Source organism: Carlito syrichta, unplaced genomic scaffold (assembly GCF_000164805.1).
Source record: "Carlito syrichta isolate Samal-C Ts95f unplaced genomic scaffold, Tarsius_syrichta-2.0.1 Scaffold288071, whole genome shotgun sequence".
In the NCBI taxonomy this organism is placed as follows: Eukaryota; Metazoa; Chordata; class Mammalia; order Primates; family Tarsiidae; genus Carlito; species Carlito syrichta.
This window is the reverse complement of record NW_007232167.1, coordinates 1-68,211: the sequence shown is the minus strand read 5'-3', so window position 1 is coordinate 68,211 and position 68,211 is coordinate 1. Positions and strand designations below refer to the sequence as shown.

At 39.9% G+C, this 68,211-nt stretch overlaps 1 protein-coding gene and 1 pseudogene across 1 annotated transcript; one reads left to right on the top strand and one right to left on the bottom strand.

The window, feature by feature from the left end:
• Positions 1–5,371: 5,371 nt before the first annotated feature.
• Positions 5,372–5,897, bottom strand: LOC103255371 (annotated as a pseudogene).
• A 19,317-nt stretch (positions 5,898–25,214) lies between these two features.
• KIAA0319 (KIAA0319 ortholog) lies at positions 25,215–66,871 on the top strand (the record flags this gene model as incomplete). Its single annotated transcript, XM_008053325.1, has 16 exons — positions 25,215–25,382; positions 29,398–30,167; positions 35,692–35,884; positions 39,638–39,736; positions 41,506–41,603; positions 41,965–42,052; positions 44,058–44,150; positions 44,685–44,817; positions 49,651–49,879; positions 53,497–53,620; positions 55,590–55,722; positions 56,660–56,808; positions 60,283–60,434; positions 62,030–62,168; positions 62,816–62,975; positions 66,652–66,871. Coding segments are annotated over exons 1-16 (2,835 nt in total), but the record flags the coding sequence as incomplete, so codon positions are not given.
• Between the last annotated feature and the right edge of the window lie 1,340 nt (positions 66,872–68,211).

The window sequence follows — 68,211 nt, the reverse complement described above, 5'->3', positions numbered from 1 at the left end:
GCTTAAATTCACTGTTCTCTTAGTGGTCCAGTGTGCCGGTCTTATCTCGTTAGCTCCTTGGACCCATGAGATTTTGTCTGAGAGGGCCTTGTGGTTTTAATAATACGGATCGCTCTGCTCCTGAATCCACATGAAAAGTCACGGGTTTCCCCTCTACCTCCAAGGTTACCCGGGGCTCAGGGGGGGACTCTGAGCCCTGACCTCCCTATTCAGTTACAAGTACAGTCACTTTGTCCTCAGGTCGGGGAGGGCGCTTAGGGCAGTTCTTTATGTAGTGCCCTTCCTCCTTACAGTAGAAGCATTGATTTCTCCCTATCTTGGGGTGATCTGGCTGGGGGTCCCCCGGTTTGTTGCCTGACTCAGAAGCCAATTTTTTTAACTGCTTCTGTTTTTCCTTGGGTCGTGGGTGGTGGTGGCTAGGAGAATTTTGACTAATTCCCTGGTCTGCCGCTCACTATGTCTATCCTGGCATTCTTCCGGACCCTCCCTATTGTTATAGGCTTTCTCAGCCACCTCCAGCAGATCCTGTAAACTTTTCTCTCCTAATTTTTCTACTTTCTGCAGCTTTCTTTTGATATCTGGTGCTGCCTGATTAATGAAGGCCATGATCACAGCCGCTTTGGTTTCTGGTGCCTCTGGATTCATTGGGGTGTATTGATGGAAGGCTTCCGTAATACGCTCTAAAAACGTGGCTGGACTCTCATTCCTGTCCTGTCTTATGTTATATACCTTAGCCAAATTAGTGGGCTTACGAGCAGCTTTTCGGAGACCTGCCATCAGAGCCTGGCGGTAGACCCGAAGTTTCTTCTTACCTTCTGCCGTGTTAAAATCCCATTCAGGTTGGGAAAGGGGAAAAGCCTCATTGATAAGATCAGGGTTGGTGGTGGGCTGTCCATCAACTCCCGAAACCAGCTTCCGGGCCTCTGTCTGGATTCTTTCTTTTTCTTCAGTGGTGAATAATACCTGTAGAAGCATCTGGCAATCATCCCAGGTAGGCTGGTAGGTAAAGAGAATGCTTTCCAGCAAGTTAATCAGCCCTCTAGGATTCTCAGAGAAAGTAGCAGTTTACGTTTTCCAATTGCTAGTGGAAAACGGCCAATAATACATGGGTTGGTTCCTGGCCTCATCTGGGGGCCCAGCCACTCTCAGTGGCAAGATTACCGTGGAGTCAGCTGGGCCCATTCCAGGACCACCCGCCCTGGCAACTCTCCCTCGAGTCCCCGTGGCTGGTCCATCCATTTCTCCTCCCTGCCTCCCCTCCCCAGCCACTCCTGGCTCTGCCTCTGCAGTGGCGGTGGCCTGGGGCGCAGGCGGGGCTGAAGGTCTAGGGGGAGCTGACTGGTATGGGGGGGAATCATCTCTTCCAAGTTAGAATCAGGGAGAACAGGGTAAAAGGGGTTCTTTAGGGGCTTATGGAAGGGATTCTGCTTCTCGTGAGGCTGTAACGACACACTCTCTGGCGGCTCTGAAAGTTCCGCCACCTTCTCCTGCTTATGGAAGGGATTCTGCTTCTCCGAAGCTGTGACGACACACTCTCCGGCGGCTCCGAAGTTTCCGCCCCCTTCTCCTGCTTATGGAGGGAATTCTGCTTCTCATGAGGCTGTGATGACACACTCTCCGGCGGCTCCAAAGGTTCCGCCCCTTTCTTCTGCATCGTGAGCACTCTCAATGCCTTTAACGGGGTAGGAAGATAGGGTTTCACCCAAGGGGGAGGGGATTCCACTATATCTTGCCAGATCAGTATATAAGGTAGTTGGTCTGGGTGGCCCTGGGATCCTCTTTGGAGGATGACATTCTTGACCTGCAAAAGAACACTTGCTAGAAAAGTCCCTTCTCGTGGCCAGTCTACATTAAAGGCAGGCCACTCAGTGGCACACAAATCCTGGAACTTCTTCTTGCGAATTTTGACACTCAAATTGTGAGCCCTTTCCTTTAGTTCTAAAAAGTTTTCAGTCATCAGAGTTAACGGCGTTGTCTGTGTCTGTCCCATCTCACTCATTAGTACTGTCGCCCCAACAAACACAACTGACAAGACAAAAGGGAAAACGACAAGAAACACAACAAGAGACAGACAGTAGCGGCCGCGAAAACAAATCTGAAAGTACAATAGGGGAGAGACAGACCATCTACGAGTCTGACCTTCCCCACAGATGAAGACCTCGTCTTCTGGATAGGGACGTGAGACGTCTCCCATGAGCCCCGGCCGGCGGCTTTCCAGCACGTTTGCCTAGCCTGATGCCGACCTCAGAACAAACTGTGGAACTCCACCTGAGACATAGAACACAGATGCACTAACCCAGGAGTGACTTACCGAATGCCGGCCTGAAAACCCTCCAGACTGGGGTCTTGGGGTCTCTGGGATTGCGGGAGAGCCCCCAAATGTAGTGGCCGAAAGTTCAATCCAAGAGATGACCAAGAGCCAATTCCGATGAAAGTTCAAGAGGGTCTTTATTTACAAGCTCGAGCCTGGACCTCTGTCGACAACTGACACAGCGGAGTACATTCAGAGGCCCTGATTTCCTTAAGCAGATGCCTTTTATGCTTTTACACAAAGGGAGGAGGAGTTTGGGGGGGTTTTCCAGTTTTGTTACCATTTAATTGGGTAGTTCCTCTGGTGGTCAGCTTAATCGTGGAGGATTGGCTAGCCTGACTCGGGCTGACCTTGGCCCACTAGCTAGGGAAGTTGCAGAGACATCTGGAAACTTAGGTGATTTCTCCCTGGCACCTGATTGGTTGTTGCTAAGGGGAAAGTGAGACAAGGGAAGAATAACTGGAGCTTTGCAGTTTTTCCCATAACTAGAACTTTAAACAGTTATATGTTTTAAGACAGAAAACTAAGATTGGCTGTGCTATTGCTCACAAGTCGATTACATATTTAATTGGTTATAGCATGTTCCTAACCTAAGTCTATGGTATACTCTATTATGGTCCTCTCAACACTTCCCCGTTTGTATCTCTAGCTCTTCTCTCCCCTGAACTGCAGATGTGTTTATCCTGTGGTCTATTTGGCAGCTCCACTTAGATGGCTCTTGCATTGTTCTCCATTTTGGAGAATGGCAACCTCATCCTTCCAGTTGCTCAGTCATCCTGGACTCTTGTCTCATACCATACATCCTGTTTGTCAGCAAATCCTATAGACTCTATCTTAAAATAAATCAAGAATCTGATTCTTTCTCAGGGCCTTCGGTTTCACCGCCTGGGTGCAAAACACCATCCTCTCACCTGGATGATTGCAGAAATTGCTATTTGTCTCCCTGCTTCTGTTCTTGACCCCCACATTCTCTTTGCAATGCAGATGCTCAAGGAAGCTAATCCTACAATATTTCCCATCTCATGTGAGGGCCAAAGATCCCTTATACTGACCTACAATATGGACTCCTTGCCTCCCTAACCTTACTTTCTGGTGCTTTCCCTTTTCTAGCCAAGCTGACCTTGCTGTTCCTGGAATATATGAGCATATTTTCCCCTCAAGCTTTTGCATTTTTCATTTGCTCTACCTGGAACCCTTCTCTTAGCCGTCTACATAATTCACTCCCATGTCTCTTCAAAGTGCTCAAATGTGACCTTCTATGTTCACCAGTTCTCTCGTCAGCAGTGTCTAATCTGCTATTTAACTCATCTATTGAGTTTAGTAGCAAACCTTTATCTTTTTACTTTTAGAAATTGTGCTTGGTTTTTTAAAAATCTTCTAGGATTTTTCTTTAAACTCTTATACTTCTTGTCTTGTTTCTTTAACATTTTAAGCATCTTATTTTATATTTGTATGTCAGAATTCCATTATCTGAAAGCTTTGAGACCTAATACTGTCATCTTTTTTTCCTGTTACCTTTCTTCATGGTACCTGTGTGTTTTGTAATTTTGAATTATAAGTTCAGGTTTGTCTGGGTTCTCTCTGGGGTTAAGGAGAATTCTTTCATAAAGGATTTATAATTGTCTCTGCTAGGTACCTGTGTCACTAACAGCTCGACAACTTTAATTTCTCCCCTTGTAGTTTATTGGACCAATCTAGTAATGAAAAGTGGAGCCTAAATATATATATAATTATATATAAAATTATTTAAATTTTATATATAAATCATGAAATCATATAATTTATATAATTATTTAAAAATATATAATTTTTTTAGGCTACCCTTTCACACATGAAGTTCTGTCTCTTAAATATTCCTGGCTTTATGAGGCACTTTATGAGGAGCTTAATGAGGCTCTGATTGTCTTCTCTGTGTCCATTAAACTCATGTCCCTAGTTTGTACAAATCAGTGATATCTTTCGCAGCTGCAGCTTCACCATCAGCTTTCTACTCTGCTTTCTAGGTCCCTCTTTGTTTTTGGCCTTTGGGGATATTTTTTATTCTCTTGTGAGTACAGTTATGGATTTAAAACTATATTTATTATATTTTCCCCAGCAGTCTCAAGATTTTGCCATGTTACCATTTTCCTAGATACAGAAAATCAAAACTTTTCCTATGCATAGATAGTACTGTATTTTCTATTTATAACCTGCATTTTTCATGTAATACTACATCATGGACATTGTATCATATCATTAAATGCTCTGCTACTAGTCATTTAATGACTTCATGGTAATACATTGCAGGGATACACAATAATATTTAATCATACCCTAATATTGGACAATTGGGTTCCAGTTAACTTATTTATATATTGTTTTGAGTTGGGGTCTCACTCTGTTGTCCAGGCTGAAGCACAGTGGCACAGTCATGGCTACCACAGCCTTGGCCTCCTGGGCTCAGCTGATTCTTCTACTTCAGCTTCCCGAATAGCTAGGGCTACAGGTGCAGATCACTATGCCTGGCTTATTTTTTGATTTTGGTTTTTTTTAAAAGACAAGGTCTTACTATGTTGCTTAAACTGGTCTTGAACTCCTGGGCTCAGGCAATTCTCCTGTCTTAGCCTTCCAAGGTGCTGTACAGGTGTGAGACACTGGACCTGGCTGTCCATTTTATTTTTAATAATATATATATTTTAGTTATTAAGGCAAAGTTTATTAAATTGAAAAGATTTTCCTTTTTGAGATTATAGACTTTCTTGATACTTCCATGGTATCAAAATATAAGACATTTTCTTTTTTTTGAGTCGGAGTCTCACTCCATTGCCCAGGCTGGAGTGCAGTGGCATGCTCATGGCCACCCCAGTGCAGACCTGCTGGCCTCCCAAAGTGCTGGAATTACAGACTGAGCCACTGAGCCCAGTCAAAAATATCATTTTTTTAAAGAAATGATGATAATGTGGGTTTTACTTTTTTTTCTTTTGTAGTTTAAAGGCCAGATTTATTAGGAGATTAAGAGATGTATTATACATGGACTATAAATACTGCACAGCTGATTTGATTCACAGTCAAGTAGCCAACCTATTTTGTGGATACTCATGTTCTTTTGTTCCAAGAAAAGTTTGTGCCATAAAGACTTGAACTTGGGTTTTGGAACTTTCCTTTCTTCAACATCATAGCTCTATCCATTTTATTCTGCAAAGAAAACTGCGACTTCTTTAGTATTATGTTAGGACTATGTTGAACAAAGGATCGCCATTGATGCCCAACCCATCTAAGGACTTTCCCATTGCTCCCTAGTACCAAACTCCATCTTCTATTTTTTTGTGTTGTCTACTCCAGACTGCATATTATTGCGAACAGGGACAAAGATCCTCACTTTTCTAATTTTGATAGACTCTTCTGGAAAGCCAGTTAAATTAGTGATATCCAATTTTTTGTCAACTATTATGAATTGCATGTCTTGAGTTTGGTCCTGTGCCAAGTTCCATGTGGAAGTGTTCAACGACTTGGTCGGAACCCTGGAAACAGAAATGGCAGCTTTAACCACTACTGTTCTCCACCATGACGTCTGCCTCAGCGCCATTGACACTGAGACTGCTGCCATCTTGCTGTAGGCTAACCCAGGACCAGGTGTTTTAATTTGATGAAACATCTTCACCATCCCTTTAACATCTCTCAATTTTTGTTTTTTTTGAGTTGGGGTCTCACTCGCCCAGACTGGAGTGCAGTGGCCTCTCCCGGTCACCGCAGCCTCGACCTGCTGGGCTCTGGCGATCCTTCCACCTCAGCTTTCCGAGTAGCCAGAATTACAGGTGCGCTCTACCATGCCCGGCTAATTTTTTAATTTTATTGTAGAGATGAGGTCTCGCCTGCCCAGGCGGGTCTCGAACCCACGGACTCAGGCAATCCACTCACCTCAGCCTCCCAAAGGCACAGGATTACAGGCTGAGCCACCAAGCCTGGCTACATCTCTCAATTTTTAAAGACTTTTATAGTTCAGCATTTTATTATTAATTTAATGCAGCATCATTATTTCTTCATAATGAGTGATGAGTTTGATTACTGAAAAATGTTTTATAGTGTTATCATTACGTTTGAAAAAGAATAGTGATACATATATAGAAAATTAAGCAAGCACCCCAAAGAGAAATTTATTAACTATAAGGAGGACAAAAGTTTTTAAGAGAAAGAGGCATGCATATATATGGTTTATTAGTGGAGACTATTCACATAGTTATAATCAAGTACACCCTATGGAAAATAAAAGTTACTATAGAAGTCTACATTGCATTCTGTGCAGATATTAGAAAATATACTGTCATAAACAAAACCTTACTAAAAATTATACTACAGAATGACAATTAAGTAAATTATTCATCCCTAAAACATCAAGATAAATTAGGTTTTCTGATATTTGAATATACTGAATTTTTAAGGATACCTCAAGAGGATCATGCTGAGTCTTTTACATTATTAATTGGGCTTTTTAAATATCCTCAGATTTCACACTAATAATTTTATAAAGCCTTGTATCGGAGTGGTATTTCCAAAGTGTATGAAACAACATCAGACAGAGAGTTTTTAATATTCACAAATAACGACTTCTGTGGAAGAGTTTGGGGAAATTACTTCCTTTGTCAATTGTCTTCTGGTACTTTTAGTTCTCCTAGAAAGCACTGCCTTCCTTAGAAGATAGATGTTCATTGTACTCATATTTCTGATCTTAATTTTTCAAAGAGGGGCTTCCTGTTTGACTCACTGACTATAGATGGAATAAAATAAAACTGTGACAGAATTATGGGAGAGAAGCAGGAAAGGAATTATGTGAGTGTGTGTCTGTATTTATGTGTGTGTATGTGTGTATCTGTGTGTAGTAGCATGGTAGGAGGTGACCAATTCTTCATCTTTCATGTCTTTCAAGGTACAAAAGAGAATGTTTGGAATGAAAAACTCAAGAAATAAATAACACAAATTTATCTTTTTTTTTTTTTTTGAGTTGGAGTCTCACTCTGTCGCCCAGACTGGAGTGCAGTGGCCGCTCCCGGCCACCGCAGCCTCGACCTGCTGGGCTCCGGCAATCCTTCCGCCTCAGCCTTCCAAGTAGCCGGAATTACAGGCAAGCGCTACCATGTCCGGCTGATTTTTTGATTTATTGTAGAGATGAGGTCTCACTGCCCAGGCGGGTCTCGAACCCGCGGGCTCAGGCAATCCACTCACCTCAGCCTCCCAAAGCGCGGGATTACAGGCTGAGCCACCGAGCCCGGCTACAAATTCATCTTTTAAAAGGTGATGGCAAGTAACAGAAAGAAGAGCTAAAAGTGTTCAAGGTGGTTTGTTACATCTTCAGAGTAGGTCTTGGGGCTGGGGAGGGAGACATGAAACTGCTGTTTTGTAGTACTGTTTACCTTTAAAAGTGATTCGCTTAAAATATTTATAGGTAATATCACATTGTGTAGAGTAAAAATATATAAAAACTTACTCTGTGAGAGGTCTCCCTCCCGCTTTGGCTCTTACCTGACCAGTTTGCCTTTTCCTTCCCTTTACACTTAACCACTTCTTTTAGTTTATTTTCTATTCTTCCATGATTTGCTTGCAAATACAAACACATAGGATACATAGAAATAAATATTTTCCTTTCTTCTTCACAAAGGTAGCTACTGACCTCATTTGCTTTTTTACTTAATATCTAAAGATTTCAATAATTCCAGTGCATACATACAGCTGCATAGCATCCCATTACCTGCTTGTATCATAGTTTGGTAAACCAGTCATTTAACAACTGACATTCTGGTTATTTTCATTCTTTTGTTATTATTCATGATGCTAAAGTGTACACCTGCCATTTTACATGTGTGCAAATAAAAATAAGTAAAAACCAAGGTTAAAAAAAGACGTATAATATAAATTAACTTAATTGTTTAAAAATTCATAATAATGTGACTAAATATTATATAACACAGTTGACTCTTCAGGGAAAGACTTTTATTTGTTTGTTTATTAATACATTTATCCAGTAGATTTGAGCTCTTGCTAGGTACCAACCCCTCTTATAATTCCTGGGAATTTTAGTTGCAATTGACAAATCCCTGCCCTGTGGCTTATAATGTGATAGTTGGGAACCAGGCTTTGAGATGCTGAGTGATGACGAGGTTGTGAGGCCACTTGGCTGGGAGGAGTAGTGACAGGGAGAACCTGGCTGGTGAAAAAAAAAGTCATTCACTCTGCTGCACCTGTTTGCTTGTGTTTTCTATACTAAACATATATTGCTTTTGTAAATTAGAAGAAAACCCACTTACCTTTTTTTTTTTTTAGATGAAGGAGAGACACATAAGTCAGTGCAGCATAGTGGAAAGAATGGATTCCCTAGTGTCAGACATACCCAGATTGGGTCCAACTCTTGGACACGTTAGCCTTTCTGAGCCTCAGTTTCCTCTTCTATTACACCAGTCCCCAGGGGCTGGTATCAGGGGCTGGTTTCATGGAAGACAATTTTTCCATGGATGAGGGCAGGGGGATGGTTTCGGGAGTATTCAAGCACTTTATTTCTATTATTGCATTGTAATCTATAATGAAATAATTATACAACTCACCAGAAAATAAAGAGATGCAGATGGAAGTGGTAAATAAAATAATGGGCAGGCCACGCATGCACTAAAATAAATGTTGGATTCTGACGTAAAGCCTGCCACCAGACGCAGTTGTACAGTTGAAATACATCAACTCACTTGCCACTCATTGATAGGGTTTTGATTTATTATGGTCTCTGGGCAGTCAAACCTCACTGCTAATGTTAATCTGTATTCGCAGCCGCTTCCCAGTGCTAGCATCACCGTTTCAGTTCCACCTCAGATCATCAGGCATTTGATTCTCATAAGGAGCTCACAACCTAGATCCCTGGTATGCACAGTTCACAATAGGATTTGTGCTCCTATGAGAATCTAATGCCGCTGCTCATCTAAAAAGAAGTGGAACTCAGGTGGTAATGTGAATGATAGGGAGTGGCTATAAATACAGATGAAGCTTTGCTCATTTGCCTACCACTCACTTCCTACTGTGCAGCCCAGTTCCTAACAGGTACTGGTCCATGACCAGGGGGTTGGGGACCCTGATCTATAAAATAGGGACAATATGTAATTGGGTTTTCCCCACCAGAGGATTAAAACTAATACAAGTAGAGTTCTAGAAACATTATGAAATAAATGGTAGTTTTTACAAAGGATAATTATAATTTTAATACAAGTTTATACTTGCAGTGATAATCTAGCCTTGGGACATGTCCAGAAGAGGGGCCAATGACTTCAGCTTGGAGGCTTTGTTTGGGAAAATGAGGAAGATTTTGTAGAACTGGCTTTTGAGCTGAATGTTTGTAGGGTATGGGAGAGAGCATTGGAAGATTGGAGTGTGGGGATGGGTGGGAGTTGGGGGAGGGGAGTGATTGAATTCCGGGAGAACAAGGGCATGGATAGATGGTTAGAAGCATGTCCCTCCTCTCCTGAAGCATCCTCCTGGCATATGTCAGGAATTGGCTAACACTACCTCCTTCCATCTTTTGAATCAATCTGCATAACATGCCTGCAGATACGCCATCACAGTCCTAGGAGCACTGCCATGGCACATCTTGGAGTTATTCTTACTTAGTTGACCTGTATTTATTGGGCATAGTTCAAGATAAAAGTGAACTCAACTGCAGTGAAATGAAAAGAGAACCATGTGAATAATATATTTCCTGCTAGTATCTACAGGATAGTTGTGGCAAACTTTACCAAACACCAGGCAGTTAAGAAGTAAGCATCAGATTCTGGCTAGGTCGGATCCTGGCAGTCACATACAGGATTTTTTTTTTTTTCATGCACTCAACCCCAGCTGAGATGAAAGCTGTTAGCCGGCTTTGAAAAATAATTTGTTTCAGAGAAGCATGGTAATCCCATCTCTTTGAAATAAACGTTACTAAATTAAAAAGAAAAAAAAAAGAAAAAGAAAACTACATTCCTTTTGTTGGATGGCATGTTTTCTAGGTCTTTCCTTCATTTTATTTCTTTCTTTCACTCGAATTATGGTGCCTCCTTGTGTTCCTTCTCTTGTTAACTAACCAGCCATTCATGCTTATGTTGAATTCATAAACCAGTGGGGCTTCAGAATATCGACAGAAATCTGGGTTGAGCTGTTACCTCTATGATGAGATATAAATATCAACTCTTTCTCTTGATAGTCTCTTCTGCTGGGAGAGAGACATCCATGAGCTGTGGTTCTAAAGCTGTCCAGGGCACATAGACATTTTCTCATAGCTAGTGTTGCCAGACAAAACAGTGTAACAATGTCCTAAGTACTGCAAAATTTAAAAAAATTTGTCATTCACCTGAAATGTACATTTTTTAAATTAAAAAAAAAAATTGAGTAGGAGTCTCACTCTGTCATCCAGGCTGGAATGCAGTGACACAATCAAGTGCTACTGCAACCTCGATCTGGTGGGCTCAGGTGATCCTTCCGTCTCAGACTTCCAAGTAGCTGGGACTACTGGTGTATGCCACCATACCCTGCTAATTTTTTGATTTATTGTAGAGATGAGGCCTCACTATATTGCACAGACTGATCTCAAATCCCTGAGATCCTGTACTGTATTTTCATTTTCTCAACCTGGTACCCCTACTCCTTCTCCATCCCTCTCTGAATTATGTGCTGAGGGATTCCCTTCCTCCATGCAACCCATGCCCTTCCTCATTGCTCTCTGATGTTATTCACTTCAAGCCCTTAATGCTGAGTGGATCTAAGACCCCAGTAAAAATAAAGGCAGAAATTTTTAAATTAATTTATTTTTAAAATATTGAAAAAATATAATTTGCAAGGCACAAAAGGCTATTTGTTTAAAAACAAGTTTCTCTTAGCCTTCTCTTCTAGTCATAACAAAGGTTAACAGTTTTTTCTCTCTTTCCAGAGATATTTTATGCATTTTCAAGCAAACTCATATTTATATTTTTTCCTACGACAATCCCTTTTCACAAATGGGTAGTACTATATACACTCTTCTGCACTTTGCTTCTTCACTTAACAAAAGGTCTTAGTATATACAAACATGTGAAGAGCTTTCTCTTTCTTCTTCACAAATGCAGGGTATTTCATTTTATTAACAGACTGTAATTCATTTAACTATTTCCCTGCTGTCAAATGTTTGGTTGTTTCCTGTCTGTTTGCTAATACCAGTATTGCTCCATGATTTAAGTTTAAGTATATATATATAATGAATTCCAAGAAGTGGAATTGCATAGTATTTGCATAGTATCATATTGCCCTCCACATAGATTGTACCAATTTACATTCCTGCTAGTAAAGGTTGACAGTGCCTGTGTGTTCCTACTTTCACCAATGCAGGCAAGTAGGAAATGTTTTATAAATGTGACAGTCTCTTAGGTGAAAACATGGTATCTCATCAATTTAGTTGCATTTCTCTTTTTATAAGTGAATTTGAGCATCTTTTTTTTCTTTTTCTTCTTTTTTTTTGAGTCATGGCCTCACTCTGTTGCCCAGGCTGGAGTGCAGTGGCACAATCATGGCTTAACACGGTCTCAACCTTTTGGGCTCAGGTGATCCATTAGCTTCAGTCTGTAGCTGGGACTATAGGAATGTACCACCACATCCAGCTAATTTTTAAAATTTTCTTGTAGAGGTGAGTCTCACTGAGGTGTTGCTCAGGGTGGTCTCAAATTCTTGGGCTCCTCTTGCAATCCTCTTGCCTTGGTCTCTTTAAGTGCTGGGATTACAGGCATGAACCACTGCACCCAGCCCCAAATTGAGCATCCTTTGATGTATTTAAAATGTGTTTCTATTTTCTTTTCTGTGTTCTATCTGTTGATAGACTTTTTCTATTGAATTATTATTGAATTGAGGGTGCTCATATGTAATGGGGAAATTATCCTTTGTCTGTGATATGAATTGCAAATATTTCCCCAGTTCCTTATTGAAACTTTGACTTTGCTTACAGTGATGTTTCTATGAACATTTTTTATTTTTCCATTTTTTAATTGATGAATGTAATTTGTCCATATTTTTCTAAAATAATTTTGAGCTCATATCATAACCAGGCCTTCCTCATTCAAACACTATAGATGTAAAATCTCCTATAGTTTCCTTTCTTTTTTAAATCAGGTTTATTAAGATATAATTCACATATCATACAATTCACTCATGTAAATTATACAGTTCAATGACTTTTAGTATAGTCATAGAATTGTTCACTGCAATCTATTTTAGAATTTTTTTCATTATCTCAAAAAAAACTCCTCTGTATACCTTAGAATTTATTCCTAATTTTCCTCCAACCTCCAAACCCTAAACAACCACCAATTTACTTTTTGTCCATATGGATTTGCCTGTTCTGCCTATTTCATATAAATGGAATCATACAATATGTGGGTCTTTGAACTGACTTCTTTCACTTAGCATAATGCTTTTCTTTCCTTTTTTTTAAACATAATGTTTCCAGGGTTCCTGTTGTAGCATGTAGCAGTACTTCATTTCTTTTTGCTGCCTAATAATATGCCTGTATACTACATTATATTTATTCATTTTTCAGTTGATGGACTTTTGGGTTGTTTTCCATTATTGGCTCTTATGAATAATACTACTATGAACATTCATGTACAACTTTTTTTTTTTTTTTTTGAGTTGGAGTCTCACTCTGTCGCCCAGACTGGAGTGCAGTGGCCGCTCCCGGCCACCGCAGCCTGGACCTGCTGGGCTCCGGCGATCCTTCCGCCTCAACCTTCCATGTAGCTGGAACTACAGGCGTGTGCTACCACGCCTGGCTGATTTTTTGATTTATTGTAGAGATGAGGTCTCGCCTGCCCAGGCGGGTCTCGAACCCACGGGCTCAGGCAATCCACTCACCTCAGCCTCCCAAAGGCGCGGGATTACAGGCTGAGCCACCTGTAAGTTCATGTACAACTTTTTTGTGGACATATGTTTTCATTTCTCTTGGGCATATATATAAAAGTAGAATTGCTGGGTTACATGAGGGTAGACCCAAAAAACCCAGAATTTAGTTATTAAAAATTGTGTAGTCCTACATGCTTAAACTTCAGTCACCTTCAAAGTACTTTCCGTTTGATGCAATACACATATCGAGATGCTTTTTCCATTGCTCAAAACAGTTTTTGAACTCATCAGTGATGATTCCTTTTAGTGCTTCTGCTGTTTTTTGTTTCACCTTTTCCACATTGGCAAAACATTTCATTTTGAGGACTTTTTTATTCAGAAAAACAAAAAAAAAATGTAGTTGCTCATACTGAGATTGGTGAATAGGGAGGATGGTCACAGGTGTAATGTCGTTTTTGGTCAAAAACTGAACACAGTGCAGTGTGAGCAGGTGTGCTCGTAAATCACCCATCGTGAAAAGAGCAAATGTATTAAAAGAATCTCTTAAAAAAAATTCACTGAAGCCGAACATAGCCTTTCATAACAACACTAGCTTGCACACTCATGCAGATTGGTTTCTAGTACACTTACCTATTGGGGTAGCCTGTACAAAAGGTTCCTGCCCTTCAAAAAACAATTCTGTGGTTTTTTGGGTCTCCCCTACTCCCCGTAGTAACTGTAGGTTTAACTGTTTGAGAAACTGCCAAATTGTTTTGGTAAAGTACATTCTCACCAACAGCGTAGAAGGGTTCCGATTTCTCCACATCCTTGACAACTTTTTAAAATTGTCTTTTTTATTACAGCCATGCAAATGGATGTGAAGTGATATCTCATTGTCTTTTTGATTTGCATCTCCCTGACTGCTGATGATATTCAGTATATTTTCATGTGCTTATTATCCATTTATGTATCTTCTTTGGAGAACTGCCCATTCAGATCCTTGTTCATACTTAAAATTGTTTGTCTTTTTATTATTGACTTGTAATAGTTATTTATATATTCTAGATATAAGTCTTTCATTAGATATGTACTTTGCAAAAATTTTATGCCATTCTGTGGGTTGTTTTATTTCTTTTTTTGAGTCGGGGTCTTACTCTGTTGCCCAGACTGGAGTGCAGTGGCCGCTCCCGGCCGCTGCAGCCTGCTGGAGACCTGCTGGGCTCCGGCGATTCTTCCGCCTCAGCCTTCCAAGTAGCTGGAACTACAGGCGCATGCTATCACGCCTGGCTAATTTTTGTTATTTATTGTAGAGATGAGGTCTCGCCAAGTTGCCCAGGCAGGTCTCGAACCCGCGGGCTCAGGCAATTTACTCACCTCAGCCTCCCAAAGCACGAGATTACAGGCTGAGCCACCGAGTCCGGCCTTCTTTTTACTTCTTGATGGTGTCCTTTGAAGCACAAACGTTTTTCATTTCAATGATCTCTATTTTATTATTTTTACTTTTGTTGTTTGTGCTTTTGGTGTCATATCTAAGAAATCATTTCTTAATCCAAGGTCATCAAGATTTACACCCATATTTCTTTCTAATAGTTTTATAGATTTAGATCTGACATTTGGCTCTTTGACCCATTTTGCAGTAATTTTTGTATATGGTGAGTAGTAGGGTCAACTTTTGTTTTGCATGATGATATCCACTTGTTGCAGCATCATTTATTGAAGATTAGTCTTTCCCCCATTGAATTGTCCTGTAAACCTAGGGGAAGGCGGGGGCAGGACCAGCAATAGTGGGAAACTGCCAGGGGGATGGGGAGACACACCTCACCAACAAGGTTACCTGCATAATGTATACCTAACCCTGAGTTGCACCCCATATATTAAAAATTAAAAATTAAAAAAAAAACTAATCCCATAGTTTCTGTAATGCTTTTATGGTCTTGTCTTTTGCATTAGGAATTTGTCTTGGTGTAAGATGTGAGGCAGGGATACAGCTTAGCATTTTTCTCAAATGCCATATATTTGATAAATCTATTTTTTCTTCACTGATTTAAGATGCCATTGTTAATCATGTCTTCCTATAGTCTTGTATTTGGATTCATTTCTTACATATCTGTACCATTCAGTAATCTAGTTTTGTATCTGCTCCATCCTCCTTTAATGATTATTATTTTATAACATGTTTCACTATATGATAGGACCTACTTTTCCTAAATTTTTCTCTTTTCCAAAAATTTGTGGCCTTTTTTTTTTGTTTATTTTCTCATGTGAACTTTAAAATCCATTTTGTTTAGTTTTCCATCTCCCCAAATAAAAATTCAGCCAGCATCAATTTTTTTTTTTTTTTTGAGTTGAAGTCTCACTCTGTCTCTCAGGCTGAAGTGCAGTGGCATACTCATGGCCACTATAGCTTGATTTGCTGGGCTCAAGCAGTCCTTCCACCTCCACCCCCTGAGTAGCTGGGACTACAGGTATGCACCACCACATTCAGCTAATTTTTTTTTACTAATTGTAGAGACAAGGTCTGCCAAGTTGCTCAGGCTAGTCTTGAACCCCTGGACTCAGGCAATCCTTTCACTTCTGCCTCCCAAAGTGCTTGGATTACAGGTGTGAGCCACTGCACCTGGCATCATCTTTATTGAAAATGTAGAAATGTATATGTGAATTTATAAAAAATGGATCTGTTTATGATACTGAGTATGTTTGTTCAAGAACATTATCATGCTTTTCTTCATTGTTTAAGTTTCTTTGTGTCTCTCAATACCATTTAAAGTTGTCTTGAAATAGATATGCAAGTATCTTGTTAAATTTACTTTGTCTTCTTTTTTTTTGGGTCTGTTGCTATAGTCATCTATTGTGTTGTGTGTCTTCTTTTTTTATTGTTATATTCTTCTATTATATCTTTCAACTTGTTTTTGTTAATGGTTAGAATTTTAAGATAAACTGGATACAATTTAATCTTCTGTTTATTTTAAAAAATTTTTTGCTCCCTGAGGTTTTAGACATTTAAGTGTCTTCTTTCTTCTATGCCATCAGCTACTTGTTCACAGTTGGCATGTATGGCATCAATTTTGAATCATCTGTCATTTAAACAAGTGTTTTAACTAAAGAACATATTTTTATTTAAAAAGTGAATGAAACATTAGCTTATTTTTCTTTTCTCCATGTTATTGGCAGAGAAAAACATTAATTTATACAATTCATAAAATAGAAGAAGAAAAAAAAAGACCAAGGAATGTCACTCATCAGTTAAAATTAGGTTTGGCTTCTTAGAATAGGAAGTTAAAGATAAGCAATGGCTTAAATGAGAAGGCTTATTTCTTTCTCAGAAGAATTCACGGGTTGGTAGTCCAGAGCTGGTCGGCAGTTCCATGTCTTCAGGGATCTAGTCTTCCATCTTTCTAGCATGGGCTTGCATTCTCAAGACCTCCACAGAGTCCACAATGGCTGCTGGAGCACTAGCCCTTGTGTCCTGTTCTAGGCAGCACGAAGAAGAAAAGAGGAGTGCAAAAAGAGTTTTCCCACAGGTTCTATCCAATTGTTCTTTTTAGATATCATTGACAAGAGCTTAATCATATGACCACATTTAGCTGAATATCCTGGTGCCCCAAACAATTATGAGTTTTATTACTAAGGAATAGGGGAGAATGTTCATTGAACCAGTTTTCTTTGCTACAGTCACCTTCAACTTACCCTTGAGTCTCACTCTCTGCATCCTGGACCTCCATTCCTCCCTTGTTTATGTCCTGGCACAAGAAGTACTAGTTGAATACTTTTCTGTCCTTTGCCCATTTCTGACCCCATCTCTGGGCTTACTCCATTTCCACATTTCATTCTCTGACCCCATTTCTGAGCTTTATCCCATGTCTGAGTCAGTGACCCAGAAGGGACAGAATTCAGTTGGGGTGAGACTTCTTGGATGGCCTAGGGGTCACGTATGACAGGAAGCTCAGAGAAGGAGTGAGGTTAAGGAATGGGAACAGTCCAGAAATATCCATTCTACACAGTTCTTTGTAATTTTGTTTAAAAAGCTATGTCAGAATAACCATGTTTCAATATTTAGGCCTTCTTTACAAATGAAAAATATTGTATTTTATTAACACAAAGGTAAAATGCATTCAGTTTAGAAAGAAACAGAAAATACGGACAAGAAAGGAAGCCAAAAAGGAAAATAAACAAGCATTCATTAATGTCACCAGTTTTCACTTTGGGGGGACGTTTTCTTTCAGAACTTTACATGTATAAAATTGATCCATGCGGTTTATGTAAAATATGTGGATTTGTTCTATTTATAACATTTTGAACTTGGTAAGTCTTAAAGTCCTATTTTACCACTCAGATTCAACTTTACCTTTGATCAAAATTGTTAAGAAGCTAGACAGGCTTTCTGTGTAAATTCTTTAAATATGTGATTTCCCTTTAATGAATACAGAAAACTACAGGGAGGTGGGCAAAAGTCAAACAGCAGGAAAGACCATGAGTCTTATCAAGAGAACTGTGCCATTCAGAGACTGGATAATGAGTAAGGAAGTTGTTCTTTACAACCCCAGTGGAAGGTACTTGCCTCACAAAGTCATTGAGGAGGATTGGGGTACCACAGCAAAAGCTTAAAATATAGAATCTGAACATTGACTCTGAAACTCAGTATTCTTTCCTGTAAAATGGGAAGAACTCCTACCTCAGAGACAGTTGTTATAAGTGGATCAAGTAAGATAATACATGTTGGCTGGGTATGGTGGCATTTGCCTATAATACCAGCACTTTGAGAGGCTGAGTTAAGAGGATATTTTGAGCCCAGGAGTTTGAGACCAATCCTGGGCAACATAGTGGGATCCTGTTTGAAAAAAAAAAAAAGAAAGAAAAAGCGAGTATGAAGAAAACGGAATGCTTTTACACTGTTGGTGGAAGTACAAGCTAGTTCAGCCACTATGGAAAGCAGTGTGGCAATTCCTAAAAGAACTGAAAATTGACCTTCCATATGATCCAGCAATCCCTTCCCTGGGAATATACCCAGAGGAGTATAAATCATTCTACAAAAAAAGACGCCTGCACACTCATGTTTATTACTGAGCTATTCACAATAGCAAAAAAATAGAAACAACCCTACTACCCATTGAAAGTGGACCGAATAAAGAAAATATGGTACATATACATGATGGAGTATTATGCAGCCATAAAGAAGAACAAAATCATGGATTCTGCAACAAATTGGATAGAGTTGGAGACCATCATTCTATTAGGTTGGTGCAAATGTAATTGTGGGTTTTGTGTTGTTGATATTTGTCGTTTGATATTGGAATACATTCTTAAATAAATGTGGTCATGTTATACATCATTTTAATGTGCATTTATCACTTTATGTTTTTTAGCTAATAACATCCCTTGCTATTTTGTATCTATTTTAAACTGTAGACATAAAATTAGACAAAAAGCAAATTTGAGCAATTTTCTTATTCAAGTTCAAAATGGGTTGTATAGCAGCAAAAACAATTTGCAACATCAACAATGCATTTGGCCTAGGAACTGCTAACAAACGTACAAGGAGTGGTGGTTCAAGAAGTTTTGAAAAGGAGATGAGAGTCTTGAAGGTGAGGAGCATTGAAGATGAGGAGCATAGTGGCCAACCATCGGAAGTTGACAATGATCAATTGAGAGCAATCACTGAAGCTGATCCTCTTACAGCTACATGAGAAGTTGCTGAAGAACTAAATGTTGACCATTCTACAGTTGTTGGACATTTGAAGCAAATTAGAAAAGTAAAAAAACCTCGATAAGTGGGTGCCTTGCAAGCTGGCTGAAAATTTAAAAAATCGTTGTTTTGAAGTATCATCTTCTCTTATTCTATGCAACAATAATGAACCATTTCTCAATGGAATTGTGATGTGTTACGAAAAGTGGATTGTATATGACAACCAGTTCAGTGGCTAGATGGAGAAGAAGCTCCAAAGCACTTCTCAAAGCCAAAATTGCACCAAAAAAAGGTCTTGGTCACTGTTTGGTGGTCTGCTGCCAGTCTGATCCACTACAGCTTTCTGAATCCTGGCGAAATCATACTGTGAAGTATACTCAGCTAATCCATGAGATGCACCAAAAACTGCAAAAACTGCAGCCGGCATTGGTCAACAGAAAGAGTCCAATTCTCCAGGACGACACCTGACCTCAAGTCACACAACTAATGCTTCAAAAGTTGAATGAATTGGCAAAGTTTTGCCTTATCTACCATATTCATCTGGCCTCTTACCAGTGACTACCACTTCTTCAAGCATCTCGATAACTTTTTTTGGCAAGGAAAATGCTTCCACAACCAGCAGGTTGAAGAAAATGCTTTCTAATACTTTGTTGAATCCTGAAGCATGGATTTTTATGCTTCAGGGATAAACAATCGTATTTCTCACTGGCAAAAATGTGTTATTGTAATGGTTCCTATTTTGATTAATAAAGACGTGTTTGAGCCTAGTTATAATAATTTAAAATTCATGTTATGAAACTGAAATTACTTTTGCACTTACCTGGTAAGTGAACTATCACAGAAACAAAGAATTGAATACCGCATGTTCTCACTGTAAGCAGACCCTGAACCTTAATCACATTAGCACAAAGGAGGGAGTGGCAGTCACTGGACACTGCTAGGGGAGGGAGAGTGACAGGAGGGCGGGAGGCACATGACAACACAAAGGGTACCTGGTCTACTACTAGGGAGAGTGAGGGACAGTTAGAAGCCCAAACTTCACCTGCATGTAGCCTACTTATGTAGTCAATCCTCACTTATACCCCACAACTCTATAGTAAAATAAACTAAAATAAAGATATGAAAAATATAATGATTGCTGAAGTATTATTTAACCCATGTGTATTTAAAAAGCAACACCTGGACAACCTCTTGGGTCCCCTCCCACCGTGGGAGCTTTTCTGTCCTCTTAATAAATCCTCCTTTCAAAATAAATAAAAAGCAGCACCTATAAACTATTAGAGCTGAAGGAATTTTTGATAACACCTAGTCTATATGCTTTCTTCCTTTTTTTTTTTTAGGTGAGAAAGCAGGATTTATTGAGGCAGAAAAGTTTCCACAGCGGGAGGGGGCCCAAAGGAGTTGCCCATTTGGGGCCGAAAACCTGGTGTTTATATAGCCGTAAGTCCAAGCCGGTTGGCTAGCACTAACTGTGAGCTGTTGCTGTTCTGATTGATTGCTTTTCAATCCCAGCATTGAGGACTTTAGCTCTAGCTTGAGAAGCTTGCAGAGGCCTGCCAGGAGTTCACTACATTGTTAGCAGAGGATTCTCCTGTCTGTCTACCTAGTCTTTCTCTAGCCATCTCCTGTCTCATTCCCCCCTCTGGAGTAGTAACCCTAACTGCCGTTAGGGAGTGAGGATGATGACTGATCTGGCTACTTCCTGCTGATCAAGGGTGTTGCATGGGGAGGGCAGCAAGGGATCCTCTGGAGGGTGATCTAAAGGACCTCGGTAGAAAGAAGCTTCCATATAATGTTCCATCTGCATCACCATTTGGAGTTTGATGGCCTCTAGAGAAGAAACAAATTTTACAAGAAGGTTAACTATACATAAGCAAAACAAAAGGAGCTATTAAGGGAAAAATCTGTGTCCATATATTGGAAATCTCTAGAGGATAACAACTGGGTTCTGAAACTGCCTGTTCTTGTAAAGAGTCAATGATTTTATTGTTTTATAACCTGTAATCTCTTCTATTTGGGAGGAAGTTTTAATACGGAAACAAGTTTCATTTAATAATACGCATGTTCTTCCTCATTTAATAACACTCATGTTCCTCCACATTCCACTGTGAGGATATCTAATGTTTGACTAATTACCCTGCTGAGCCACGTAATGGACAGTGCTTAGAAGAAGGTAGGACTAATGATATTAGACACAGGAAGCAAGATAGAGTAGGTATTTTGCTTGTTCCTGAGGGAAACTTCTAGAGAAGAAAATGATCCCATGGACCCTCAGGATTAAGGGGTCCTTGACAGAGATGTCTAACTGTACAAATCAAAATGAAAACAAAGGCAACAAGTGCAGGTATAACTATAAGGAGGAAATTCATAGGCAGTTAGTAGTGGTACTATCTTTTACAGTCTTTAATTTGATTTTGTATGCGCTTCTGGGTCAGCTGAGGCAACTTCTTCTAGACTCCAGGCTTTCACTTTAGTGTGACGGAGCCACAAGCCTATTCCAGTGACCCTTCCATTGAGCCCCACGTTCAGGTGCCAAAACTGACGTGGATTTTTCAGGTCAGCCTGGGCTTCAAGAGGGTGAGCTCAATGCGTCAGCCAGCCAAGTCCCAGAGAGGGTTGTGGAGGGGCTGGTGAGCTTAGCCCCACAAGGGTCAGCTCTAATGGGCTGGCAAGCCAAGCCCCGAGTGTTGTGTTGGGTGGCGGGGAGGGAGCTGCCAAGCCTAGCCCCCAGAGTGTTGGCTCTAACAGGCTGGCAAACCAAGCCCTGAGACTGTTGCTGGTTTGGTGGGCTGGCAAGCCTAGCCCCTCGGGTGCCTCAGCCTCGGAGTCTCACCTTCCTCCGGCAGCTCTCCTGGTTCAGCTGGCTCTGTCGGCTGGCAAGCCAGCCTCTGGGGTGCATGACTTTTCGACTCCGATGATCTTCTGCAGCTCTTCATGTTGCATCTCTTCAGGGTCAAGATTCTTGTCTCATGGTTCTTGTCAAGAATGAGGGACATGGACAGCAGGAAGGTGAGAAAGCAGGATTTATTGAGAACAGAAAAGCTCCCACAGCGGGGAGCTTTTAACAGGCATATGGGGCCCGAAGTGGTTGCCCCATATGCCTTTTAATGTTGAGGAAATGGAGATACATTGTTTGCTTGTATTAGTGTTCCAAATAAAGGAACCTTAAAATTATTGAGGGTAGGAAATACTTTGGATGCTGAGCACTGGGAGCTTGCACTGAGATAGTGACAATGAATTTTTTTCCAGGTACAGTGTGTACATTACACAAAGGCATTTGCCAAAGGAGCGTGGGTTTGGGAATTTGGTCCACAGTGTGTTTGCCAAGTGGCATGCCTTCGAAGCTGTATCAGCTCTGAAAGGTGCCTTTTCTTAATTTGCCTGAAGGTACCACATGGTTATGGTGGAGGCCCAATTTTTACTCATGAAATTTTTGACGAACTACCGTGGATGAAGTGTGTGATGCTACTCTGAACCACAGCAGCTTGGGCAGCTGAATTAATGTCATTTCTGGTGGTCCAGCTGTTCTTCTCTTGCCTTTTGGTTAAGGAGTGGTCATTGGCTACAGATGGGAGATGGCCAGTCTTCCCTTCTGCCTACTTCCCATCTCAAGCCACACTTTCCTTGCTGGAGGAAAAGGAAGTGATTGGGGGTGGCAAGCTGTTTGCACCACAAGGTGTTTTTCCTCTGGGATTTTAGGAATTAATCTCATGGAAATCTTACTGTTTCCACTCTCCATTTTACCTTCTAGAAGCAGTTGTTTTGATGGCCTGTCGGCTGTCCTGACCTGAAGAAGTGTTGTTCCTGTCTCCTGACTTCACCTTAGCTCACATTTACTCTGGTTCTTTCTTGGTCCCTTAGTCTAACTCTGTTCAGTTACTTTGGATCTTGGAGCCCTTTTCACAAGCCCCCTCCTCCCACCTCTTCCAGAGCATGACCAGTGCTCTTTCCAGAGAACATTATGTTTTTGATTTTGTTTGTAGGTTCTTTGGCCCTTGCAGTTGCCTCCTGTCTTCCCTAGGGTGTCACATAATTCTTGAATGACTCACTAGGAGACTTCGGTGGGGATGTTTCCTCTCTTTTTCATCCCTAGTACACTTACACATTTCCAAATGTAGTGCAGTGCTTCTGGAAATGGGCAGGGAAGAGTCTTGTTCTCTCTTAAAAGTCTGTGTGTATGCATGGATGGAGAAAGAATGAGGGGTGGGTGGGAGAGACTGATGCGAACTGGAACTAAAATCTAGTTTACCACAACATATCAACTTGTAGCTCATGGCAGGATTGTCACACTTGTTAGGAAACCCTTACTCGGTTTTTAGGACATGAACTTGTGTGTTTCCCCCTGGAGCTTTTGTTGTGTATCTGAGATCATGTTGACTTTTTTGAACCTCAATTTAATAATTTTAAGGTGGCAGTTAGAATATTGTCTGAATTGGTGTGATGATCACATGAGAAAGTGCCAGGCAAAAGTGAAGTGCTGATATTACTATACTTTATTGAATTGAAGTCACTAATTATTGTAAGATGCACCATTATTTTAAATATCACTAAGGAAGAAAAATGCTGTCAATTAAACCAAGATACATTCCTTTCTTAACACTTAAGATATTTATACATATTGAAAGAGATTTCTGGTAGGCTTATTTAGACAGATTTTTAATATAAATCATTGTTGTGCTTATTTTAAAAGGAAGATATAATTGACATAAATTAAGATATTTCTGAATTTCCTTCCTGCAAATTACTTGTCAGTGCAGTTATTGGTATCTGTGGCTTTTCCACACAATATAGCTTGTGTGCCATCATGCGTTTTGGGAGATGTAGCATTTCTGAAAAGAGTGCTTCATGTGTTCTTCCTTTGGAATGTTCATCCAAGACTGACACCAGGTTTGCATGGATGATGTGCATGCACGAATAATAACATCTATTTCCTGCCTGGCACTTGACCAGCAATTGTAAGACATCCTAATATCAGATGGTAAAATATGAAAATGTTTATGTGCTAGAATTGGTGACATATAATAGTACGACTTATTCCATCATTAATTCATAGGTTTGGGCTTTGAGAGACTGAATATAAAAACAGACAATGGCCAGACCATATATAAAAATAGAATTCTGACCCACAACCTGCAACAATCTTCCCAGGAAACCACCCCTTATATGTGATGGGGGGCCCCCCAAAATGGAATTTTTTTTTGGAGGATGGGTCCCTTGTAGTACAGGCCTCCCCCACTAGATAAGTGTTCTGGGAACTCATTGGCATCAGTGTGCCAGACAGCATTGTTTGTGAGAGGCTGCATTTGGCTTAGTTAAATTTTTTTTTTGGAGATTCTTTCAATGCATGTGTCCATTTTATGATGGGTGATTTACAACTGCACCTGCCCACACTGTACTGAGTATTCAGCAGTTTTTGGCAAAAAATAGTATGACCCCCATGCCCCACCCTCCCTATTCACCTGATCTTACTCTGAGTGACTTTTTTTTTTACTTCCCCAGATGAAAAAAAGTCCTCAAACAGAAACATTTTGCTGATGCGGAAGAGGTGAAAAACAAAGCAAAACAAAAAACACAGAAGTACTAAAAGGTATCAAAATTGACGAGTTCAGAAACTGTTTTGGGCAGTGGCAAAAGCATCTTGATAGGAGTATTGCATCAAGCAGAGAATACTTTGAAGGTAACTGAAGTTTAAGCATGTAAGAATAAATACAAAATTTTAAAATAAATTCTGGGCTTTTTTGGGTTTCCCCTTGTACAATAAATATCCCAGGAAGACAGCTGGCTACAAGTCTGACTTGCAGGAAAAAAGATTGCTCTCTGTAATAACAATCCTGGAAGCTAAACAATTACTTCTGTAGCAATTGACTCTGAATGACTAGTACTTGATTAATAACTAACAGCTTCCCTAATTTTTGTCCCCTATTTCAACTTAGGACAAACCAGAGAAACCCAAACATGCTCTCCTACCAATCACAAGGATGTCCCACTCCTAGTTAGCTGCCTACAGCTTTCCCATGCCAAAAACCTCCAACTGGGGCATACCTGAAGCCTTCCCTTTTTCTCCTACAAAGTCTTCCAACTCTTCTGTCTGCCTTTGAGTCTCTGCCTAAACACAAGTGATGGTGACCGACTCCCTTGCTATAACAAGCTCTGAATAAATAATCTATGCTTTTCTCATTTGGTTGGCCTTCCTTTGTTTTCACAGCTTCTAAGAGGAGCGAGCTTGAAACTCTTTGCCTCTTCTTAGGAACTGTACTTACTATTTGGACAAACTTCTCTGGTATATGGCCCTGTGATGTAATTCAGGACATGAATAAATGATAGGAATAATTGTGAATGTTTCCACATGTACCTATTCTTTTCTTCCTGTCTCTTTTCTGTTTTTCCTTTGAAGTCCATGAGGCCAAATCTGACTCCTAAAAAACAAAAAACAAAGGAAACCTGCACCAAATGCCCTCCAGGGCCGCCTCAGAAGCCTGCTGCCACTCACAGTGTGATGCAAAATGGCACCCCCTACGGGTGTGCTCTCTTCATTGCTGCTGCTGGTGACAATTACAGGTAGGGAACCACTATCCTGGAGACAATAGTGTCAGACCTGAGCTTCTTGTTTAGCTTAAACAACTCAGATCAACCTGAGGAGAAGGTGCTATATGTTTGCTTTTCAATAGAATTATTTTACATGTAACAGGCTTGGAAGACAGACCTCATGCATGAGTGGTTTTCTAGGAACAGGGATTTAAATTTTTTTATTATTATGACTATTTTGTGGGAAAATAAAATCACATTTCATATATTCTAAGAAAAAATTATATTTGTATATTTAAAAGACTTGGATACTAGATATTTCTGGAAAAATCAGACTCTTTTATCATACATCTTTATTTTCATTGTACTCAGTTTGCTTATACAGGACACAGCCATGGCAAAACATCATTGGTGAACATCACTCTGGCTATCCATGCAAGGTTGGATGGGCTGAACCCATTTGAATATACCAAGGATTGAGGGTAGACAATTTTTCTTTTAAGAGATGAAGACTCATTCAGGCTGGTTTTGAACTCCTGGCCTCAAGCAACTCTCTCTCCTTGAGCTCCCAAGTAACTGGGATTATAGGTGTGAGCCATTGTACCTGGCCCATCAAACATTTTTTTTATGTACAGAGTTTGTCAAAGTGTAGTGAAGCCATAGTAAGGATAACCTGAGAGAGACTCTTGTTAAAACTTATTTTCTCACACCCCACTGAATCAGAACTCTTGAGTCAGAACTCCTATGGTTGTGGATCAGGAATCATCTGGAGATGATTCAGAATCATCTCAGTTTTGAGAAGTACTTTTTTAAATGATGTGAGGGCCACTTTAGAAAGTGTTGCCATTGGAAAAGCCTTGTCATGCCTCATAGATAACTTACTCCTGTCCATTCATCCATCTTATTAAACTCATCACTGCTTAGTGTGCAAGACAAAATGTTCCTTTATTTAATGTTTCATGTACTCTGAGAAATACTGCCACTGATGTTTTAAATGTTGTCATTAATGTTTAGAGACCTATATTTTTCCCTTTCAAATTCCCACTTTTTCATTTCTTTTTGCCTTTTTCTTATATGTTTTCCGTTAATTCAAAATATCAATTCCTGAGTTCTTGAGTCTCAGTAATATTATTTGAAATTTTCCTGTCTTCCTTCTGTATTTTCTTTAGCCTTGTTAAATTCTAATTAACAATTTTATTGATTTGTCAAGAATGATCAAGTGCCTACTATGTTCATAGATTTGGTTAGGATTTGTAGAACATGCATACTTGAGTGACAAGTTCCCTGGTCTCCAGGATTTTGGTAGTAGTTCTTCAAGAGCTTTCTGGAATATGCCTAATAGATTCTGAAGTAAGTATGACAACTTGGACCAAAGGAAGAATGATTACCTCAAACTTCTTTATTTAGCATTAAAATCTTTGCTTAAGGTATGCATATCTAAACAGCTTCCATTTAGGAGATTTTTTTTTTTTCAGAACAAAGGGGTGATACATGCCAGAGGTGTGTCTCTGTCTCCACCTCCAGCTGGAATGAAAACTGCCCTAAGCTTTGAGTTGGAGGTTTCTGCCATATAATTGTCTCCTTATCTCCTTGTAATAAGGATCACAGCCCTTTCTCTAAAATAGTTCCTATAACACAGTTTGAAAAGTTGACTCTTTAAAAACAAAAAAAACCAACTTAGCTTTTGAACTTTCTTGTGGCCAGTGCCAGAGATGAAGCATGATGTTTCTCTGAATCACATTGTCCAAAAAGAGAGGACTCAATGGTTTCTTAAAAGAACTAAAGCATATCCTGATCTTTTGATCTGAAAGAAATTTCAAGCTTGGATCTTCATTTAAAAAACACTCAGAGACATAGTGATATCTCTCAAAATAAATGTAATGTTTTTGAGAATAGCATTAGCAGTTGGAAATGACCTGTCTCTATATTTTACACCCTTCATCATTGCTTGACCTTGATTAGAGATGCTATTTTGTTATATTCAGCTGAAGGGTATTATTATGTCTCCATATCTGAGATTAAGATTTTCTTTAGATAATAACAGACCAAAATATTAAGGTAATTTAAAAAATAGATTTGCATTTAAGAAAATGCCAATTCCAATTAGTAAAGTAGTTTGTTGCTGGCCTAGTCCTTGGGAAAAATGCATATCCATCATATCTAATTCCTATTAAACTGGGTTAACTAGGCTTTGCTATGCAATCAGTGTTTAGTATTGAGTGATCTATAACAGTGATAGTGTATAAAGGTAACAAAAAGATGGTTCCTATACTGTACATAGCCATTTTCACTTATTTCCAGTTAAAAGAAATCTGACAGTTCCATATATTTAAAAAAAATCAATTATTATTGTTATTATTTTTTGAGTTGGAGTCTCACTCTGTCGCCCAGGCTGGAGTGCAGTGGCACTCTCATGGTCATCCTGTCGACCTGCTGGGCTCCGGCGATCCTTCCACCTCAGTCTTTCAAGTAGTTGGAACTACAGGTGCATGCTACCATGCCTGGCTAATTTTTTTGATTTATTGTAGAGAAAAGGTCTTGCCAAGTAGCCTAGGCTGGTCTAGAACCTGTGGGCTCAGGCAATCCACTCGCCTCAGCCTCCCAAAGTGCTGGGATTACAGGATGAGCCACTGAGTCTGGCCCCCCAAAAATCAATTATTTAAAAAATTGTCAATAATGAGCCCTTCCTAGGAAAGATAGCTCTTGCCATTCTGAGTTCTGCAGCAGAACTTTAATCTAGGGCTTTTCAAACTAGAAGTGGTAAAGGACTATTTGTTTTTGTTTCCAATCTGTCACAGACTGATTTTTTTGTAAAATGCCAAAAAGCAAACAAGAATAGGAGCAAAGGGATTTTGCACTTGGATTTCAGATAATGAAAAATAGCCATAGCATTTCTAAAAGTGTCAGTTTCTGTTATTTTGTCATGGATAGTATCAGGATTCGTGGACCTGCACTACGCAGATGACACTTGGTGTAGCAGCACTCTGACAACTGCTGTAGTTAGTGAGTGAAAGTATTTATTGTTCATTCTTTAGAAACTGGTTGGTTATAGATATGTATTAAAATAAGCTTTTCTCTCCTTTGATATTTCCCTGTCAACTGATCTATCATCAGAATGACCTGTGAGGTTTTTTTTAAAAATAAAATCTGTTAACAACAACAGAAATGAAGCAAAGACATGATGCTGTTTTGTAACATAAACCTGAATAACTGAATTTTATGTGAGGAGCAAAGTTTTATAAATAATACAAAAACAATGTACACATGGAAAAGAATGTTTCTGTTAATTAACTGGAGTGAAATTATATTAAAGAGAGGGAATGAGTTGGCCAGGCTTGGTGGCTCAGCCTGTAATCCCGCACTTTGGGAGGCTGAGGTGAGTGGACTGCCTGAGCCTGCAGATTCGAGACCTACCTGGGCAATTGGCGAGACCTCGTCTCTGCAATAAATCAAAAAATTAGCTGGGCATGGTAGCACGTGCCTGTAGTTCCAGCTACTTGGAAGGCTGAGATGGAAGGATCGCCGGAGCCCAGCAGGTGGAGGCGGCAGTGGCCGGGAGCGTGCCACTGCACTCAAGTCTGGGCAACGGAGTGAGACTCCAACTCAAAAAAAAAGAGAGAGGGAATGGGTTAATGGAAGGCTGTGCATGGATAGGTGGAGAAATCAATGGACGGTGAGTGGGTGTCCGGGTGGGACAGATGGATAGATAGGTGAGAAGGTAAAAGAGTAGAAGGATAGACAGATGGGGGAGTGAGTGAAAGGGTGGATGGATGGAAAGGTAGAAGGAGAGGTGGATGGATGGGTGGACAGATGGATGGATGAATGAGTGAGTGACTGGGTGGAGGGCAGGAGGATAAATGTATGAATGGGTGGTTTGATGGATTGACTAAAAGATCGTGCGATGATCTTTCTATGGGATATGCTGGTTGTTTATTTGCTTGCCAGACTGACCAGGGTTTAGTAAGGCTCTCACTTTCTGGTTTTTGTAAGCTTGAGTTCTTCCATGTGAGATGCCGCTCTCCCTCATTAAAGACTGCTTCGTTTACAGGTTGTGTCTGTAAGCAGTGCAGTGAGGGGAGGACGTATTCCAATGCAGTCATTTCACCGAACTTGGAAACCACCAGAATCATGCTGGTGTCTCACACCTTTCCTGTGGTGGACTGCACAGCCGCTTGCTGTGACCTGTCCAGCTGCGACCTAGCCTGGTGGTTTGAGGGCCGCTGCTACCTGGTAAGCTGCCCACACAAAGAGAACTGTGAACCCAAGAAGATGGGCTCCATCAGGTCTTTTCTCACTTTTGTACACAGGCCTGTCCAGAGGCCTGCACAGCTACTGGACTATGGGGAGATGATGCTGAACAGGGGTTCCCCCTCAGGGGTCTGGGGAGACTCACCTGAGGATATTAGAAAGGACTTGCCCTTTCTAGGCAAAGATAGGGGCCTAGAGGAGATGTCTGAGTACTCAGATGACTACAGGGAGCTCGAGAAGGACCTCTTGCAGCCCAGTGGCAAGCAGGAACCCAGAGGGAGTGCTGAATACACTGACTGGGGCCTGCTACCTAGCAGCAAGGGGGGCTTCAACACCTCTGCAGGAGACAGCCCTGCAGCGCCATTGGAGAAGCAGCAGGACCCAGATCTCCATTACAAGGATCCAGAGCTCCATAAACCGAATGAGTCGGCTTGGACCCCTACCCCAAAACACTCTCCTGAGAGAAGTTTGTTGCTTCCCATGGTGACTACTCCATCTTCAGGAGAGGTGTTGGAGAAAGAAGAGGCTTTTCAGCACCTGGAACAATCTAGCAACAGCTCTGGAAAAGAGGTGGGTGAGTTCAGGATGTGCTTATTGTGGGGGTGGGGAGTGGGAGCACTGAGGATAGCAGACAGTAGGATGGGCTGAGTTTAAGTAGCCGGGCTCTCATTCAGGCTATATGAACATAAGTAGGTTTCTCCTGAGAGCATCTCTCTTGGGTGCCGGCAAAAAAGATGACTGTCTCTCAGGGCTTTCCAGGAAACAAAACATCTTGTTCCTCTTCTGCGCCTTCATGATCAGGCTGTTAAAAAAGAACAATAGTGCTGCCTTCACAAGTCAGCCAACTCATGATGATTTAGCACTTCTTTGTAGAGATCCCTTGGCCAATATTTAAGGTGAATGAAGATTTTATAGAGGCCACTGGAGCCAGCACATACACACAGCATGTACTCCCATGGTGATGAAATTCACCTTAGTAGGTTTCTTCAAGACCCAATAAGTATGTTGGTTGCTAGAAACTATACTATTGGCTAGGAGGAGAGAAATATGAAGGAGAGAACGTAAGCTTTACAAAACAGTCCATGAAAAACTCAGGTGAGAAAAGAATGGGAATCACTGGGAGATCTGAGACACCATAACAGGGAGAAGGTCTACCTGTTAGGCAGAAGGTCAGGGAGATAGAAGATGAGAACCATGCTATGAGGAGACTGGCTGGAGCACTGAGGAGCTACTTGTTTGGGAAGGGGTCAGGACTGGAGGAGAATGTGGCAAGTGAGCATGTTGATCAGGGGAAGCTGAACACAGCTGGAAATGGAGTACCAAATGGACACAGGAGTCCTTTAGGAATTATTTTATAGGAAAATAGTCTTTAGGATTTATTTGGTTAGGTTGGAGTAGGAGAAGGATGCTGGACTGAATTGACTATACATTATAATCTCAGCCATGCAAATTTGCTGAAAAATGTCTACAAGTCATTTTGTTTACTGATTTATTATTCATTCATTTATTGATTTTTGAGTCAGGGCCTCACTCTGTTGCCCAGGCTGGAGGGCAATGGCATGATCACAGCTCACCGCAGCTTCAACCTTCTGGGCTCAGGCAGTCTTCTCACTTCAGCCTCCTGAGGAGCTGGGACTACAGGCACCCAGCAACAAGTCCGGCTAATTTTTAAATTTTTTTTGTAGAAACAAAGTCTTGTTTAGGCTGGTCTCAAATGTCTAGGCTCAAGCAATTCTCCCCCTTCTAAAGTGCTGGGATTACAGTTATGAGCCACCAAGTTTAGCCTAGAAATCATTTTTAAGTATTAAAATTATCTGATTTTTCTGCTTTTGTATATTTTTCTGTACTTCAGAGTTTCTGTATTTTACTATAATTGTAATTGGATTAAAGTGAAAGAAAATTTCAATTAAAAATAACATGGAGGCAGGCATAGTGGCTCATGCCTGTAATCCCAGCACTTTGGGGGACTGTGGCCAAGGAATTCAAAACCAGGGTCAGCAACATAGAGACCCCATCTCTACCAAAAAAATTACAATTGAAAAGTAGCTTGGAAGTACTAAATATTAATCATGTTTTTTCCTCATATTGGTGAATATTAACATAGTATATCCTCTTTCATGTTGCTAGTCATTTTACATTCTAGTGTGTCTATGGATGGAACTATCTAAAGTCAAGGTCTATTACAAACCTCTTGGCTCATTAGTTTTTTGAGGTTGATTATGTTAAAAGATAATTATCAAAAATAGGTAAAATATGAATTGCACAGATACAGAACAAACATGTGATGTTTCATTCTAATCATTAATCATAAGGGAGCTAGGTGATTATAATTATTGCATAAGAGAATCTGAATAACAGACATATTCATAGATCAAGAATATTGAAATGAATTTGCAAATAGAGGCAAAAGTGGATTTTCCAGTGAGGGGGGAATGAGTATAACTGAACCTCTACCAGACAGGGCAGAATCTACATGTTTCTAGCCAAGAATGATTTTGAATTGTTATCAGTGACTGACAACTTATAGAATTGTAAAATTGCTCAAATATAAGAAAGACTAGAGTCAGATAACCTGGAGGGGTATTATGTAGATAATACATTATTTTATATAGAAATACTAGTTGACCCCTACAGCCACATTAAATTTGTTGCTAATCTTTGAATAATTTTTCATAAACATTAGATACAGAACATAATAAGAAATATTTTATTCATGCTGAGCATGGTGTTATGTGCCTGTAGTCCCAGCTACTTGAAAGGCTGAAGCAGGAGGATTACTTGAGCCTGGGAGTTAGAGACCAGCCTGGGCAGCATAGTGAGATGCTGTCTCTAAGCAAAAAGAAAGGAAATCATTATTATTTTATTCTGATGGAGTGTAAAATTTGAAATTAATGACAGAAACTAAGATCTCTTCTCTTACCAAAAAAGTATTTTAAATAGTTCAATAGTATTTGATAAAGATACCTAGAATATTCAATGGGGGAAAGAATAGTCTTTTCAACAAGTGGTACTGTGACAACTGGATATTCATATGGAAAAGAACGAATTTGACACCTGTCTCATACTTTATTAAAAAAAATTAACTTGAAATGAACCAGAGACCTCAATGTAAAACTTAAAACTATAAAAGTCTTAGAAGAAAATACAGCAGTAAATCTTTGTAACCTTGGGTTAGACAATGATTTCTTAGATGGGACATTAAAAGCATGGAAATAGAAGGGGGGAAAAAGGATAAATGTGACTTCATCAAAATAAAAAACTTTTGTGTTTCAAATGGCAACATCAAGAAAGTGACGGAAACCCATAGAATGGAATAAAATTTGTAAATCATATACCATAAATATTGTACTTATGCTATACAAATAACTCTTATAACTCAATAATAAAAAGACAAATAACCCAATTTAAAAATGGGCAAAGGAGGCTGGGTGTGGTGGCTCATACCTGTAATCCCAGCATTTTGGGAGGCCAAGGCAGGAGGATCACTTGCACGAGTTCAAGATCAGCCTGGGCAATATGGTGAGATCCTGTCTCTACAAAAAAAAAATTTTTTTTAAAGGGCAAAGGATCTGAATAGATAGATATTTATCTAAAGATGATAGAAGAATGGAAAATAAGCATATGAAAAGATGCTAAGTATCATTAATCTTTAGGGAAATACAAATCAAAATCACAGAGTTACCATTTCACACCTACTTGGATAACTAGAACAAAAAGTGAAAACAATTGTTAGTAAGGATATAGAGAAATTGCAAGTTTCATATACCGTTGATGGGAATGTATAATGATGCAACTGCTTTGGAAAAGAGTCTTGCATTGCCTCAAAATGTTAAAGGTAGGGTTACCATATGACCCAGCAATTCTACTTCTAGCTATTTACTTAAGAGAAAGGAAAACATAGAAGGACTTGTACATGAATGCTCATGCAGCATTATTCACAAAATAGTGAATAGGACATGTAGGAAAAACAAATCAAGATCAAGCTTATAGAGAATAAAGGACATTTTTTGGAGCTGCGTTTTCAAGTGGACAGGACTAGATAGATTTACCTAGAACAAGTTGTTTCGAAGTAAATGAGAGTAGAGAAAATAGAAGCAAGAGGCATTTGAGATTTTTATTGACTAGGCTCAGCTTAACTTGAAGTGCTGAAATGGGGTGCTGGTGCTCAGTTGCTCCCCTAGAGGGCCCATTTTCTTTTGGATACGGGGCAGAACCTTGTATCCTGATAACTTAGCTAGAAGTTCTGTGGTGGAGGTAGTAGGTAGATTACTAAATAGCGAAGGTGAGAATTAGCATGTGATCCAGCCCGGAGAGGCAGCTTGGTGGAAAAAAATGAATGTTTTAAAGAAGAGCAGGACGAGAGTTTCTTCCCACCGATCCATTTTCTGATGTCTCTGACCTTGATCTAAGATACCTTGATTTCTCCGGCCACTGTCTACCTTCATTCTTTATTTCAATTCAGAATAATTTTTCAGGACCCGATAAAACTTTAAAAAACCCAGTTCATCCTGTGGAATTTACAGAGGCTCCACTGTAATAATATGCTCTGGGCGTCTATTCTGCAACCCTGTTTGCCGTGATTCTGAATTTCATACTGTTCTTAGCACAGATTTTATGACCAGCTTCATCCATTAACACTCACTTCACAAACCCGGATGCCTAAAAAGTCAGTTAAATTGAGCATCTTAAAATTATGGTACACCCATTACTTGATTTCTCTTAATTTTAGCAGTATGTCTTAAATTTAATATATATTAAGACATATAATACATATTAAGATATATATATATTAAATTTAAGTCATACTGCTCAAATGGAGAGAAATCAAGTAGTATATGTCTTAAATTTAATCATCTTTTTTTTTTTTTTTTGTGCATTGATTCTGGAAATTTAGTTGCAGAAGCTTTTACCAGTTGCCTAGTCAATATCTGAAACCCAGTGGGGGTTCAGTTAATATTTGCAGTGATGTCAGTGATCACATCTCCAGTCACAAAAAGTATGCCACATCCTTGTTCACTTTTCTCAACTGTGAAAAAGAGTAGCTGTGTTTCCAATAAATGCCAATGGTCCTCTCTCCAGTTTACATTTGGACTACAGCTTTTCTTTCTGTGAGTTTTCTATTGTACATGTTCCCTTTGGGTCTCCTCTAGTCTGAGTCTAAAAGTTTTACACATCTGTCCCATACAGTTATTGGCTGTTCAGTCTCAGAGAGCCATTTTATTATCATATTATGAGACTTTACCCTCTGGCACATAATATTAAATTTAAAAGCTTTAACTTGGCTGACTCTATAACTTTAAGTTATAGTTTATATACAAGGGGGTAGTATGAATAGAATTGTTTATTCTGGAATCCTGTTTACTATTCAATTATTTGATTGTCTTCAAATATTCCCCTACTGATCATCTTAGTTCAGGCTGCTATAACAAAATACCGTGAACAAGGAGGCTTAAACAGCAAACATTTATGTTTCACAGTTCTAAAGGTTGAAAGTGTGAGATCAGGATGCCAGCAAGGTTAGATTCTTGGTGAGGGCCTCTTCTTGGTTTACAGGTAGTAATCTTCTTGCCAGGCCCTCTTCTTGGTTTACAGATAGTAATCTTGCTGCTTCCTTCTATGGAAAAAAGAGAACTATCTAGCTCTCTGTACTCTTCTTATAAGGCACTAATCTCATTTATGAGGCCTCCCTGCTCATGATCTGTTTACTTCCCAAAGGCCCTACCTCCAAATACCATCACACTGGGGGTTAGGATTTTAACACATGAATTTGGTGGGGGACGAGGGGCACACAAACATTCAGTCTATTGCACTGAATAGTTCAGGGGCTACTATAGTTACTTTCTCATTATTTATCTTAAGTGTATGTGTTCACCTATACTAATTGTCCGATCCACAATTGCCTTACATTTGTAATAGATAGCAGGGAAAATATTTGAGAGAGATAGTCTAGAGTTACAGAATTTTGTGATATTATTCATGTTTTTTTCAAACAATACTGAATCTAATTTGTGAAAAAGGTCAGTAACATTGTGTTGCATGAAGAATTCACTGGTTGTTTTTTCATAACAATTTATCCTTGTAATTGATCTCATAGGTTCTAATGCCTTCCCATAATCCTCCTCCAGCCAGCCTGGAGCTTAGCCCAACTACTGTCGAGAAAAGCCCGGTGCTCACAGTCACCCCATGGACCATGGAGCACAGCATCCCAACGCTTCTCACTAGCACTGACCCCTCTGGGTCCACCCCATCTGAGCAACCCATATCTCCTACCACTTCTCCCAGGACAGGTAACTTTTAAAAACTACAACTGGAAGAAACGTACTGAAGACAGACTGTAGAATTTGGTAGCATCAACTTTTAAAGTTTACTCATTCCCTCCAGGCCCGTTTTTGAGCATCTGTCATGTGTCAGAAATGGTGCTGTATACTGGGGAAAAAAAGATAAATAAGACATTGTCTTTTTCTCTCAGGGACTTGATAGTAGGAGAGGAGACTGATAGGTAAAAAGATGGTTCTGATACAGTATGGTAAGGCCTGTGGGAGGCTGCTGTGGGAGCACAGGGATGTCCTGACCTGCTAGGAGGGGCCAGGAAAGCCTTTCCAGAGGACATGATGCTAGGATAGAGTAAGCCAGCAAAAATGGGGTTGATTTGTTGTTCGGGTTGAGGAAGGAACACATGATGTAACAATTACTGAACACCTACAAAGTGCCAGGCATTGTGCTTAGAGCTTCCTATCCAACTTCTCATTCATTCCTTATGAGAGATAACAGAAGTCCAAGAGCTCATGTGACATTTTGGAAGTGCTGTAGGGAGTTTGCTTACTAGAGTGGTAAGCAAGGCAGGAATGTGAAAGATCGTGTATTCTGTGCTAAGGAATCTGTTTTTTGTTGAATGGGCATAAAGATTCCCTGAGCAGCTTTAAGCAGCAAGGCAACGTGAATCAGATTTGTCTTAAGAAAATAGGATAACTTTGACTGGAGGCAAGAAGATCCGTGGAAAGACAATGGTGACAGGTTGCAGGGATGGAGAGAAGGAACTAGATTCAAGAGGAAGCAAGCAAAATTATTAGGATCTAATGAATACTTGAATGTTAGGATGTAGGAAAAGGACTTTAAGACGTAGGACCATATAGAACTAGAAGTAGATGAACAGTTTCTCTGAAGATAAAGGATTAGGGTGGGGTGAGCTCAGGAGAGGCCTGAGGGGTGGAATTTTGGGGATGTCATTATATAGGGAGCTGGAAGAACAGAAGGGGCCTACAAAACTGGTTGGGTGGTCATGCCAAGATATATGGGAGTTAAAGAAGAAAGCATCAAATGAGGGAAGGAAGCAGGGGAGAGTTCTACAGAGGAGGAAAAACAGTTTTCCATTTACTTACTAAGTTCTAGACTGAGACCCCTATAATAAATGACAGATCAACAAGAGAAAAAGCAAAAGTTTATTAACATATGTATCTTCTATACATATGGGAGATACCCAGGGGAATGAGTAAATCTCAAAGAGGTGCCTGGAACTCTGGCTCACAGAGCATTTTCAACTAAATCAGAGAAAAAAGGGTATGGGGGAAGGAAAGAGAGAGAAGGTGACCAGGAAAAGCAAGCAACACTAAGGCTTGACGTGCAGATTTCAGTCACTGACTTCTCCATTGATATGAGTCTCTTGGGATTTAGTCATCGTTCTTTTCCTGGCACGGAGAGAGAGACACCCTCACAGATGGAGATTGCCTTTAGAGATGTAACTTTGCAGCCTCGACCTGCTGGGCTCTGGCGATCCTTCCACCTCAGCCTTCCCAGTAGCTGGAACTACAGGCACACGCTACCATGCCTGGCTGATTTTTGATTTATTGTAGAGACGAGGTCTGGCCAAGTTGCCTGGGTGGGTCTCGAACCCTCGGGCTCAGGCAGTCCACTCACCTCAGCCTCCCAAAGCGCTGGGATTACAGGTTGAGCCACCGAACCCTGCAAAAAGGGTACCTTTGTTTTCAGAGCTTCTCCTGGTCTTCTGTTTCTCAAAATATTCTTGACATCAAAGGGGCATATTTGCAGTGGCATATTCTAGTCTCCTATAGTCATGTCTTGGGTTGACATATTCTGCTTTCCTAAGGCTCCAAAAAGAAAGAAGTGATCAAAGCACCATGTGTTGCTGAGGCCACAGTGAGGATTGAAACGCTCCCATTAGATTTTCTAATAAAATGGATGATTAGGCTGGGCTGGCCGGCTCAAGCCTGTAATCCCAGCACTTTGGGAGGCTGAGGCGGGAGGATTGCCTGAACCCGTGGGTTCATGACCAGCCTGGGCAGCATGGCAAGACCTCATCTCTACAATAAATTAAAAAATTAGCTGGGTGTGGTAGCGTGCGCCTGTAGTTCTGGCTACTTGGAAGACGGAGGTGGAAGGATCGCCAGGGCCCAGCAGGTTGACGCTGGGGTGGCCGTGAGTGTGCCACTGCACTCCAGCCTTGGCAAACGAGTAAGACTCCAACTCAAAAAATAAAAAGATGAATGATTAGCAGTGGCCCACCAATATTTAATTACTTTAGGTATACTTATTTCAATAAACAGTTATATACCACATTAAACTGTGCCAGGCATTTCTCCAAGGGCTTTACAATGATCTGAATCATTTAATCCTCATAACAACCCTATGCTAAAGGTTCTGTTAAAACCCAAGAGCCTACTTCTCAGGCTATTAGAACATGCAGTACCTAAGCGTCATGTTTCCTGAACTTTTCTGTGGATAATGTGTTTTGGAGATTATACTCTCTAACTTTTTTGCTTTGGTCCTGAGCTTCAGTAACAAGAAGAATATTGGAAGAGAAGCTGTGCTGTATATGGAAAAATAAATTGACCTGGGAAGTAGAACCTTCTACATAGGGTTTTTATGAGGATTAAATGATTTGATTGTTGTAATGCCCTTGGAGTAGTGGCTGGCACAGTTTAATTTGGTAAATGTTTGTTGAAATAAATACGTTTAAAGTAAACGTTCTTAAAGTAAAGTGTGGGCGAGCCTTTTGCTAATTATCCACATATCCTTGGACGACTTACTTTGCCTTTCTAGGATCCAATTTCCCCATTTGTAGATTGATAGGCTTAGATCAGTGTCTCTTCCAGGTCCACAAATGCTGGCTTTCAGGGCAAAGAGTTAGTGAATGAGTCGGGGAGAAGAGCCAGTGAGGCCACTAACAGTCTCTGCAGCAGTTCTAGAAGGCACTCAGGGAACTGAGGACTGAACAGAGGAATGGATTAAATAAGCAAATGGCCTTTTAACATCTCCTAACAGCTGATCCCTCTGGAGAACACTCACCTTTTTTTTTAATCTTTGCTTTTTTTTCTATGTGATATTTTGATATATCACAATGTATTTCACAAGTGAAACTAATGCCCAGTTGAGCCATGCAAACATAACTGTAATATGAATGTAATCCTGATTATAGAGAAAGTAAACAAGTACCATTCGACATGCTTACTTAGTGGATAAGTGCTTTTGATAAGAGTTAATGTTCCTGCTGCTTGAGTTAAAATGGCCTTTTTATATTGAGGCTGACTGGATTTTTCTCTTGGAAAGTTTCCAAGAGCATGACCATTAGCAATAATTCATGAAGCTACTATCAGCACTGAGTGGTGTGTGACTAATGACACAGAAACACTTAGGATTACACTCAGTCTTTTTATAACTAAAACAGCTCACACCGGGGAGTCAAGAACAGCTAGTATAGCTAGAGAGAAAATAAACCCAATCCACAGTAACACCTGTTTCATGCAACTCTTGTACCCAAACACATTGCTCAGTTAATTTGAAACATTATTTTCTTCATGATGCCAATTTAAATAGATGGTTTAAAACCCTGCAGTATAATACAGGGCATAGTTCACTTATGAACCAGAGGGAAAAAAGTGTCTTAGACAAAAAAAAAAAGTGTCTTAGACTATTTCAAAAACATACTATTTTATTTTATGGATACTAAAGATGTCTATTGTAGGACAGTAATATGGCATCTTTGTATTATATAATGGCATGTATCATTTCTAATAAACTTTTAGTGAAAGAACTTACGGTGTCTGCTGGAGATAACCGAATAATAACTTTTCCCAACAATGAAGTTGAGCTGAAGGCCTTTGTTGTGCCAGCACCACCTGCAGGTAAGAGTTTGACTTTGTGACTGCCAGGGACTGGTAGAGCTGAGGTGTTCTTCCTTAACAGGTCTTTACAGGTTATTTACAACATCAAGTCATTTTCACAACACAGTGTGACATCACAAATGAAGGTGGAAGACAAAGTTTTGATTATCTTAAGCATCAAAAGGGACCGAAATAGTTTAAAATGAACTGAGAGTTATAGGAAATTAAATACACTCAGTTTTTTTAATTTATCGGGATGGAAAGTCATAAATTTCTGATGATGCAAAACAAAGTGATATATTAGACCAGGAGAGGTTGCCACGTACTGGATCATGACCTGGGATAACCCACAGAACCTGGGAAGATTCCACCTGTGAGGAGAGGGAGGTGGCAGGCACCTAGAGGTTTGTTTGCAGATACTGTGGAACTGACAACCCAACTCAGATTCTCAGGGCACTTCACAACAGCTGCTCAAAAATGTCATTAGAAATGTTCTTTCTTCTACTTGTCCAGTGCTCAGTATACTATTCAGTGGACATTTGGCCTATCCCCATAGCCTGTCAAATGCATTCTTTCTTAAGGTAGATGGACTTTATTGTCTTTCATTATTTGAGTTGTGGGGATTTACTACATAGGTAGCTTACCTGCAGGTGAAGTTTGGGCTTCTAGCTGGTCCTCCCTCCCCCTGATAATGGATCAGGTACCCAGTGTGTAGCCAAATGTCTTTCTCCCTCCTTCCTCCCTCCCTTAGCACTAGTGCCCAGTATCTGCCAATCTCACACTTGTGCTCATGTGACCAGTGATCAGGGCCCACTTATGTGAGTATATGCGGTATTCAGTTCTTTTTTTGTGTGTGACAGTTCACTTAGTATGATGGAGGTAAATTCATTCTTAAGGTGTTTCTCTTTCAAGTTAGTTCCTTGATTCATTTTTTTCTCCATCACATATGGGGAAAATTTTATAAACAGTGATTATATTTGGCATTTGCAGTTTAGTCCTTTGAGATGAATGAGGTACCTTATACTTTACTAATATCTGAAGGTGGGAGACAGCTTCATCTTAACATAGAGATATTTACTCAATTTTTATGTCCTTTTATAAACCCCTATAACAGATCAAATGAATTGAGATCTCTTCGCCTTTTATTAAAAGGAAAAATGCACAGTGGATTATACTATGTTAAAACTCGTATGAATAGTTAGATGTAACATTCTGGAAAGTAATTCATCATATATTAACAGTGATATCAGCAGTTTATCTTGTTTTATTAACTTTATACATTTTCTAAATTCCCTATAAGTTGTATTTTTTTTTTATAAAAAAGAAATTTTACAGTGAAAAGTATAAGAATGGCCTGGTGCGGTGACTCACACCTGTAACCTCAGCACTCTGGGAGACTGAGGTGGGAGGATTGCTTGAACCCAGGGGTTTGAGACCAGCCTAGGGAACATAGTGAGATCTAGTCTCTACAAAAAAGTGGTGGCACATACCTATAATCCTAGCTACTCAGGAGGCTGAGGAGGAAGGATTGCTTCATCCTGGGAGGTCGAGGCTGCAGTGAGCCATGATCGTGCCATTGTACTTCAGCCTGGGCAACAGAGTGAGACACCAACTCAAAAAAAGAAAAAAGTAGAGAAATGTTATTCCTTGCTGGATGATAGCTGAAAGTGGATTCAGTATATCTAAGGTAATCTATACTGGTGAATTTAAGGCCATTATCCCCTTCCCTCTGCCAAGGTATATAGTGACCTCTCAGAATTTACAACTACTCATTTCTTTTTTGCTCTCAGAAACAACCTACAGCTATGAATGGAGTTTAATAAGACATCCTGTAGACTACAAAGGTGAAATAAAACAAGGACACATGCAAACCCTTAACCTTTCTCAGGTAAGTAACTGGAGACTGGTTATATTTGATAGCACTCCATAGAAGAATTTAGTTAACAACTTCTTAGCTGTTGAAACAAAAAATATTGCTGAAGATGAAAAGAACCATATAAATGAATAAAGTAAGGCCTGTGAACGCCTGTAACTAATCTAAAGACCTGTCTAGGTGACCTTTAGTGTTCCAGAGTGTAGGCTTCAAACATGTGGCAGTCTCTTGACAGATCTGAATGAGATGTTGTCCTGATCCCCTTCTCTGTGCTGACTTTAGGAGCATGGCTTCTGGAACATGTTAGCCTTTTCTAGGCAGTGAACCTATCTTGTCTTTTGCGTGTTTACTTGTGTAACTTTTCTTTATGTTGCAGTTGTCAATAGGACTTTATGCCTTCAAAGTAGCCGTTTCTAGTGAAGATGCCTTTGGAGAAGGATTTGTCAATGTTACTGTTAAGCCAGGTAAACCTTTGTAAAAGAATGACCTTCTGTTGTGCAGGTTTGTCTCAATTTTTGGCACCTGGTTGACATGACATACAAAGACACACACACACACACACACACACACACACACACACACACAGTGCCAAAAAAAATGTGTACACATTTAAGAGATGTTATCTATGTATTACTTTTTGAATTTGAATTAAATTATGGTAGCAGTGTGTAAAATGACATTCACTCCACTGTGCTTTTGTTATTTCTGACCGTCCTGCCTGTTGCATGATGACACTAGCATTCTTTAGGTTAAAGCCATCTTTTGAGTGAAATTCATACTTAAAATGTGTATACATTTTTTGGCAACCCCATATATATATAATCTATTGTTTCTATACGTAGGATCCATTGAAAACATTGGCGAGACCTCATCTCTACAATAAATAAAAAAATTAATACTTGGAAGGCTAAGTGGAAGGATCGCCGGAGCCCAGCAAGTCGAGGCAGCAGTGGCTGGGAGCAGCCACTGCACTCCAGTCTGGGTGACTGAGTGAGACTCCAACTCAAAAAAAAGAAAACATTGGCTCTACTGTAGAGATTGTTTCTGGTTTTTGTTTTTTTCTGCTTCCCATATAGCCATTGGTACTTGATTGACTTTGCTACTTAAGGCTACAAGTTTATTGCTTGCTTCTCTTGAATGGTGGCAAATCGCATTCTTTGTCTGACATTTACTCCATTCACTCTTCAACCTCTACTCCCCATGATTCAGCTTTATCTTCTGAACACGGGTATTTCAAATATTTTCACCTGAGCAACTGAGGAGTCAGAAAATGTGTGCTGTGGACTTTCAAGTCCATTACTAGCTCATAGGACAGTGCGTTCATGTGAGTCAGAAGAAACGGGTGGCTCTTTGACTGAGTGGGCACAGCCCTGGCTCAGTGAATAGAACATGGCTGGCCTTCTGCACCAACTGCCAACTTTACCTTCCAGCCTTTTCTTGAAGGCCTGACCACTCTAACTTTTGCATATTCTGCCAATTATATTCCAGCTGAAGCATGATGGTGAGAAAGGTGCCTTCAGTTAAGGATTTAAGATCCAGATAATCATAGAAGCTGGAACTCAGTTCCATTGCTCCTATTCTGCTGTTACTGTTCATAGTCTGTAACTAGGCCTTTGTTATTTCACGTCTTTGTTGAGTCTGAGTATACATGCAAAATGTAAATATACAGACAAGCTCCTAACATTTACAGGAAGACACCAAACTTTTATTTATTGATTGGTTTGTTTATTTTTGAGTTGAAGTCTGACTCTGTCTCCCAAGCTGGTGTGCAGTGTAATGCTCACAACTACTGCAGCCTCCACCTGGTGGGCTCAGGCAATCCTCCTGCCTCTGCCTTCCAAGTAGCTGGAACCACAGGTGTGCGCCACCACGCCTGGATAATTTTTTGATTTATTGTACAGACAAGGTTTCGCCAAGTTGCTCAGGCTTGTCTCGAGCACTTGGGCTCAGGAAGTCCTTTTGCCTGAGCCTCCCAAAGTGCTGGGATTACAGGCATGAGCCACCACACCCAATCTTTTAAAAATTCTCTTTATAGTTGAGACCTGTAGGATAAACACCTTCTTGACAGGACGTTTATAATCAGTTCTTTTTTCTGAGTTGGAATCTCACTTCCGTCGCCCAGGCTGGAGTGCAGTGGCATGCTCACAGCCTCCCCAGCATCGACCTGCTGGGTTCCGGTGATTCTTCAACCTCAGCCTTCCAAGTAGCCAGAACTACAGGTGTGCACTACCATACCCAGCTAATTTTTTAAATTATTATTTATTGTAGAGACAAGGTCTCACCAAGTTGCCTGGACTGGTCTTGAACCCGCGGGCTCAGGCAATCCACTTGCCTCAGCCTCCCAAAGTGCTGGGATTACAGGCTGAGCCACCGAGCCCAGCCATAATCAATTCTTAAAAAGCAGATCATTTTGTTTGGGTAATGACACATGCTGTCTCAGTCACTGTTCTTTTTTTTTTTCTGTCACAGCCAGAAGACTCAACCTGCCACCCGTAGCAATTGTTTCTCCACAAAGACAAGAGCTTACTTTGCCTTTGACATCAGTCCTCATCGATGGCAGCCGTGTGTATCCTGTGATATTTTAGGGGTCTTTTGCCCTACAAACTACGAGATTTAATGAGTGCTCTGCATCAAGACTGGGAGGACTTAGCGGCTAATACTAATAAATAATTAAGATAGTAAAAGATGTTTTGTAAATTATAGATAAGTACTTCTGAAGTCTTTATGAATCTGTCAGTTCAGATACCTATTTAAAATTATCAGCAGGACTTTGCTCTAGGTGAGGTAAGTATAATTAGCATTTCAATGTACGTACGGCACTTTGTTGACTCTCCTTTTTAAAAAGCCTGTCACTGTATGCTTCTTAAATATCCAACAGAGTGGGAACAACCTCACTAAAATCTGGTAGAAATCAAGGAGAAAAATAGTGATGAAAATTTAGGGAGTAGAAAATAGCCTCCTTTTAATGTATAATATATATTCATTGAGATCTATACAAGCATAAAATTTCATATAAATATGCAATGATTTCAATCACAAAACTTATGTTTGGCTATTCTTGCTTTTCATTTTAGTTTTTATTTTTTAATCTTTTAGAAAGTACAGATGATACTAATATAATGAGTTATCACTGGGAAGAAATTCACGGGCCCTTCATAGAAGAGAAGATCACAGTTGACTCCCCCGTCTTACATTTGTCTAACCTTGTTCCTGGCAACTATACTTTCAGGCAAGTGGGTCCCCATATTTATTGTGCTTTCCACCTATGTTTTGACTATTTATTTAAATTAATGGCTATAAAACGCTGTGCTTCTTTTCACTTTGATTAACAGACAAAGCAGATTTGGTTTCTTGTAGGTTTTGGTTGACTGCCACTGTAGACTTTGATATCCTCATCAATCAATATGAACTATGAGTGTCTGTTTATTGGAAACATTTGCTTTGGGCTGTCAGGAATAGGATGGGGATGGCATCTTTTTGTTCTTTTGAGTTACCTTTTTTTTTTTTTTGAATTGGAGTCTCACTGTTGCCCAGGCTGGAGTGCAGTGGCACAATCATGGCTACCACAACCTCAACCTGCTGAACTCAAGCAATCCTTCTGCCTCAACCTTACAAGTAGCTGGCAGTACATGAGTCTGCCACACACGGTTAATTTTTTGATTTATTGTAGAGACAAGGTCTTGCCAAGTTGCCCAGGCTAGTCTTGAACCCCTAGGTTTGGGCAATTCTCTTACCTCTGCCTAAAGTGCTGGGATTACAGGCATAAACCACTGCACCTGGCCTCTTTTTAGTTATTTGATAGAAAGTTTGCGTTTCACAGTCAAAGTAAGGCAGAGTTGTATGATTATCTGTTAGTTGTAGGATTATCTTTTTCTTTTTGTAATATTTTTAGGTTTAACTGAAGTATAAAGAACACACATATTTAAAGTATAAAATTTGACGAATTTTCACATACAGGTATACCTGTGAAACCTTCACTACAATTGAGTTAAACATTTCCATCGCCCCCACATGCTTCTCTTGCCCCGTAGCAATCCATCTTCTCCTCAGTCTGGGCAGACCTGCTTTTTGTCAGTTTAAACTATTTTGCACTTTCTATTATTATATTATATTATATATATTATTCTATTCTACTCTATTCTATTATTTTAAATTTAATTTTATTGTAATGAGTCAGGGTCTCACTCTGCCACCCAGACTGGAATGCAGTGGCATCGTGATGGTTCACCACAGCCTAGACCTCCTGGACTCAAACAATCCTCCTTTCTCAGCCTTCCAAGTAGCTGGGACTACAGGCATGTGCCACCATGCCTGGGTAATTTTTAGATTTTTTTTGTAAAGGTGAGGTTTGACTGTGTTGCCCAGGCTGGTTTTGGATTCCTGGGCTCAAGCAATCCTCCCACCTCAGCCTCCCAAAGTTCTGGGATCACAGGTGTGAGCCACCACACCTAGCCTAGAATTTTATATAAATTGAATCAGACAGTATATATATGTTTTTGCCTGGCTTCTTTCACTCAACAAATAATTTTGAGCTTTATCTATGCTGTTGTCCGTATCAGTCATTTGTTTCTTTGTATTAAGTTTTATTCCAATGTATGGATATACCACAATTTGTTTTCCATTCATCTAGTATGGACATTTGGGTTGTTTACAGCTTACAATTAATACAAAGAAAGCTGCCATGGGCATTTGTGTACAAGTCTTTGTGTGGACTTGTTTTGATTTTGGAGGTGTGTGGAGGGGGAGGCAAATACTCAGGCATAAAAAGGCTTGATCATATAGTGAGTTTATGTTTAACATGCCAAACTCATTCCCAAAGTGGTTGTGTTATGTGTTGGTGATCATTCCTCCCAGTGTGTGGCCTGCTTTTTTGTTTTCTTTGTGATATCTTTCAAAAAGCAAAAGTTTGTATTTTGATGAAGACTAATTTATCCATATTTCTTTTATGTTTTATGCTTTTTCTGTTTATATAAGTAATATTCGTCTAGCCCAAGATTGCAAAGACTTACTCCTATGTTTTCTCCTAGTTTTGTAGTTTTCGTTTTTATATTTCTATCACTGATATAATTTTTGTGTAAGTAGTGCTTATCTACATCCCATACATCCTGGCATATTATGTTTTTAAGATCTCAAATACCCTTTTAAGAATATGATGATTTCAGAGAAGGAGCCCTTACTCATGCATTTATAGATCTTCTGAAATCTGGTCTGGCTAGGAAACCCTTAAGAATCTGAGAGGATTCATCTTTGACTAAAAGGACCACAAAGGTGCTTTAGAGTGTTTCTGATTTCACCCATGATTATAAACACTTCTGTTTTGAGTTAGTTGAATTCTCAGCTTAATAAACAGTTTACCCCCCTTAGGATAGTTATTTAAAAAACTGGAAAATAACATGTACTGGAATGGTGTGGAAAAATGCAAAACCCTGATAGGAGTGTAAAATGGTAAAACCGCTGTAGAAAGCACGATGGCAGTTCCTCAAAAAGTTAAGCAGAGGCTGGGGACTGTGGCTCACACCTTTAATCCCAGCACTTTAGGAGGTGGAGGTGAGAGGATTGCCTGAGTCCAGGGGTTCTAGACCAGCCTGGGCAACTTGGCAAGACCTTGTCTCTATAATAAAAAAAAATATTAACCAGGTGTGGTGGTGCATGCCTGTAGTTCCAACTACTTGGAAGACAGAGACAGAAGGATTGCTTGAGTCCAGCAGTTCCAGGCTTCAATAGCTGTGAGCATACCACTGCACTCCAGCCTGGATGATAATGAGACTCTGATTCAAAAAAAAAAAAAAAAAGGTAAGCATAGAATTATTATATGATTCAGCAATCCCACTTGCAGGTATATGCCTCAAAGAGTTGAAAACAGGGACTCAAACAAATACTTGTTCATAACAGCATTATTCACAACTGCAACAAGGTAGTCCATCAACAGATGAATGAATAACAGAATATGGTATATACATTCAATTAAATACTATTCAGCATAAAAAAGAAGGAAATTATGGTACATGCTACAACACTAGATGAACCTTGAGAATCTTATTCTAAGTGGAATAAGCCAGTTACAAAAGGACAAATATTGTATAATTCTACTTATATGGGGGTATGTGGAGTAGTCAAATTCATAGAACCAAAAGTAGAATAGTGATTGTGAGGGAGAAGTAGAGGGGTAAATGGGAAGTTATTATTTAATGAGTGCAGTGTTTTGGTTTGGAATGATGAAAATGTTTTGGAGATGGATGGTAGTGATGGTTGCACAACAGTGCATGTACTTTATTGCCACTGATTTATACACTTAAAATGGTAACAGTGGTTATGTTATGTATATTTTGCCACAATTAAACATGTTCAATTAGTTAAAATTACCACAATTTTTAAAAGAGTAAATATTTACCTAGTTCTTGCAAGCTTATTTTATTGATTGATTGATTGACTCAGGGTCTCACTCTGTTGCCCAGGCTGGAATGCAGTGGCATGATCACAGCTACCATATCCTCGACCTGATGGGCTCAGGCGATCCTTCTGCCTCAGCCTCCCGAGTAGCTGGGACTACAGACATGTATCACCACAGCTAGCTAATTTTTAAATTTACTGTAGAGCCAAGGTCTCATCTTGTCACCCAGACGATCCTCTCGCTTTGGCCACTCAAAGTGCTAGGCTTGTAGGCGTGAGCCACCCTACCTGACCTCCCTGTATTATTTCTTGTTGGGTCTTTCCTTTCCCGACTTGCAATGCCAATCTGATCTGTGTCAAGTTTTCATATATGTGGGTCTGGTTTTAGATTCCCCATTTATTACTAATATCCATGATATTAAATATTCTGCAACATTATATCTGATGCTGGGCTGATATATTGGGGTGTATTAATTCAGCCCCATTATTCAATTTTTGGGAACATAGTTAAATTTTAGGGTACAAGTGACATTTCTGGGTTGGAGGTATGTATGTTTTTAAGGTGTTTGAGACATGTTGCCAGTTTATTGTCTACTTTTTATCTGCGGGTTTTGCTAATGTAGATTTGTGGGAACTTTCTGAAGGGAATTCAGAAAATGTATAATTAAAACTATGTCTCTAACACTTTAGTTATTGGAATCAAATGTATAGATAGTGAAATGCACTTTATAAGGAGTTTATTCATTTTAATTTAATTACCCTTTGCCATCTATTTGAAGCAGATTACTGCTGCTGGCCCAGGAAGAAACTCCCTTAAGGGCCCAGAAGGCGTTCTGACCCAGCCTGGTTGAGAAGGAAGGGCCTTAGGGGTTTGGGTTGCTGTCACAAGTGGAGTGTGGACTTTGGCTCTGTGGAGTATGGGATAGTGTGAAAGGAAGCTCAGCGTGCACAGGTGACCCTGTACATGTACCTTCCTTGCAAGGAAGGCTTGTGTTATCCCCACAGCTTCATTCTCATGTTCCTACTTATACCCCCTTAGCATTCATCACAGCTCCCCACTCCTTTCTTTAGCCCAGAGGGGTGAAGTGGCCTATTGGTGATGTCACTGGCCCCATTCCCACATAAGGAGACAGTTTAGCACAGGAGGGCCAGTGCAGTTTTCTTTGTTGCTTGTGTAGGTTGAATATTGGTTTATATTTGAACGTGCTTAATCCTAAAATTGCTTTGCAAAGAGTGTCCTGAAAACATTATTACACATTCTCTTGAAAATAAAAGAGTTAAAAAGCTTTGTGGCTGAAAATTCATGTCTCGACATGCTCATCCTGAAAGCAGAACTTAAACCTGATCCAGTTTGAGCCTCAGTTATTAGTAAGTAGCCTTATGTTGGCCGAGGATGGTTTCTTTGCCCATCATCTCAAAGACTAACCAGAAGCCCATGAAGCTTAAACTCTAACATGTGAAGATGTGATGAACAAAGAATAAAATAGTCAACAGCAACAAAAACAAACAAAAATATTCTCAAGTCTGTGTACATTTCTTGGCTTCATCCTCAAGTCTCTATTTATACCTGTTCTGAGTTGTTATGAAAACTGTACCATAAGCAGACTCAACTGATCATTTACCTTCAGATCTGGCATATTTTTACAATTACGGCTTCCTCTCTTTTTTGTAGGTTGACCATCACAGACTCGGATGGAGCCACAAACTCCACTACGGCAGCCCTCATAGTCAACAGTGCTGTGGACTACCCCCCAGTTGCCAATGCGGGACCAAATCAGACCATAACTTTGCCCCAGAACTCCATCACTTTGAATGGAAATCAGAGCAGTGATGATCACCAGATCATCCTCTATGAGTGGTCCCTGGGTCCTGGGAGTGAGGGCAAAGAAGTGGCCATGCAGGCAAGTCCTCTCTCCTGCCTTTAGACTTCTGTCTGTGTGTCTAGTATTGGTCTTGATGGGGGCGGGGGGTAGTTAAATCCAGAAACTTTGCTTTGTAAAATTGTCTGATATATTACAATTATTAGAAGAGCACCTAAACTCATAGGTTTTCCAAGTCTACGTCCCTTCCCATCACCCACCAATCCATGAGCATGAAATATTTTTCCACTTGTTTGTGTCACCTTTGATTTCTTTGAGCAGTGTTTTGTAGTTTTCATTGTAAAGATCTTTCACGTCTCTGGTTAGGAAGATGTCAAGATATTTCATTTTATTGTGGCTGTTGTGAATGGGATTGTGCTTTTTATTTGGGTTTTTGTTTGTTTATTTTTGGTGTAAAGAAATGTGATTGTCTTTTGCACATTTATTTTATGCCCTGAGACTTTGCCAAAGTCCTTTATCAGTACAAGGAGGTTTTTGACAGATTCTCTTGGGTTTTCAAGGTATACAATCATGTTATCTGCAAAGAGAGATAGCTTGACTTCCTCTTTTCCTATTTGGATACCTCTGATTGCCTTCTCTTCTCTGATTGCTCTAGCCAGGACTTCCAATACTATATTGAACAGGAGGGGTGAGCGTGGGAATCCTTGTCTTGTTCCAGTTTTCAGGGGAAATTGTTCCAATTTTTGTCTGCTTAGGAGTATGCTGGCTGTGGGTTTCTTGTAGATGGCTTTTACCTATTTTGAGGTATGTGTTCCACGTATGCCTAGATGTTTGAGCGTTTTTATCAAGAAGGGGTGCTGGAGTTTATCAAAAGCTTTTTCTGCATCTAATGATATAATCATGTGGTTTTTGTTTTGATGTCTGTTGATATATTTAATTACACTCATTGAACGAGCCTTGCATCCCAGGGATGAAGCCTACTTGGTCATGATAGATGATTTTTGCAGTGTGTTGTTGAATCCGGCTTGTTAGGATCTTGTTGAGAATTTTAGCATCTATGTTCATCAAGGATATTGGCCTATAGTTCTCTTTCTTTGTTGGGTCTTTACCTGGCTTGGGTATCAATGTGATGTTAACTTCATAAAATGATTTGGGGAGAGTTCCATCTTTCTCAATTGCCTGGAATACTTTCAGTAAGATTGGTATTAGTTGCTCCTTAAATGTCTTATAGAATTCTGCTGGAACGCCATCTGGTCCAGGACTTTTTTTTGTAGGTAGTTTTCTTATTACATAGTCAATTTCCTTGATTGTTATTGGTCTATTTTCTTCTTGTTTCAACCTAGGCAGGTTGTATGATGTCAGAAAGTCCTTCATTTCCTTAAGGTTTTCAAGTTTATTTCCATACAAGTGTACATAGTAGTCTCTAATGATCTTTTGTATTTCTTCAGGGTCAGATGTGACTTCATCTTTTGTATTTCTGATTGTGTTGATTTGGACTTTTTCTCTCTTTTTCTTGGTCAGTCTACCTAGGGGACCATCGATTTTGTTTATCCTTTCAAAGAACCAGCTTTTTTGTTTTGTTGATTTTTTGGATTATCTTTTTGTCTTCTATGTCCCGGATTTGGGCTTTTATTTTATCCATTTGGTAGTTCATCTATTTTAAAAATATTTTTCCTTTGTGCATTAATGTGTATGTGAGGCTTTGATCTGCATCCCCCCCAATTTTTTTTTCTTTTCTTTTTCCGTTTCTTTCTTATTTGTCATTCTCTGTTTATGTGTGTATGTGAATGATTGAGTGTTCATCTTTTGATTTTGTTGTTAATTTTTGCTCTTTTGTTCTTCTGAATTTTTTTATATTCATTTTTTATAGTTTAAGGGGTGTGTCAATAAATGTGTCAAGGTTCTACCTGAATCCCTTGTTAAAAAATTTTTTTCTTATTCTCCCCCTTTGGTCTTTTTGTCTTTCTTCTCTATTCACTTTGTACTAGACATGTGTGTGTGTGTTTAGTTTTCTTTTCATTTTTTTGTTGTGTTTTGTTTTGCTCTGCTTTGTTGTTATTCCAGATTGTTTTATAGTGTGTGTTGGTTTCTGCTTTGCATCGTCATAGAGTGGTGGTGGGAAGTGGATCTCAGGGAACACATACCACAATAAGTGAACATTTTAATTTGTAAGCAGCTTCTGATTCCTAGTGCCCCATCCCCCACTTTATTTGGATTTAAAAAACTAGAAGAGATAGCAAAACTTTCCATCCACCATTCTATTTCAAAACAGAACAAATCCAGAGCCCAGATCAGGGAAGAATAAAGAACTGAGCAAACATCAGAAGGGAAAGCCTCTCCCACTGACACTGAATAACAGAACTAAAGAAAAAAACAAGAGATTTGTCACAAATGAGGGAAAGTCAAAGTAAGACCTCAGGCAATTCCAAGTCTACCAAAGACAAAACTCCTGAGAAATCAGATTGGTGCCCAAACAATGGAAGTCACCAACAACTGGCCCCAGAATACAACAGGGATTAGGGAATGATTAGAAAGAGTGAATAAGACTCAAGAAAGACAAGATGCAACACTGAAAGAACTTGTAACAGAGATTCTGGCAATAAAATAAAATAAATAAAAATATAATTTTTGATTACAAAAGTAATATAAAAACTGTAAAAAAAAAGTTTACATAAATTCTGGTAAAGTGGAAATACACTTTAACCACCCTTTCATCCAAGTCTCCTTATTGTAGATAATGACGGTTATCAGTTTAACATATGTACTTCCAGAATCTTTTCTATGTGTTTATATACATGTGTACATGTAGCAACATCTATAACATTGTTTGCATTGTTCCACAACTCCCTTTTGCTTAATATGTCTTTGACATTTCCCATTTTGGCATTTATAAATCTGTCTCATTCTTTTAATATTATTCAGGGTGATATGGCTGTAGACTGCCTCATTCTTTCAAGCTTCCTTCTTTTCTTTTTTTTTTTGAGTTGGAGTCTCACTGTTGCCCAGACTGGAGTGCAGTGGCTACTCCTGGCCACCACAGCCTAGGCCTGCTGGGCTCCGGCGATCCTTCCGCCTTAGCCTTCCAAGTAGCTGGAACTACAGGCACGTGCTACCATGCCTGGCTAATTTTTTTTTTGATTTATTGTAGAGGTGAGGTCTCGCCAAGTTGCCCAGGCGGGTCTCGAACCCGCGGGCTCGGGCAATCCACTCACCTCAGCCTCCCAAAGGCACGGGATTACAGGCTGAGCCACCAAGCCCGGCAAGCTTCCTTCTTTTAAACTAGCATTCTGTATTGTGTCATAGTATGTTCAGCCATTCTCCTGTTGATGGATTTTTAGGTCTTTTCCATTTTTTTGCTATTATAGATTTTACTTCAACATCCACGTGTGTGCCTCATTGTGCATTTCTCTTAGTGTAGATACTAGGAAGTGGAATTACTAAGCTAAAGAATGTGCTCATTTAACATTTTAATATATGTTGCCAGGTTGGCTTCCAAAAAGGTATTAATTTACACTCCTTCAGTGGTGTATGGGGATATACAGTGGATTTTAGGTTGCGTTTTCCTGGAGACACACATTTCTTTTTTGGGTAAGATTCCCGGATTAAGTAAAATCGTTAATTTTCCTTATGTCATACTCTTTCTTATGCTCTAATTATTTCTTCTTTTTGTTTTCATTTTTGTATTTGCTATTACTTAGGGAGTACAGACACCATACCTCCATTTATCTGCAATGAAGGAAGGAGGTTATATGTTTCAGCTGATGGTGATGGATTCATCAGGGCAACAATCTACTGCTGTGGTTTCTGTGATTGTCCAGCCTGGTAGGTGAATGGAAAAGAGATTGGGCCCTAGAGAGTAAAGCAGAAGTGGTTGCCGGGCTGCAAGGCTTTGGATATGCCAAATTTGGCGGTGATGGACTGTGGGAGCTGAAGCTCCATGTGAAACCAATTTTCTTTTGAGGTGTTGAATCTTGCCTTGACTGTGTCTAAGTCATGATATGAAGGACGAAATGAGAGCCAATTCCAACACCACTTGTGGGCTCCAATTTGCCATTCAGACACGCCCATGTGTCCCATGCTGCTGCAGAGAGCTCCGAATGGTCATGAAGAGGCTGGTTGTTATCTGTGTCCTGACACTCACATGTCTCCAGACATTGGAGAGTTGGCTCCTCTTCAACTCCACAGTCCATTCATAGTTTCATGAAAACCCAGGACTCCACCCATCTCCAGAGTTAAAAAACCTTGTAGGTAGCTAGACTTTTGCTTGGCAATGGTCTTTGCTTTAGAACTTTTCTAGAAGAGGCCTGTTCCAGAAATTCTATCCAGTGTTCTGGCAATGAGAATATACTCAACCTATAGACAGCTAGTTTATGTATTTCACTACTATGTGAAAAGTGCTATTAGCTAGGCCCTAGAAATGTGGAATTAAACAAGATAGGTTTGGCCTCTGCCCTTACAGGGCTTATGGGTGAGTTCACATACAGCTGTGGGTCAGTGCTTTACTAGGGGAATGACAGGATGATGGGCCCATAGAATGGGCACCTGCCTGGCCTTGAGGCATTTGTAAAGAGCTCTGATATGAGCTCAGGGTTGAAGCATGAATAGCAGTTAGCCAGTGAAGAAGGTGAAGGGTAGGCAGTGGAGGGCACAAGGAAGAGTTCCTCCTAGGCAGAAGGCACATATGCGTGAAAGAGTCCCATATGAAATTTGTGTGACTGGAGAGAGAGAAAAAGGGGTGGGATGTGGGAGTGTGGGAGGCCAAGACTGGAATGACAGCAAATGATCCAAGAGAGGCAGGAGCTCTGTCGTAAAGGGCTTTGTAAATGTATGGTCATGTTATAATGCTATAAGAAAGTGATTGGCAGTAGTGGAAAACTGTCGGGGGGCGGGGGGCTGGCAGTTGACACAAACTACTAGGGGAGGGAGGGGCATACCTCATCAACAAGGGAACCTGCATAATTGGTGTTTATATATCTAACCCTTAATTGTACCCCACATCTTTGTAATAAATAATTTTTAAAAGAGAAAAAAATACTATAAAAAATAAAAAAAATTAAAAAATGAAAGAAAATAAATTTTTGTCCAAGGGGGAAAAAATGTATGGTCATGTAAGTGTTTTGTCTAAGCACAAAGGGCACCAACTGAAATGTACAGAATAGGATCATGGAGGTGTGACATGGCCCAGATGTTGAGTAATAGATGCCTCAGTTCTGACTACATGACTTTTTTTGTTAACAGAATTGTTATCTATTCATATCAATAACAATATCAATGATACTTTATATCTTTTACTTTTTTCAACATTTAACTGAAATGTTTTAAACATTTACAGTTTACCAGACACTGTGTTAGAACTGGGGCTGCAAAGATGAAAGAAAGTAAGCCCTTCCTGGCAAAGCAGTTCTCTTTGTGCTGGTGTACCCTCCCACTTCCCTCTCTCTTTCCCGCCCTTTCTTTGTTCTTTTTCCCCCCGCCTGCCTCCCTTTCTATCTACTTCCCTCTATCTTTCCTCCCTCTCTCTTCTTACCCTTCTTTCCTTTCCTTCTCTCTTGATTTTATAACTTTTGAAGATAGACCAAAATATGTCTACCAGGGAACACTTTCTTGCTGCCAGTCTCAAACTCAGATGATTCAACTCCATGGTCAGCTAGGAAACTGCAGTGCTTCACTCCAGGTTTTCCATAGTGCATATCCTAGCAGCTACTGTGTTTCAATATGAGTAATGTGCTTAAATTAAGAAATCAGGAGATTGTAGATGTAATACAAAGACATACTGTTTCTGTCATTCTAGAAAGCAATAGGCCTCCGGTGGCTGTGGCCGGCCCTGATAGAGAGCTGGTATTCCCAGTGGAAAGTGCTACCCTGGATGGGAGCAGGAGCAGTGATGACCACGGCATTGTCTTCTACCACTGGGAGCATGTCAGGTAGTCTATCTTCGCACTGGGCTACTACACTCATGCCTGTGCTGAATTCTAACATGACCCTTTTTGGGGGGATATAGAATAAACAATCATCTTGAGCTTGCTAAGGAGTCGGGATTTAAGCATGTTTCTAGAAGTCACTGAGTATCATTGATTAAAAAGTATATCAAGTGTGAATGAACAATCATTGACAGTGGAGGGGACTGGAGCCCAGGGCAGGTGGACAGGACTGTCTTGGTGTGAATAAGCTCATGACAGAAGAGGTTTAGGGAAACCTGTTTATGTTCTGTCCACACTCAACCCACCCTGCAGTGATGGTAGACAACAGAAATGTAGAGGACAAGGAGATACTCCTATTATCTAACATTTTCTGAGCTTTCCATGCTTAATCTTATAGAATTATATGTCAATTCTTAAGCGGTAAATACTAATATTATTCCCATATTAAAGTTGAAAAAACAGGTTTGTAGAGATCTTCGAAAACTAAGACTGCCCAGACAGTAAGAGAAAGAGTTGGAATTCAAACCTAGGTTTTTGACTACCAAACCCATCTTCTTAATGACTACACTGCATTTCCTCTCTGAGGAGACTGATTATTCCTCCTCCATACTCTTCCTAAAGATACATGAGGATTTAACCTAATTTTATTCAAAACAGAGAAGAGAGTGGTTCCTAAGGCTCCATTTCCCAAAAATAGATCTTTTCACAAGAACAGAAATCTTTTTCCCGGGAATCTAGCAGGCTTGTTCTGAAATAGGCTTTAGTTTATTGCTCTTTCACTGGACTAGTATGCAAGTGAATGAGGATTTTTCTTAGAATTCTCTAAGTGGTACATATGTGTATTAAGCTGAAAAAAAATTCCTAGGGGCACAAATCACATGCCTACTGTATTCAGAATCCCACACCACCCTCTTTTGTTAACCACTTTTGTGTTTTATAGAGGCCCCAGTGCAGTGGAGATGGAAAATATTGACAAGGCGATAGCCACTGTGACTGGCCTTCAGGTGGGAACCTACCATTTCCGGTTGACAGTGAAAGACCAACAGGGACTGAGCAGCATGTCCACCCTCGCCTTGGCTGTGAAGAAGGGTGAGCTGGTCTGATGGTGAACCGGGCTGGACCTGCTCTGCTTTCCAATCCCTCAGGATTCTAAGCTACCCATGATTGTTCAGAGATGCTGATGTTTGCTTATTTGTTCACAGCAGATGCTGATTTCTGTCTCACCAAGAAAAGCCAATCTTCTTCTATTCACATTTACTGTTTTCTAATTGCCCTCTGCAAGGAGACAGCACTTCCTATTGTTTGTAGAGTAAATCTTCTAATGGTTTCATTCTCTTTTTGTGACTGCTGGCAATTAAAGATCCATGTCCAAATGACACTATTATGCTTTGTTTTCTCTCTTCCTTGGAATTCAAGAGCAGAGATGTTTTCAAGTTATATATTGTTTCTTAATGTCAACTTAATTGTCTAGGCTAGTGCAGTACAGCTTTAAGAATATGTTTCCTTGTCTGTCTTTCCATTTGACTGTGAGCTGCTTTAGTGCCTTAGCTTCAGATATTGCTGTATCCTTATTATAGCAGAGTACTGGCCTCATGGCAAATCAGAAATGTCAGATGAATTAATGAATGATTGATTACCATGTGTTGAAGTGCAGAGGAGTAAAAGCATGACTGGATGGAGAGATACAAGTACAGCAAGAGTGTGGGGCACAAGAAGAGTGGCTGTGGCCTGAGGCAGAGACTCTGGCAGGGAGGATCCTACGTGCTGTGGGTCATGCTTTGGAGTTTGGACTTTATTTTCTGGGCAGTTGGGAGAGCCTGAAGCAATTTTATCAGCAAAGTGATATAGATTTTAATTTTTTTCAAATATTTTATTGTAGAGATTTTTACCATACATAAAAGTAGAATATTTTTAACAGACTATTCTATATGATCATATGCTCCTCATCCAGCTTTAAAAGCTGTTAACGTTTTGCCAATTTTGTTTCATTTGTAATTCAGATTTTATTTTGGGGGGAGATTTTCTTTTTAAAAATTTTTATTTTAAAAATGAGGGGTACACTTCAGGATTAGGTATACAAGTGGTCATCAAACAGGTAAAGTTTGAACCCCAACCTTTTTGGTCCCCACTTCACCTGGTTTGAGATCCAATATCCTTATTGATATTATGTGCTCCCTCCTCCCTGCTTTGGCAGTTTCTGGCTACTGCCAATCCCTTTTTTATAGTATTATCCCTTTCTTATAGTATTATGTTAAATGTTCAGGGTCCGCTTATAAATGAGAACATGTGGTACTTAGTTCTTTGTTTCTGTGATAGATCACTAAGTATTACAGACTCTAAAACAGTTCAAGTTGCTGTGGAGCCCATAATTTTGTCCTTATTTATGACTGCATAATATTGTTGGAGTATTTTCAAGCAAACTCTAGCATCATGTCATTTTGTAGGATTGGGGGGTTTTTTAGGGGGGAGTTTTTTTTGTTTGTTTTTTGAGTTGGAATCTCACTCTGTTGCCCAGGCTAGAGTGCAGTAGCAAGCTCAAAGCCACCATAGCCTCGACCTGCTGGGCTCAGGAGATCCTTCCACCTCAGCCTTCCAAGTAACTGGAACTACAGGCAGGCACTATCACACCCTGCTGATTTTTTGATTTATTGTGGAGATGAGGTCCTGCCAAGTTGCCCAGGCTGGTCTCGAACCCCTGAGCTCAGGTAATTCTCTTGCCTTGGCCTCCCAAAGTGCTGAGATTACAGGCTTGAACCACCATACCCGGCCTAGGATTTGGATTTTTTAAAAGATAATAGGTTAATGAGAAGAGAGGTTGAAAGTTGGGAGAACAGTTAGAAGGCAGATGCCATAGTCTGGATAAGAGATGGTATGAGCTCCATCAGAGGCCAACAAAGGAAAAACGGAGCAAAAGGATAGATCGGAAAGATATTTTGGAGTCTGAATTCTCAGGACTTGGGAACTTAGAGTGATCTGGCAGGTAAGAAAGATGTTGTCTAAGGTGACCAAGAATTTTTTCTGTAGCATATGAGTAGGTGATGGTGCAATGATTGGAGTTAGGACTCACAGAAGAGCAGCAGCAGGTTTGCAGGGGTTGGGGGAATTAATTTTAGATTTGGATATTGAGGTTGTGGTAATGGACTGTCTGGATGCGGTGCTTAGGGGAGCATTGTGACTGGAGTTCAAGAGTGTGGGGACATAAGCATAAAAGGAGAGTGACTGTTCTAGGTTCCAACTGTAAACCTAGATAGAGTCTAGATATTGATTTTAGCAAAATGAGTTTTGGGCTAACTCAGTTTACTGCCAGTATATTTCTATTTTTTTCTAGCTTTCCCCTATATTCCCAATGGAATTAAGCCCTCTTAACTCCAGACTCCCCACCTCACTCCAAATGGAGTGTGGTGAATGAAATGGAAAAGCTAGTAATGGCACCAAGTCTCTGGCTCTAGTCTCTGGTGTCATTTCTCAGGATGGAGATGGCTGATGACCTGGGAATGATTGATAACTCCCTTAGGGGTCTGGCTGTCCTCACCTCTGTTTTCTGTTGCTTGACTTGTTTTTAGGGAAAGTCGAGCAATTTCAGGTTAAGTCTCAGAGCCCCATCTGAACATGTGGCCTTTGGCTCACAGCAGCCTCGTCTCCAAACTACAGTTGTGTCTTATGGTCTCCCCACTGATACCCCAGGCTTGCTAGGTGCTCTCTGACCCCTCTTCCTTATGGCTATTACATCAGAAATGGCTCTTACATTACTTTATTTATACTTAACACCTCGTCAGAGAAGTAGGGTCTAATTATTATTTACACAAATTTTATTTATTTTTTATTTTTTGAGTTGGAGTCTCACTCGGTCGCCCAGACTGGAGTGCAGTGGCTGCTCCTGGCCACCGCAGCCTCGCCTGCTGGGCCCTGGCGATCCTTCTGCCTCAGACTTCCGAGTAGCCGGAATTATAGGCATGCGCTACCACGCCCGGCTGATTTTTTGATTTATTGTAGGTAGAGATGAGGTCTCGCTGCTCAGGTGGGTCTCGAACCCGCAGGCTCAGGCAATCCACTCACCTCAGCCTCCCAAAGGCGTGGGATTACAGGCTGAGCCACCGAGCCCGACTTATTTACACAAATTTTTTAAAAATCTTAGGCAGTCAAGATTTGTCAATACTAGAAAATGAAATATTTCTCTGGCCAGATAGTGTGGACAAGTACAAAATGTTCCAGACTATATTTTAAATAAAATATTTTCACTTTCAGGACCTTAAATGTAAGATCATTATTTCTCTTTTTCAGTGAAAGAAAAACCGTAACAAGTATTTTAAAAATTTCTAATGTATAGCCTGCCACCTGCTTTACCGTTTTCATCTCAAATTGTAACTAGCTAAGCACAAACAGAGCTTGGACAAAGTCTATATGTTATCTTACAAAGATTTGGGGACAGAAAATAATGGTTTTTTTGATGTTTTAAATCTACATACTTTATCTGCAAGGTGGAAGAGTTTTATGACACACTTCTTCTCTCACCAGTGTTTTAAATCAATCTCTTTGCTTTCATTTTTGCTATATTTGACTTAGAAAATAATAGTCCTCCAAGAGCCCAGGCCGGTGGCAGACATGTTCTTGTGCTTCCCAATAATTCCATTACTTTGGATGGTTCAAGGTCTACGGATGACCAAGGAATTGTGTCCTATCTGTGGATCCGGGATGGCCAGAGTCCAGCAGCTGGGGTGAGTACTGAAAGAGAATTGCTTCTAGACTACTTGTCATTACATCTGTATTAGCTGGTCAGCTTAGGCCACCACAAGAAAATACCAGACTGGGAGGCTTAAACAACGGGAATTTATTTTCTCACTGTTCTGAAGGCTGAGAAGACAGGATCAAGGTGCTGACAAGTTCAGTTTTTGGTGAGGTTCTCTTCCTGACTTGCAGACAGCCATCTTCTCACTGTGTCCTCACATGGCTGGGAGAGAGAGAGATTTTGTGTTCTGGTGTCTCTTCTTATAATGACACCAGTTGTATCAGATCTGGCCCCACCCTTATGATCTCATTTAACCTCAAATACCTCCTTATGGGTCCTGTTTCTAGTTACAACCATATTGGGGTTAGAGCTTCAACACATGAATCTGAGAGGGACACAATTCACCCTATAGCAGTGTCTTTATTATGACCTCAACCCTTTATACCTTTCCTACAAGGTGCTTATTGGTTCTACATTAGAGTCTTCTAGGGCTGTGGGCTGGAGGCAGCAGGCTGCTGTTAGATTTAAACAAAAGCTGAGGTTCTTTCTGACCTTTTTCTGACCAGACTTTGGATGGAGCAGGAAACTGTAACCTGGAAGGACTTTGAAGCCAAGTCTTCCAGCAAGAGTCATTCAGCTCCTTAGCTTCCCTGACATTCCTATTTTGGCTCAAGGGATTCTTTCTTCTTCCTCATATTGTACTAGATATGTCAAAAGGTCAAGTATTGTTATCTACATTTCATAGGTGCAAAAAGTGAAATGCAGAGATGAAAAGTAACTTAACCAAACTAATTCCTAATCAAACCAGACAAACCCAGGTTTTTAGCTCCTGGAAGGCATTTCCTCCCTCTCTTAGGCTATAAATGTAGGTACAACTTCATTCCTGCAGTTGCTAAGGACTGAAGAGGTACAAATTCTTTTGGAGATACACCAAAGGCGTAGTCACAGGGAAATAATTTAAAATGCATTAAACTTTCTAAAGCACTTCTAGAAATATTACTGTTCCGCTAGATGGTGGATTAGCTTTTAAGTGTAACTGTAATGGGTCTCTGCTCAGAGCACTCGTTTTTTGTTACCATTCTCTTCCGTTAGGAAGCTACCATCCCTTCTGTTAGCAGGGGTCTGGAAGTTTCTTCTATAATTCTTTGGAGCTTTGAGGCTCACAGAACAGAGATGTTTCTACACAGGCTTTTGTGTCACTTGACTAGGTTAATGTGATACACTGTGAGGGAACTCAAGATGAAAGTATTGTAAAACTATGTTTGAAAGTAAGTCCCAGAAAACCCATATTCTGTCCTTGGAGTCCTTACCCTAATTCAAATAGCCTTTCCCTCTGTTGTATAAAAATTATCATTTGGTAATACCTAGAAGTGCTTATTAACTCAGCTCTGCACATACTCTCGGAGGAGTTTGTGCCCCCTGATGCTTTTCAGGGAAGAGGTGCTAAGGATTACTCTCATCCAACCTACTAGCCTCATTCCTCTTCAGCCTCCCCCTTGAGGTTATACATGTGTTAAAAAGATGGAATTGACAGAAGCCCAGAAATTGGGAATGGAGGATTGACAACTTCTCTGTTAATTTTAGGATGTCATCGATGACTCTGACCATGGCGTGGCCCTGCAGCTTACAAATCTGGTGGAGGGAGTGTATACTTTCCACTTGCAAGTTACTGACAGTCAGGGAACTTCGGATACGGACACTGCCATTGTGGAAGTGCAGCCAGGTGCGTTCCTGGGCTCAGGATAGGCCCACATAGTCTGGCTGGTCAGCCTTTGGGATCTTTGCAGTTAACAAGTGTGACCTAGGGTGGGAGGTCTCCTGTAGCTGGCTCTAGCACTTGGCTGGGCCCACTTTGAGGATTTCTCTCATAACTTATTAAGGAGAGAAAAGTTTCTGGCAACAAGAGTTTCTTTTCACTCTTGTTTTCCTGCCAGAAGACCTAAAGTAAAGTGGACAAGGGCTTCAGTATGGGAGCATTGAGAGTTGGCAGCTCCAGTGAGGTGGCGGTAACAACCCCAGTGTAAACTGGACCCAGCAGTTATCTTGGAAACAAAGTTATCTTTTTGGTCCTGGGGAAGTGTGTGAAGGACCAAAATTTCAAGTTAGCCCAGAGGCTAATTAGATACAACTGATTGTCTTCTGGGACTCCCCTCACCCCCCCCCCCCACAAATTGACAACAAACTGTGATAAAACAAAAAAAACTACTTCCAGATAATGGCCACTGTGATGCTTAGAAGAATTTATCTAAATTGAATCCTAAACCCAAATGTAGAAATGGTAGAATAATTTTAAACTCTTACTGAGTCTTCGCTCCATATATCGTCAGGCAGTGCTCTCTGAGTGGAAATCCCATATCTTCTTTTTCCTAGACCCCAAAAAGACTGGCCTGGTGGAGCTGACCCTGCAGGTTGGCGTCGGGCAGCTGACAGAGCAGCGAAAGGACACCCTTGTAAGGCAGCTGGCTCTGCTGCTGAACGTGCTGGACTCGGACATTAAGGTCCAGAAGATCCAGGCCCACTCGGATCTCAGGTATGAGCTGCACACTGAGGCAGGGCCAGGACCCTACAAGGTTCCAGTTCTTTCCTCACCCCATTCCAGCAGAAAGCTGCTCATTCCTCTGTCTGTTCTGTATTTTTGTACATACTTTTATCCCATTCATGTACTTTTTTTTCCTCTAAGGACAGAAGTAAGGACAGCATTATTCTAGGTCCTTCCTACAAGGCTCAGTAAATGTTTGTTGACTGAGACTGTTCTGAGTGAAGGAGTTAAGAAACAGCAGAGAGAGAGCTGGTTGTTAGCTCTAGTGCCTTCAGAGGCAAATGGCCAGGGGCATGGGAATAGGATGTTTCACTGGCAGACTTCTTCCCCGCCCACATTCATGGGGAATGAATCGTCTCTCGACATGAAAATTACCATCCGTGGTCTCCTGGGAGTATATGAGGCTTTATTTTAATCAGATTTTTGTATTTAATTTTTTTATTTTTAAACTCTTACTCAACCTAGATTTCAGTGGGAAGAGAGAGATAAAAATTATGAGAATGAAAACCTACCATTCATAGCAACTCCACTTTCCAGCTATTGTCTGCACTTCTACCTTGGTTAGTTTTCCAATGAACTGAAGTTTACTTAGAAAAATACCAAACTAAAACATACTCTAAGTATTTTTTATGGAACTCTTTCTAAAATGAATCATAGATTTCCTTTACTTATAAAATATCAAATACTAAATCAAAGACATATCTGAAAATCAACAAAACCGAAGGTTGTTTATTGGGCAGATTAACAAAATTGATAAACCTTTAGCTAGATTGACCAAGAAAAAAGAGAGAAGACTCAAATTACTAAAATCAGTAAGAAAATAAGAGACACTACTACTGACTTTACAAAAATAAAAAGGATTATAAAAGAATACTGTGAATAATTATATGTCGACAAATTAGATGAAATGGACGAATTCCTAGAAAAACACAGATATAAAATCTTACTTGGGGCTGGCACACAGGCCCATGCCTGTAATCCCAGCATTTTGAGAGGCCATGATAAGAGGATTACTTGACCATAGGAGTTCAAGACCAGCAGGGGCAATATAGTGAGATCTTGCCACTACAAAAAATGAAAATTAGCCGAGTGTGGTGGCATAAGCCTATAGTTCCAGTTACTTGGGAGGCTGAGCCGGGAGCATCACTTGAGACTAGAAGTTCAAGGCTGCAGTAAGCTATGATTGTGCCACTGCCCTCCAGTCTAGGCTACAGAGTGGTACCCTGACTCAAAAGAGTCAAAACAAAACAAAACAAGACAAGGCAAAAACTTACTTGAGAAAAAAATAAAAAATCTGAATAGACCTATAACAAGTAAAGAGAATGAATCAGTAACTTAAAAACTTCCCACAAGACCCAGGATCAAATGACTTCACTGGTCCTTGGTCTGCAAAACTTTAAAAAAATTAGCACATGTTTTTTATTTTCTATTTTTACAAACTTTTCCAGAAAATAGAAGGGAACATTTTCCAACTTGTGCTGTGAGGCCAGTTTTACCCTGACACAAAAATCAAAGATATCACAAGAAAAAAAACTATAGACCAATATCCTTTGTGAATACAGAATCAAATGCCTACAACAAAATGCTATCAAACTGAATCCAGTGACATATTAAAAGAATTACATACCATAATCAAGTGGAATTTATCTCAGGAATGTAAATATGGTTCAACATATGAAAATAAATAAATGTAATATACCACATTAATAGAATAGAGGACAAAAACACATGATCATCTTAATAGGAACAGAAAAAACATTGAACAAAATCTAACACTCTTTTATGATAGAAGTCCTTGTTGTGGGTTGAATTGTCTCCACAGAAAGATACATTCAAATCCTGACTCCTGGTATTTGTGAATGTGACCTTATTTGGAAATAGGGTCATTTCAGATGTAATTAGTTAAGATGAAGTCATCCTGGAGTAGGGTGGGCTCTTAATCCAATATGACTGGTGTTCTTATAAGAAGAGGATAAGAAATACACAGGAACACAAGAAGAACACCATGTATGGCAGACGCAGAGATGGGAGTGATGCATTTACAAGCCAAGGAATACCAAGGATTGCTGGCAATGTCAGAAACTAAAAGAAAAGCAAGATACAGATTCTCCCATAGAGTTTTCAGAGACAGAATGGCCCTGCTGACACTTAGATTTTGGACTTCTAGACATCAAAACTGTGAGAAGAGATTTCTGTTGTTTTAAGCCACTAGTCAATGATCCTTTTTTACAGCATCCATGGGAAACTAATACTGATTTGAATAGACATTTCTCCAGATAAAATATATACAAATGGCCAACAAACACATGAAAAGATGCTCATCATCATTAGTTGTCAGGGAAATTCAAATCAAAACCACATTGTGATACCTCTTTGTATCCACTAGGACTGCTATAATTGAAAAAGCAGGTTATAGCAAGTGTTGGGGAATATATGGACAAACTGGAACACTTATACATTGCTGGTGGGCATGTAAAATAGCATAACCAATATGAAAAACAGCTTGGCGCTTCCTCAAAATGCTAATCATAGAGTATGGCAATACTACCCATTAATTCCACTCCTAGGTATATACCCAGGAGAAATGGAAAACTTATGTCCACATATGCACTTGTGTCTGAATGTTAACAGCATGTATTCATAATAGCCAGAATGTAGGAATAACTCCAATGTCAATCAACTGATGAATGGATAAAAATGTGATATATTCATATCATACATGTGTATAATATTATTTGACAGTAAAAAGGAATGAAATATTGACACATGCTACAACATGTGTGAACTTTGAAATCACTTGGCTAAATGAAAGAAATCAGACACAAAAGGTCACATATTATATTACTCCACTTATATAGTGTCCGGAATAGTCAAATCCATAGAGATTAAAAACTAGATTAGTGGTTACCAGGGACTGTCGGGAGAGGGGGACTGTTGGGAGAGGGGAATGAGGAATAGCTGCTAACGGGTATAGGTTGTCTTTTGGGGGTGATGAAATGTTCTGGAATTAGATAATGTTGGTAGTTGTACAACTTTGTGAATATACTAAAAGCCATTGGATTTTACTTTAGAAGGGTTAAATTTTATGGTATGTAAAATACATCTCACTACAAAAGATAAAAAGGAAGACATGTCTGAAAGTTATCATTTTGTGTATTGTTGTATCTGTTTGCACACATGTACACATTGCTCTTTTTAAAAAACTTACTATTATGGATTTATTACAAAGGATACGCTAAAGGACACAGATGAACAGCCAGTTGAAGAGGTACATAGGGCAAGGTCTGGAAGAGTCCTGAGCTTCTACCTTGTGGAGTTTTGGTTATAACCATCTTTCCAGCTAATAGGTTCATTCCAGTTCATCAACCCAATAGCTTTCCAAACCCCTTTGGCTAGGGATTTTTAAAAATTGATACAAAACTTATATAATCACTCCTTTTATTGTAGGTTTGTCTTTGATCAGGTGTCCTCTGAGACTAAAGAGTCTTTATTTATTAATAGAAGCAGATCAATTCCTCATCCTCCAGATATGCCCTTGTGTCCTTGCCAAGCCACACAGCTGTAGCAGTCTACCTCCCCAACTTCACAGGCCAGATGCTTTGGTGAACATGTCATGTTGGTCACCATTTGACCATGTGACTGTCTTCTCTCATTGTTTCCTCTGTAGCACCATGATTGTGTTTTATGTACAAAGTGGGCCACCTTTCAGGGTTCTCAAAGCTGCTGAAGTCACCCGAAATCTGCACATGCGGCTTTCAAAGGAGAAGGCTGACTTCTTGCTTTTCAAGGTCTTGAGGATTGACACAGCAGGTATGTCCCTTACAGAAATATTCCAAAAGAATCAGACTAGCCAATCATGGATAAGTTTTACAGGCACAGAAAGACAAGTGACATGCAAACATTTTCACTTTAGCATCCAGGGACTTGTTTTGCATTTATCTCTTCAATAGGTTTCCTGTAACACACATTTGCCAAGTACTCTTTGTCTTGGAAGAAAATTGGAGAGCAATAATAGTGGTGGGTTAAAATTTAAGATTATACTCACAGATAATGGCTGCTGGCAGAAATTTCATATCTAAGCTGTCAAAGCAATGTTAAAGAAGTGTTATTGTCTGGAAAAACCATGTGTATAACACGTTTCCCTTTGATATCATGCATGTGATAATTGTGATGGTGGTGTCATGCAGCTTCTTGAAAATTTAAGAGTTTGTAAATGCCATCTCCAGTTGTTCCTCTTGTCTTAGCGACTCACTTGTCACTCTTTCTAGGGCATGATTCATAGTCCCATAGTCCCTGTCTTCATCTCATGAGTAACACAAATCTCTTATGATGTTGAACCGGTCATTTCAATAGACCCCGAGTAACTTAAGAGTTATGAGGGATTTGATATTTGGGCATAAAACTTAATTTGTTTCAGATATACATCTATAGTTGACTTTCTCGATTATAATATGTAGTAACTTAATTTTTAATAACTTTTTTCCAGGTGAAAAGTAATATTTATTTATTGTAGAAAATTTGGAATATCCAGAGAGGCACAATGAAGAAAATAATCCTCTAGATTATAGAGTCTAGAATTCCCACCTCCCAAAGATAACTTGTGTTAATATTTTGATGTATTTCCTTCCTTCCCTCATCGCTAGAAACACTTAATATGGTCAATATGATTTGATGCATATTATAAATCTGATTTTTAACTTCAACACATATTATGATCATGTTCACAAATCCCTTAAAATTTCTCTTCAATCAGATATGAATACTATGACCACATAGTATTACACCCTGGATGTAATTATGTGACCAGCCTCTATTCATGAACTTTAAAGTTGATTTTTTTTTTTTCTTCATTAATCAGTATTTTTTATTATGGTTTTGTGGGGTACAGTTAAGGGTTAGGTGTACAATGACGTTTCATTCAGGCACCCTGTAGATAAGAAGTGTTTTCCCATCCCCCGACAGATATTTGCTACTGTTAATCCCATCCCCCTCCCCCCCATAGTTTCGCAGTACCATCTGTCATTTTCTCATAGTATTGCATTGGATGTTCAAGGTCCATTATATGAGTGAGAACATGTGATATTCGGATTTTTGTTTTTGTGAGAGGTCACTCAGTATTATAGACTCTAGTTCCATCCAGGTTGCAGCGAAATTCATGATTTTGTTCTTTTTTATGGCTGCGTAGTATTCCATCGTGTATATGTACCACATTTTTTTAATCCAGTCC